The 70,828-nt window shown below is 34.2% G+C and overlaps 8 protein-coding genes across 20 annotated transcripts; 3 read left to right on the forward strand and 5 right to left on the reverse strand.

Annotated features, from left to right (window-relative positions):
• The first annotated feature begins 2,856 nt into the window (after positions 1-2,856).
• Positions 2,857-9,302, forward strand: LOC113727146 (ACT domain-containing protein ACR12-like). 4 transcript variants are annotated; one of them, XM_072075665.1, is made up of 8 exons: positions 2,857-3,206; positions 3,682-3,804; positions 5,638-6,773; positions 6,941-7,000; positions 7,758-7,813; positions 7,967-8,072; positions 8,178-8,246; positions 8,921-9,302. In XM_072075665.1, the coding sequence occupies exons 3-8, from the start codon at positions 6,573-6,575 to the stop codon at positions 8,981-8,983; spliced, it is 555 nt and encodes a 184-aa protein (XP_071931766.1). In that variant the 5' UTR covers positions 2,857-3,206; positions 3,682-3,804; positions 5,638-6,572; the 3' UTR covers positions 8,984-9,302. The 4 variants fall into 4 exon arrangements, with proteins under 4 accessions (XP_071931766.1, XP_027106954.1, XP_027106953.1 ...); XM_027251153.2 differs by having other exon boundaries at positions 5,659-6,773; XM_027251154.2 differs by having other exon boundaries at positions 2,858-3,206; positions 6,689-6,773.
• A 1,144-nt stretch (positions 9,303-10,446) lies between these two features.
• Positions 10,447-19,637, reverse strand: LOC113727148 (uncharacterized). 9 transcript variants are annotated; one of them, XM_072075668.1, is made up of 15 exons: positions 19,310-19,637; positions 18,576-18,701; positions 17,827-17,849; positions 16,778-17,001; positions 16,544-16,646; positions 16,076-16,151; positions 14,942-15,038; positions 14,754-14,856; positions 14,160-14,293; positions 13,317-13,494; positions 12,928-13,082; positions 11,860-12,069; positions 11,277-11,624; positions 11,025-11,151; positions 10,447-10,732 (listed from the first exon to the last, which is right to left on the reverse strand). In XM_072075668.1, the coding sequence occupies exons 2-15, from the start codon at positions 18,584-18,586 to the stop codon at positions 10,581-10,583; spliced, it is 1,941 nt and encodes a 646-aa protein (XP_071931769.1). In that variant the 5' UTR covers positions 18,587-18,701; positions 19,310-19,637; the 3' UTR covers positions 10,447-10,580. The 9 variants fall into 9 exon arrangements, with proteins under 9 accessions (XP_071931769.1, XP_071931774.1, XP_071931773.1 ...); XM_072075673.1 differs by lacking the exon at positions 18,576-18,701 and having other exon boundaries at positions 16,778-16,936; XM_072075672.1 differs by lacking the exon at positions 18,576-18,701 and having other exon boundaries at positions 16,778-16,936; positions 17,696-17,849.
• Positions 19,638-23,194: 3,557 nt separating this feature from the next.
• Positions 23,195-27,517, forward strand: LOC113727149 (rust resistance kinase Lr10). Of its 2 annotated transcripts, XM_027251157.2 has the most exons (4): positions 23,195-24,180; positions 24,520-25,349; positions 25,976-26,002; positions 26,137-27,517. In XM_027251157.2, exons 2-4 carry the CDS (start codon positions 24,644-24,646, stop codon positions 27,258-27,260), a joined length of 1,857 nt encoding a protein of 618 aa, XP_027106958.1. In that variant the 5' UTR covers positions 23,195-24,180; positions 24,520-24,643; the 3' UTR covers positions 27,261-27,517. The 2 variants fall into 2 exon arrangements, with proteins under 2 accessions (XP_027106958.1, XP_027106957.1); XM_027251156.2 differs by having other exon boundaries at positions 23,195-25,349.
• Positions 23,318-24,006, reverse strand: LOC113724228 (PR5-like receptor kinase). The gene is made up of 2 exons (XM_027247151.1): positions 23,869-24,006; positions 23,318-23,617 (listed from the first exon to the last, which is right to left on the reverse strand). Exons 1-2 carry the CDS (start codon positions 24,004-24,006, stop codon positions 23,318-23,320), a joined length of 438 nt encoding a protein of 145 aa, XP_027102952.1.
• An 8,542-nt stretch (positions 27,518-36,059) lies between the features above and the next one.
• On the reverse strand, positions 36,060-39,050 carry LOC113727150 (rust resistance kinase Lr10-like). Its single transcript, XM_027251158.2, has 4 exons — positions 38,081-39,050; positions 37,719-37,769; positions 37,584-37,613; positions 36,060-37,408 (listed from the first exon to the last, which is right to left on the reverse strand). Exons 1-4 carry the CDS (start codon positions 38,883-38,885, stop codon positions 36,249-36,251), a joined length of 2,046 nt encoding a protein of 681 aa, XP_027106959.1. The 5' UTR covers positions 38,886-39,050; the 3' UTR covers positions 36,060-36,248.
• Positions 39,051-40,010: 960 nt separating this feature from the next.
• Positions 40,011-41,114, reverse strand: LOC140035601 (uncharacterized). Its single transcript, XM_072076895.1, has 2 exons — positions 40,816-41,114; positions 40,011-40,503 (listed from the first exon to the last, which is right to left on the reverse strand). Exons 1-2 carry the CDS (start codon positions 41,112-41,114, stop codon positions 40,011-40,013), a joined length of 792 nt encoding a protein of 263 aa, XP_071932996.1.
• Positions 41,115-50,316: 9,202 nt separating this feature from the next.
• Positions 50,317-50,910, forward strand: LOC113724229 (uncharacterized). Its single transcript, XM_027247152.1, has one exon. It carries the CDS (start codon positions 50,317-50,319, stop codon positions 50,908-50,910), a length of 594 nt encoding a protein of 197 aa, XP_027102953.1.
• A 14,058-nt stretch (positions 50,911-64,968) lies between these two features.
• Positions 64,969-69,702, reverse strand: LOC113727151 (putative disease resistance RPP13-like protein 1). The gene is made up of 2 exons (XM_027251160.2): positions 65,684-69,702; positions 64,969-65,267 (listed from the first exon to the last, which is right to left on the reverse strand). The coding sequence occupies exons 1-2, from the start codon at positions 69,583-69,585 to the stop codon at positions 65,213-65,215; spliced, it is 3,957 nt and encodes a 1,318-aa protein (XP_027106961.2). The 5' UTR covers positions 69,586-69,702; the 3' UTR covers positions 64,969-65,212.
• Positions 69,703-70,828: the final 1,126 nt, after the last annotated feature.

Here is a 70,828-nt window from a genome sequence, read left to right on the forward strand (position 1 = left end):
GAAATCATCACTTTCCACTTTATAGATAAAACTTTAGATATAAACGGAATCAACATCAACAACTGACAAGCCATTTCTACCGCTTTTCCATTTATAACTTTTAATGCTTGGACTATTCTAACATTTTTAGCTATCATATACACCACTCTCCTACATTTATTCCTTTCTTGCTTTTACTTTTCATTATATGATTTCAGCCTATGTCACTTCCACACCCAACTCTCATCTTAATAATTCCATATTTATCCTAATCTAAACTTAACAGCCTATACAGTTTACATGTTTCTTCTTACTCTAACATCACACCAACTCTCAATGACCAATACAAGTTAGGGCATAATTGCATTGATCTACAGCGCGTAGCGCGGTTACAACCTCCTAGTATATATATAATTGTTGTCAAGGTTGATTATTTCTTTCGCCTACTTTCTTGAGCACCGCTGGACAATGTTCGAAAGTCAAATATGGTTTTGAAAAAACCACACGTTTGGTATCCACTAGGGAATGACAATGGCAATGAATATCTTAATGACGTTTGGTAGCTGTGTTGGAATAGGAATGACTTTCCATCTTATATGTTTTCCTTTTTTCCTTTTAATACCGAAATCAATTACTCACAATATAAGATTAAAGCACCGTTTTATGATTAAATTCCAACCAAAAATTTCAAACATATCAAGCAATTTATGGATATTTCATCAAAGCAACGAAATTCAAATTTATTTAACGTCATCAAGTCCATTTCTCCTTGATTATTTTAATTGAATGTTGTTACTTTTTCAACCTCGACTTCATCCCTTGTCAAGGAAGAAGAATGAGAGGAAAGAAAAATTGCAAAAAAACTATCATTCTTTGTATAAAAGGTTGAGAGACATCAGGGGGAAATTATTATAAGAAAACAAAGGAAGATAGTGATAAGGAAGTGAAGGGAGACAATAGTAGGAGAAGCAAATAGATGGTATCTTTTCTCAATTTTTGAATCCAATAGTGTTTTACATTTTGCTTTCTTTTAAAAAGTGGGTAGCAAGGATCATAGTGACCAAATTTGTAGGTAATGAGGGTAGGAGGTTGGAAGATCCAAAATAGGCAATGAAAATGCGGGATGCCATTGTAAATGCATCAAACACAATCAATACCGTTACGATTTCATTTCGTTTCCATTGAACGGCACCAAACCCCGCATCCAAACGGTTGGACGGTACCAGTCCTCACTGGAGTGGCCGTAACTCATTAGTCTATTTCTTGCCATCACTATCTGGCGATGACTTCGCAGGCCATGTTCAAACATCCAAGGGCATATGCAAATACACTACTATTTTTATAGATTTTTATCCATGCTTTCTTTTCTCTATTGTATTCATCTGCAGCATATTTAGACAAAACAAAAGTACTAGCAGGATGAGACTACGAAACTTTGAAGAATTCTTCACTTTTGAGAAACCGCAGTTATTGCCCCTAGATAATTTGCAAAAAAAAAAAAAAAAAAAATTTAAATTAAATAAAATATTGTTCAGCAGTTATTGTGTGAGACATGTGGAGATATTTAGAAAAGGCCCACTACTTGTAGGTTGCAGCTTACCGAATCTCACAAATATTAATTAATCCCTTCTAAAGAAGCAGAATTTAACTTGGCACACATAAATAATCGGACAAATACTTAGATATGGGTAGACTAAAAGTACCCCTGCCAAATTCATCGGCTGCTTGGCTATTTGCTAGAGGCCTTCTCCTGCGTTCATTTGATGCGGCTGGTTGTGCCACTTTTCAATAATGTAAATAAATGAACACCCTTCCTTTAGTCATTGCCTCCGACCTGTTCTTTTCTTTATTTATTTTGAAGAATTAATGAAATTATTTATGTTTAAATCAATAAATCAAACTCAAATGAGCTACAATTGAGCTAAGCTCGACTCAAATTACTCCTAATTTGAACTCAACTCGAGTATTGAGCATAACAGATTCAACTCATACTCTATTGGAGCATTGAATACTTGATCTGTTCCGATTATTTGATCCTGTTTCGAGAATTCAACTTTTTAAAAATAGTGATTTGATTGTGATGTTTGTGTTTTTTTTTTAATTTTACTCTCACAAATTCAAAATTTAAATTTGAATGGTAACATGCATATGATTAGAGAGGAGAGTTATATAAGAAAGAGAGACTAAAAGATGTTTTTGACTTTCTCAACAGGATAAATATTTTTGGAACATCTCAAAATGAAAAGTAGGATACTTTCAATGGAATAAAAAGAGTACATTCCAGTGTTATTAGATTCGAACCGGATCGATTGGTTCAATCAAGCTAATCGTGAACCGACATTCTTCCCAAACTGATTTGTAATACAAATTTGCATTGGTCAAAAATCAGTCAAAATCGGCAAAAATTGGCTAGCCGATTCGACTGATTGATCCGATTCTCAAACTTTTCTTTCTTATTTTTACCAAATATAATTTAAGTTACCTAAATTGTAACACTTTTATTTATTAATAGAAGTATGAATATACCACTCATTTAGTATAGATACCAGAATCACTCACTTTCTTGAATGATCTTTCTTGAATGATCTTTTAAATCAAAATATTTCATTCCTATTATCCTACCAATTTAGCATCGGTGACTCCAACGGCGATGCCGGAAATGAATATATCTCTCCGAAAGAGAAGATATAAATAATGGGTCTGTTTGGATTGTAAGTTATTTGGGATTATTTGAGATATTTTTACTGTAGCATTTTTTGTGATGTGATGTATGTGAGATAAAAAGATATTGGGAAGGTAAAAAGGTGTATTGAAAATTGTAAAGATGATGTAAGCAAATAAAATTGAGAAAATATGAAGCAATCCAAACAAACCCAATAATATCCCAACGACTCACCAGTCGTCCCCAGCTAGCAGCAACTTTCAACTCTTCAATCGGTTCAGCTCACACTCTTGACTACACTGCTATATAACCAAGCAGATTTTGATATTTCAATTTTCAAGTAATTTTCCACCATTTCCGCCTGATCGGAACCGCCGAGAGAAGTCGCTATGGCTATCGCCAACGCTTTCTTGAGTCCTGCTGCTGCTGCTACCTTCGCTCCTGTTCGATCCAAGTTGTCCCATTCCGATTGTGACTTCTTAACTCCTCACTTGAATCTCTCCTTTTCCGCCTCCTCATCTAAACTCACCCGCGGGTTATTTCATTCCGGAATCACTACCAAAAGGTAAGCAAACTGTTCAACTTCTTCATGTCTAACGGCTGAAAACTTTATTTATAGTTTTTTTTTTAATGTAATGTTTGATCTAAATAAAAGTATTATATTTTTTTGCTTTTATTTTGATAGGAATATTAGTTGCGCTTCGATCGATGGTGTGGAATCAGTTAGTTGAGCCTCATTGGTTATTTACGATTTACCAAGTTTCTTGTTTAGCCTTGTCTTCTTCTTCTTTTTTGAAAAGTTCTTTTTATTGTTCAGTCGCTTTAAGTTGCTGTGAATAATATCAAGATTATCCAAGTTTTTCAGTGAAATCACAGCTATGAAGTTATTTGTTGTTTTTTTTTTCTGTTTAGCACATTATTATAAAATTTGTTTGTACTGAAAAGTGAGCTGCGGATATGCTGGAAATTACTTGATTACAGTAGTACTCTTTTGAGAGATTTCATTTGATTATTGAGCCTGTTAAAATTGCTGTTTCCAGAAATCAGTGCAGGATAGAGATGGTATTCCTATGCCGATTGTTCTGATAGATCAAGATTCTGACTCTGATGCAACAATAGTACAAGTTAGCTTTGGCGATCGTCTTGGTACTCTCATTGACACGGTGAAGTCACCATCCTTTGTCTGCCTGTCATCACGTTTCTGTTTCTTTTTGTTCCAGTTTTATTATTTGGTATCCGTTATGCAGTTGTTTTTGAAAGATTTGAAAGTAGTTCATGAGGTATCTTTTGTATCAAGTGGAAGGGGGTAGGGAAAGTTACGAGACTAAGCCTTTGTAAGTTATTGTAAGCCAATCGTATTCCATGAATATGATATGTATCTAGTGTGATGTATGGAATATATGACAAAGGTGAGGTATTTCTATTGATCGGTCATGTCATATAGGCCCGACTTGGACATCCAATTGCTTCGATTTGAATTATCCGGAGAATTCCTTAGATATATCAAAAAGATGGACAATTAATCCTATTTCTCGATTCAATAGAAGCTCAAAGAGGTGAATGGGGTCCCAACAAATAAGGAGAGGTGTGTCAAAAGCAGGTCTGATTACAACTATTCCTAATCCTAAATGGAATATAACAACGTAGGGATCCATATGTAAATATAGTATCTATTTAAATACACTCGAATGACCCCTTCTCATAATGAGAATGTATAGAACCCTATTCTGGTCTGGTCCGGTATGGAATGAACTTATAATCATGGAATTGACTCGATCATCCGATTATAAGTTCATAACCCTAGCCCATTCCCATTCTGGGCGGAACAGGTTTACTAATTCTTTGATTCCAGTTAGTAAGAGGGATCTTGAACTAAGAAATAGACCCTAGAAGCTAAAAAAGGCTATCCTGAGCAATTGCAATAATCAGGTTCATTGATATTCCTGGTATAGTAGATGCTATTACACATACAATCATACTCAATTTGATGGAATACCACAAAGAGAAAGTGTACCTAATAAAAAAGTGTTTTTGGTAATTGGTATATGTTTTGTTAAACCTCCCATAAGAACCATATTTTGACTTTTAAAAGGAGAATATCCAACAATTGTTTCCATTGAATGAATAACGGATCCAGATCCTAAAAATAATAATGCTTTGGAATAGGCATGAGTAATCAAATGAAATAAAGCACTTCGATAAAATCCCATACCTAGAGCTAGCATCATATAACCCAATTGAGACATTGTGGAAAAAGCTAATCCTCTTTTAATGTCTTTTTGAGCAAGAGCTAAAGTAGCTCCTAATAATACTGTTATTATTCCTATCAATGAAATAAAATTCATTATGTAAGGTATAACTATGAAAAGAGGAATAAGCCGAGCTACAAGAAAAATTCCCGCTGCTACTATGTATAAGAGCAGAAATAGGAGTGGGCCCTTCCATGGCATCAGGTAACCATACATGAAGGGGAATTGTGCCGATTTAGCAACGGTACCGGCAAATACTAGACCAGCACACAAAGTAACAAACAAAGAATTGACTTCATTATCATAAATCAAGTTATTGAATATTTCGAATAAATCACCAAATTCATCTATAACCTTTTCAGATTTATGGCATCAGGTCTTTTGGAAATTTTTAGATATTGTGGACCTCATCTTTTTATCAAACTCCTCAGTGTACCTTTTGTAAGAGGTACTGACTTTTAAGATATTGTATGCCATGTTTCCTCCTGTATGGACTAGTTGTGATGGAGCCTGAGGTAGTACTCTTCCAGTCAGACCACAAATATCTGCCTTTCTGTTTCTTTACGCTTATTTAACCCATGGTTTTTAGTTTGCCCAACTGTTTGAGATTTTTTACGATGCTAGATATTCAGATTTTGTTACGGGGACTTAGCTGCTTAAGATTAATGCCTTTTTCACTTTTCTAATCTTTTCAAATATGTCAGCTTGGATATCTTTCATCTTTAAGTATGTTTATATAACATGCAGTCTTGGTTTTCTCTGGAGCAGATGAAGGCACTAAAAGATCTTGGTTTGGATGTTGTGAAAGGAACTGTCAACACTGAGGCCTCAGTGATAGAAACAAAATTTTTCATCACACATCTCTAATGAAGTATTTAGTTTGCTTTTCCAAATTGATGGAAAGTTCTCACCATTTGGCTTCTGTTTCTGATGCTCCTTGTGGTCTTATAAGTAGACTAGATTCCCTTTCCCTGCTGCTGCACAATAGTTGTGTAACTATGCTGCTGGGTTTTGAAAATGTTTCTTATAGTTGATGATGCAAAATTCACCTTTTTGTCATCTGATTCTGGTGTTGGCATAAAGATACTTCACATTAGTTTACTTGGTGAAAGATTTCAGTTTCTTAAGGAAACAATATGTCTAAACTACTTGTATTAAATTTGTAGTAAAAACTCAATCTGATTTTTGAGATTGCCATCTCTTGAGAAAAGAATTATTCACGGGCAAATAAAAGTTCGATAGATAAATAAATGGAATTCATCTTAAAAGGTTAATCTGAAAAGTAAAAGCAATCTTGAAGCATTGCCAACAATTATTCACAAACTTTTTTGGTGCTCCAACCCGCTAAGAGTACCTTCACGAATGAATGTTGGACATATATTTGAATGTTCACTGGGGTTAGCGGGAAGTCTGCCAGACAAACATTATCAAATAGTGCCTTTTGGTGATAGGTATGAACCAGAAGCTTTGAGAAAACGGGTGTTTTCTAAATTATATCAAGCTAGTAAGCAAACAGCAAATCCGTGGTTATTTGAAGCCGAGTATCCAGGAAAACCTTTTGAACAACCCATTCTAATAGGAAAGCCTTGTATCTTAAAATTAATTCATCAAGTTGATGATAAAATCCATGAATGTTCAAGTGGACATTATGCACTTGTCACACAGGAACACCTTAAGTTGTTATGTGTCTAGTGGAGCTTACATTTTGCATGCATGTATTAGTTCTAATTCAGATATCAGATGTGTCATATCCCTTTTTTTTTTTGTTGGGAATGGTTTACAATAACTCTCATATTAGGGCAAGTGGACGCAAAGTTGAAGATCCTGATCTTTTGGAGAGAATTTGTCTTACCATTATCAACAACCTCCTGAAGTATCATCCAGTATGTTTCTGTTGCTAATGTACTCATATTTGGACACCATTTAATAGTTTTCCAGGATTTTCACGTGCTTATTCATTTTTATTGTGTACTTTCCTCTCTCTTAAGGTTGTTTATGTTCCTTAGACTATTTAACTCTTTCCTTCATCTCGATGATATGTGCTTATCAGGAGTCTAGTGATCGTCTTGCAATGGGTGAGGCTTTTGGAATAAAAGCACCGGCAAAGAAGGTAATTCCCTCTCCCTTTCTATCCTAGTCAATCTGATTTCCGTGTCTCTTTAAATTTCCTTATATTTAATGATCAAAATAAAACACATAATCCTGGTTGATGATTCATTGCAGCTGATTAACAATTTCTTCCATAGAACTTGCTTTTACAATCAATGCTGCTTACCCATATCTTTATACTACCTCAATCATATGTACATTGGTCCTTTGGGGTCTGCCGATTTGCTTACTAAATTTTTTTAGTTACACTTGGATGCAATTTTAAACAAAGAGTTTCTACGTAATGCAAAGGCAGTTAGTCATTCATAAGAGTAATATGTTCCACAATACAATGAACTTTTTCCATTCTTTCCTAATCAATGATTCCTTGAGGACCTAGTAACTTTGTTAGATGAAGAACCAATAGTTACTCTCTTGAGTTGATTAAAATTGCATATCATATATGACTGTTGCTTCCTTCCAGTAACAATCAAACCTTCCTTCAGATTATTGAAAGCTTAGTTTTGGCTGGAGATTTTAGTATATAGTGCTTGGTAGATCAACATTTTCTACTGGAAAGATTTCCTTTTGACCAGTTGGCTGTGTCGTCTTGTTGATTGCTGTATACAGTGATACTTATGCTTTCCAATCATGGTTTGGTTTCTAAATAATTGTTCTTGACTAGGTATACGGAAACATACTGAGGTGAAAATGAGTGTAGAATTATTTGTGGAACTTACCGCCTTGTAAACTTTTGACTTTTCCTGTCAAAATGGCAGCTTGATGTTGATGTTGCTACTCATATACATGTCAAGGATGATGGACCTGCAAGGAGGTGTGCATTTTAGCAGCACAAGTTCTTTATATGCAAGTGCCCCAAGTTATTAACTTGCTTTCGAACTAATACTAAGTGTTGGGTAGCTTTTTCAGAGTACAGTTCTCGGGCATCTCAGACTGTCATTTGTTTGCTTTTGTCTTGTGGTTGCAGCTTACTTTATATTGAAACAGCTGCTCGGCCTGGGCTGCTCTTAGAGATGATCAAAATTATGGCTGACATCAATGTCAATGTGGAATCTGCTGAAATTGAAACAGAAGTATGCCCTCCTGCCCCCCCCCCCCTTTTCTCTCTCCTTGAGTTGGTGTCTGAGTGAACATCTGTTGTTATATTTTGGCGTCAACTAATACTTACTAATTTCTAGGGTCTAGTAGCAAAGGACAAGTTTCATGTCAGTTACAGAGGGCAAGCGTTGAACAATTCCTTGTCTCAGGTAATTGGAATCTGCTTTAGGTTTTTAGTTTCTGATGTGTGGGCATGCGTGAAAACAAAAGAAAAGGGGTCACATAAATACAAATGCTCTTTAATATTGTCAATAGATAGTGTGACTAGAATTTCTACTACTTACAGTGTCCTGGGTACTACCATCCTGTCGAAGTCCCCTTTTGCATTTGACGACTGATTCATCTTTGGTGTTCCCCCAAATATTATAAATATAATCCTGGATGTTTTTGTGCTTTGATTAAAGGTTTGTTGCACTAGTCCAGGACAGAAAGATAACTAAGATTTCAAGTGCTATTTACTGATTAGTCCTTGATCAACTTGCACGTTTTTTTTCTCTTAGAAACTTGCAGCTGAAATGGTTCAATAAAATTTATGTTTTGCCTGAATAATCCTATAGTTAAGGTGAAGAGCTTGTCAGATTTACTCATAAAACGAGGGAAGTGGCATTTCTTGATCTAGAAATGTGTCTTGGGATCTTAGGCAAGATAGCGTTCAATTAGCAAAGTCAAAAGACCCACTCCATTGGTGAACAGGGGTCTAGTGTTGAGAGTTTCCAATGAGCAGAACTTTCTTTCCATGTTCTGCCAATGATCCTTTTGTTTAAGCATCTGTTCCTTGCATGTTATATTTGCACTTCTTTCTAGTTACAATTTGAATCTGCAGGTGCTAACTAATTGCCTGCGTTACTACCTCCGGAGGCCAGAAGCTGATGAAGATAGTTACTAAATGGAACCTTAACTGTATACTCACTGTATAAACCTTTGCGCTGCCTCAATCGAAGGGCTCGAGTCACCATTGCATTATGGTATGTCAGGAAATTGAGCTCACATTTCTTGCCATTTTCTAGGGTGTACATTTGCAACACATGTTGCCATTGAAAAAATGTCATATTCTATTAGAAAACTATTTTTCCAGTAATCTGTTAAATTGAGGAACGATCCATGCGAAGAGTTTAAACCTCCTCCTGGACATGTGGGGCAGTGAATTAGCTTTTGTTAGTGCCATCCCGACGGTTCACTCAGAAAATTTGTGCGTTTTTTGGGCATGAGGGCTACGTGTTTTCCTCCATCCTGTAAAGGTTTAAGGAATAAAGGCCGAGAACCTTCCAGATCCCAGCATGCTACTCCACAGCATTGAGCGTCCAACTTGACAGGGTTTTCTTCCCGTCACGTGCTTCCATTTTATCATCAATTTCTTTTACGCAATTTCAGATTTGTAGCAATATAATAAACAAGTCAAATGAAGCAATTCCTAAAGTTCAATATTAGAAAAATGGAGGTTAAAAATTTGGATAAAGGCAAAAAATTTGGATAGTCCGCAAATCATCTAGTTTATATACCTTTAGCTCTCCAATTATCGAGTGTATAATTTTTGTCCCTCATAACTTGCAAAAGGTATATTTCACCCTTTCGGTTAGAGATAATTTTAGAAACTTCCTAAGATTTTTGTTAATATCACTTACATTTTTTAAATTTCGAAAATATTACTAACATCTCCTAAAATCATATTTTTTATAACGATCTCAACCTTGTATCATTAAAATATTCTTATAGTAATCACCTTTTGAAGGAGATATATCTTTCTCCCAATTCCACCCATTTTTGTTGTCCTTCACCCTTTTGGTTAGAGATTATTTTAGAAACTTCCTCAGATTTTTGTTAATATCACTCTATATTTCTAAATTTTCAAAAATATTATTAACATCTCCTAAAATCATATTTTTTGCAATGATCTCAACCTTGTATCATTAAAATATTCTTATAGTAATTATTTTATAGGGAGATATATTTTTCTCCCAATTCCACCTATTTTTGTTGTCTTACATTGAATTTTCTACCAAATTAATTATAAAATAAGATTTATATATTTTATCTAAAAATTTTGTGTTTCATAATTTTTTGCCTAGAAGTTGTTAAATTAGCAACGATAATTTTGTCAATTCATATGCTATGATAGTGATTAATGATCCCATCTCATTGATATGGATATTCAGTAATAATTTTGAAACTTGAAAGGTGCCAAGTGATATTACCATAAACTTCAGGGGATGTTTTTGAAAGTATTTTTAGTCAAAAGGATGGAGAGTATACTTTTTACAGCTTTGAGAAGCAAAAATATGCACTTAATTGTTGAAGGGTCGAAAGTGGACTAACTATATAATGTAAGCACCATTCAGATTTTTTACCCAATTGGTAAAATAGAAGATTATTGATATATCATCTACTTGATTAACTATAAAAACTTTCAGCCTTAATCTTGGCTGCAACCTTGGAAAATTGCTCATCAAGACATGCAATACTTCTCAAACTCAAAATTTCTTATTTTAATGCCTAAAATGCCTCACATTGGTGAAAAGCAGGGATACTCCATATTTCTTACAGCAGTCTATAGCATCAACGTCTCTGATGCTACCTCCAGGCTCTGCAATTACGCTTATCCCACTTTGACATGCTTCTTCAACAGCATCGTTCCAAGCTGTTCACAAAAGAAAACTTTCAAAAGATAGAGATAGGTAACCAATTATTTAAGATTTGATTTAGCATATCCTTCAGTCTATTTTCTGCTACCACTTGAAACTTTTTCACATCAAGAATTCCCTTCAGTGGTGCAGACCTATTACCTTTCTCGATCCAAAAATAAAACTAAGTAAATTAATAAATAAAACCTCTCCCTAACATTTTAGTCTTTAATCCCACCTCATTCTGAACTCAGTCAGGTAAATAAATCAAAATCCACTATTGCTTCATTAAGGTAATGAAATGATTACCAAATGGAAAGAAAGCATCACTAGCCAAAGCAGCTCCCTTGACTTCATCCCCAGCTTTTCTTAAAGCTATCCTGAAGCTTTCCAACCTGTTTGGTTGCCCACTTCCCATACCTAACATACAATTGTCCTGCCAAGTAAGGAGCACGGTCAGAAACAGATCATCTGAATGTAGACATGTTTTACCACCTGTATTCTTTTTATTTTCTTAATTAGGGAAAAAATGTTGTTTATGTTCAGCTAGATTAAACTCACCTTTGCAATGACAATGGCATTACTCTTGATATGCTTCACACAGAGCCACGCAAACTGTGCATCAGAAAGCTCACTTTCTTGTGGAGCCTTCTCAGAGACTGATTTGAATTGGATATCTTCAGGAACTAAATCATCTGAATCCTGAGCCAACCAACCCCCAACAACTTGCCTGAGCGAGAGTTTTCCTTTACTATTTTTATTTGCCTCAAGTATTCTCAAGGTCTTAGATTTTCCACGAAGAACCTCTAGCCCCTTTTTGGTATACTTGGGTGCAACAACAATCTCATAAAACATTCGAGTTTCATTGTTAGTTGGGCTTCTAAATTCTCGAATGTCCTTAGCCAGCACCTAAGAAGACAATTTTCAACAACTTAACAGTTACAAATGGATTTCAGTTGTTCTAAATGAAAAACAGCTGACGTTATATCAAGATCATTGTACTGCATAGCCAATGTGCAATGGTTAAGCACAGTCACCACATTTTCATCACTTAGATTAGAAGTTAAAATTTGAGGACAAATTTGAAAGAAAAAAATAGCACAGAACTTCAACATTGACACCATGAGGAAGACGTGAAAATTACCTCATCAACTTCCACATTAAAGGCTACAATACCACCAAATGCACTCACTGGATCTGCTTTCACAGCTAGTCTATATGCTTCAATGATATCATCACGTGAAGCAACTCCACAAGGATTTGTGTGTTTCACAATGACACAAGTAGGTCTATTAAACTCACACACGCAATTCCACGCTGCATCTGCATCTAAATAGTTATTATATGACATCTCCTGTACCAAAGGATACAAAAGCAATCTGAGTTTGATACAAAGTTCACATTATAAAATATCTCTTACTTAATGTAAAGCCCAAAAATAGGAAGTCAACACAGTACATGGAAGTAATTTCGGATTTAGCTAAAAAGAGGGATTCAATAAGTTTGAGAAAACAGAAGAGTAACACAAGCAGACGCACTCAGAAAAATTGAAAACACAATGATTAAGATGACAAGCCATCATTTATAAGACAGCAAGCATTTCTTTCAACTGCAGAAAATGTACAAGATTATTAATTTTCAATGTTATGGTAAAATGTCCATAAAAGGATATAAATTTTCAAACCATAAAAACATTGATTACAGAAGAGCTTTAACTAATTTATAACTGGATAAGATTTAAAGAGCGCTTAACAAGACACAAAGAAATATGGATAACACTACTTGCAAGCAGTACAAAAGCCTTAGTCTCTAGTTCCTCACCACACTACACCCCATAACATAAGAAGACAGCAAAACTTCACTATACCCTCTACTGTTCCAGGTACAACAAACAGTGCATCATGTCAAATGATATCATTTTCCTTTTATCCAAAAGGGAAGGAAAGATGTAATCATCCTTGGTACACCAAAGGATTCATTCCTCTCTCCACCAGGTTGATCTTTCAACATATCAAAGCAAAACCTTGATCGTGTTATATCACTTACTTTTAGTTCCAGGACCAACTTGAAACAACATGGCTAACTTTCGATTGAGGTATCAAACAGTCAGCCTAATGGAAAAGGTCATGAAATAGTACACTCTATGGAACAAAATTATTCAAGAAATGAGGCCTGAAAAGAATGCAGATCATGTTCGGCATCAGTCGCTTACCTTTCCATGGTGTTGAGTAGCAGTTGCAATACCACCACCATTAACCTCAGCGAGAGACTTGTCAACATAAAATGCAGCCTTCTGGTGAGGATTTTCACCATACCGAAGTGGACTTTTGAGTGAGAGAGACACAGTCATATTGGGAGGAAACTTATCTTCAAATCCACAAGAAATTAGTCAATATGAGCAGACAGACAATGGGATGATTCAAACTTATTGGTTTTCAACCTTTAAATAAAGATCCCACAATCTTTTGAGTAGTTGCCAACATGAATTCAACTTTGAAGCATGTAGATGTGAGGAATCTCATGGCAAAGAGATCGTGGAAACTATATGTTCGGCATGGATGATTTGACAGAAGTATTTCTACGTGTAAGAAAAATTAATACCTTCTGATGTTTGCTTCCACAACCACTCTGAAACTGCAGTGTCGTAAGAGGCAACATGCTGGAAAGCCTTCTGAGCCAGCTTTCTCCTAAACTGTTGGTTGTCTTGCTTTCCGTGAAGAAACTCTAGAAGTGCAGGGTAGTCTTCTGGATCAACCACCACCAACACATCCTTGTGATTCTGTTGGGTATAGCATTGAAAAATAAGACAGTTGTCATTTAATGCTACCTTACATATTAGCCTAAAGAGCGTTTTTTGCTACCATAGGAAAAGACTTTGACTTGACAATTAACACAAACAGGGTTTTTCACTTATAATGAGACATACCACGTAGACATTAATGCACATATATGAAAGATGCCAATTGAAGCTCATGAAAGTGATTTGCAACTGAGCCTAATTACAAGTAATAAACCTCAAAACTGAAAAGATGTAAGAATGAGCAAGTTTTGTTTGCATTATACAAACTCCAAAAACAGTAGGAATATTTATTTTGTCATTGTCATCAATAAGCAAGGCTATAGAATTATTCTTTACTACTTACTACAGCACCATAGATAATTTAAAGCACTAGCTTCAAGCTTACAAAACTTTTCAAAAGCGCATCATTTGATGCATCATTACGGTAAATTTCCTCAAACTCATGACTCATTAAATCCCCAGCATTTAGTATCAGATCCTAGAATTAGACAATTGATGAGTTTAATGTTACACAAGGTTTATACATGCATGCCAAAAGAACTTGACAGCTTTTCAAAACATATCCAGCCGCAAGGAGAATGGATATGTGACATGTTAATAAATAAAATGAGAAAAACAAAAGCAAGAAGGCTGAGACCAATAACCTTTGCAGCAGCTCTTATCATGGCTGGGCCACCAATATCAATGTTCTCAATTGCATTCTCAAAGGATATTCCACTTGAAGAGGAAACTTTTTCATAAAATGGGTATAAATTTACCACCACTACATCAATTGTACCTGCAAAAGGGAATTGTTTTAAAGATGGATGGGGTATTGTAATAAGGCAAGCAAGCAAGAGCAGTCGTCCACTCCAGATGCAAGGAAAGGTGTTCTTTTTTCAAATTGAAGATGCAAACATTCTGAAATACATTTTTAAATCCTATATATTTCAGTTACACATATCAGATAGCTAAAGTGACAAGATAACAATAAGTGACTTGCAAACATTGCCCAGATATGAGTAAGGTGTCGTTTATGGCCTTGAAGATTAAAGGTATATTCAAGGGGATGCAGTTCCTTATTTACTCTTCCAGGGGATTAAAACTACCCACATGACATCTTTCATCACCAATTTGAAGGTCAACAGGTTCTCAAAGCCTGCTCTCAACTCTAAAATAAGAAAGTGGCCAATTCATTTTTTTACCTCTAATGATGTTTTGGCATTCACTCAACCAACAGAATTGTAAATTGTGCTCACCAATCTTGTGCTTGTCAAGGGCTTCCATGTGATGCTCCAAATCTCTCCTAGCAAGGATACCACCATGTATGCTAGGATGCAGAGTTTTTACACGGCCATCAAGCTGTGCAGGATTTACAAGTTAATGGAAGTGGGCCAGTAGTATCGTTTTATCCGTCATAAAATCACAAGCTTAACAACCAGCTTACCATTTCAGGAAAACCAGTGAGATCTTCCACTTTAGTTACAGATAGACCATCACTTTCCAAAGCAGATGCTGTTCCTCCAGTTGAGACAATTGTGTACCTGCATTTGAAGATAGATTAGCTCGACAAACAATCAAGCACCACCTATTTTATAATAGAAAAGTTTGCTATATTACAGCTCTGGTGCATGGTATTTTCCACAATACCAATAATTTGCTATATTACAGCTCTGGTGCATGGTATTTTCCACAATACCAATAATATCCCCTCCCCAAGTTTTAGCTAGCTGAAATATAAACTAAACATCATGATTACAATGTCAAGCTCCATACAAGTGAAGGCATTCATAATCGTTTCAGTGTGCCTAAAATTGACAAGGTTCATCTAAATATGGTACCCACCAGCCAAAAACCACAATAAAAAACACACGCATTAGGACCATTTTTTTTTAATTAGTTACCAAGCGTGCATGTTCTGTTAATGATCACCATGGAGAAGTTAAACCATTGAAGGCACACTAAAAGAAGTAAAATAAAAAGTTACGAAATGGCTTACTCGGGGGGTTCTTTTGTCCCATCTAGCATTTTTTTTCTAACAAATGCAAATCTATTTGGTAAAAATAAAATGTTATATGCATCAAAGTCCCTAGGAACCAAGGCAACAAAAGCCAAGCATGTGCAAAGAAACAAAGAGACTCGGTCAATTATGAAATCCTAAATTGAGAAGTTCAACTAACTAGACAAAAATTCTCGATGAGCCACAGCCATTGAGTATATAGGAAAATTACCAAGATCCCCTCAGTAATGTACTCCTCACAAAACTTTTTAAATAATACAACTAGCATAGATAATGAATCTAAAGCAATACAAGTTAACAAGAGAAGCTGCTGCATCTCCAATAGGAACAAAGCAATTACGTACAATCAAAACAGACATCATTTTTTCTTTGTACGTGCAGCTGGTGCCAAATCTTTCATCCAATTTAAAGAGTGACAGTAAATATAAGTTTCGATTACAGCAACTGTGTCTCTCCATATAGTTTTATCCAAAATTTCTACATCGAAAGAACTCCCAGCAAGCAGCTCCGAATAACAAAAGATATGTAAACTTTCAAATGTGAAATATTAACTCAATTTACCCCAGTTCCTGAAGTCCACTGCCAAGAACAGCCATATCCGTTTTATCTGATAGCGAAATCAAAGCGTGCTTCCTCCCTATGAAAACAAAGATCTCAATCAATTAAATACAGGGAAGCTAAAAAAGATAAAAAGAACAACTATCATGTTAGCTATTAGATATTTATCTCAAATTAGATTAACTTGCTACAGTTTACTACAAAATACTGGAGTTAGCTATAAATAACACATAAAGACTTGCAAAAATAAAACTTTTTACATAATTCTTGATAGTTAGTGCAACAGGCCTAGTAAATAGCAATTTCAAACTCATTAACCATTCTCAAATTCTTCTTTCCATTTTCAATTCTTAAGTATTTGCCTCCATTACGATGAAAAGATCAAGTCATTGCTCTATTCAACAATTTAAGGATTCAACATGAGGGAATACGGAAAAAAAGGCAGAGCACATAAGAGCGGTAAAAAAGTACCACGCGCGGGTGTCGTGAGTGCTGAAAGAGCTCCAGTTTCAGCCATGGCTTTAACTGAAGAACAACAATTGGACCTTAATGATGTCGTCAACGAATACATATACTACAACCAGCCAACCACAGAGTATTAACATAGTTTTCAACAGTAACAACGCCGCTAATGGACTAAAAAGCAAAAGCAAGGAAAAAAAAAGGATAGAATTCGGAGAACTATTGAATGCTGATGTTGAATACCTCCAGGTTGAAAGGAGAGCTGGTATTTGTTATTCGAACGAAGAGGGAAAGAGCAGCGACGGCGCGTGGAGCGCAAGGGGTGGTAAGGATGGTGCCTACATAGGCGGCGTCAGTCGAGACAGGGAAAGAAGAGGCAACAGCTGCACTAAACCCCAGCATCTTCACCAGTTCCATGCAAATATCCCAAATCATGCCAAGTTCCATGCAAAATAAAGCCAAGTTGACTACACTTAGATAAAAAATAGCAATTAATTCTAGAGCATGTATAACTTTTGGTTTTTCTTGATGGAGAAGATGACCAGAATATAGAGGAAGAATTAAGCAATTTTCATTCATTGCATAACATTGCATCATTAAGAGCATGATCATTTATATCCATTTATATCTCTTCCCTTCAAATTTTAACATGCTGCTACAGTGTTACTATCTCAAGCTGTCCTAAGAACAAAATCTTTCGGGCCCTAACCTGACAGCAAGTTTTTTCCTTAAGAAAAGAAACAACAAGACAACAAGATAAAGTTCATTGTGTATGTAAGTAAAACTTCTTGAAAATGATGAACCTGTTTACAAAAAGTAACTATTCACAAAATAAAAACAAGAAAGTATGAAGTCTCAAGTATCTCTTAACAAGACCACATTAACATGCCTTTTTCATGCAGACATGTTTGACCCAAAACTTCAAGAATAGTTTTGAACAAAAACCTGCATCACTTGTTACCAACAAACCATAAATATCTCATCTTGTGCAATTCGTTGATTTTTAAAGAGAAAATTATCAGTAGAAAGGTGTGCAGCCAAATGTACACAAATCCACATGCATAAACATAAATTATGCATGCAGAAACCCATATGTAAATCCAGTGAAATAATCTGACATTAATCACATGGTTGTACAAGTGAAGTTGCTCCAGTCCCTACAAGAGAGCTTCTTCGTCCTTTTGCAAAGAATGCTGAATATCATATATCCTCACAACTTGCTGCTATATTTAAGGGTCTAGTTGTCTATCGAAAACAAACAAACATCAAGCCATATACAACATGTCTTGCACCTTTATGTCGCAAACTGAGAGACCTGAAAGCAAGATTCAAATGATAAAAGCAAATTACCTTACAATCCACCTAAAGAAAGTATAGGTCATGATCAGTCCAGCAAAAATGTAAAAGTCAACAGTCACATATTTACAAGCAGAATGGACATTCTTAGCTAGCAAAAGAAGAAATAAATTTGTGGGACAATCGCATGTTTAGACAAATTGAATATGGAATGCAAATGAAGACGAGACTCATACTTCTCAGGCTTTCTTTTCTATATCCAACAAATGATTTGGTAGCTTCTTTATTACTATTATTTTTAGGCTAAATTGATCTACTAGCTTAATAACTGATAAAAGAAATAAACTAGTTATCATATTTCAGAACTTAGCAAAAGAAGAATAAAACTTATAAACCCAGAAAATAAATATCAACAATCTGTAAAATGAAGAAAGTGAACATTCCAAGCCCAAAATCAAGAATGGAAGGTAAATTTTGTCCCCTACAGTAGTAAAATTGTGCACATATTCTTCATTTAAAGTTACATTTTAACATTACTGAATGGCAAAACATTGGTGATAAGAAAGTTAAGCAGTCTTAAGTATGAAGAAACTGTGGTTATTGACTGGCATGCCACTTACACAGCTACAACTAGTAGTCATCAGAAGACAATGTTCCTAAAAAATGCAAGTGTAATTCCATTGTACCAATCAAAGTGTAATAAAACAAACAAGACCAGCAGACATGGCATAACATAATATCTCACTCGACCATCATAAATAATAGGAGCTAAGCAAGTTCAGCAATTTAGTAGTCCCATTCAGTTGAAAATCTGTCCAATTCCACCAAGTTTTCTTGATCTTTTTTGTTATTAGTTTGCTTTTCTCCACTCCTGCAATATACAAATATTATTCATTTTCATACTAAAAATACAAAAAGTTTCCCTAACAGGTAAATCCCTCAATTTTTCCAACCCGCAATGATCAACAAGCAAAGAATATAGAAAAATTAAAAAAAAAAACCCTTTTCCCATTTTTCATGCTAATTTCAAAAACACATGGAGATGAATACGCATCAGCATCTAATAAAATATTTCACAACTACTTCACCAGCAATTGGCAACAAACATAAAAGAAAATGCATACTTGAAATAGCCAGAAATATGTAGCTATTATTACTAGAAAATGCATCTCAAAACCTTCAAAACCTTTCAAAGGATGATATATACAAAATTCGACCTTTCATCTTCATCACCACAATCATTTTTAGCTATTCCTAATAATAAGAGAACCATCTAAAAACTAGGACCACACTAACTAATTAAAATGAAATAAAGAAGAACAGGGCAACAGAGTACGACCCTTTTTTCTATCCTAGTCCCAACGTTGAATTAGAAGCAAAAAAATAGTAGTAAATTTATAACATTAATGGCAAACATTATCAGAGGAACAACCCAAAAAAATCAATCTTTGATTGGCAAAAATTTAAATGTGAATATACCATCATAAACCCTGAATTTGTCGAGAATTGAGAATTGAAGGAGCGGAAGGAGAGTGAGGATGAGAGGATGCAATGGCGATGGTGACGGCAATGGAAGCAATGGCAAAGGTAAAGGTAAAGGTGGGAGGCACAATTCAAGATAGATAGAAACGAAAGAAAGGAGACCAATATAGAACTCAATCTGTAAATTTCACCCACTCGATGCTGCGGAGGAGAGGAGGAGCAGGAAAGGCCTGGACGGGTTCCGGAAGAGGTGTGAGGAAAAGGAGGAGGTAGCGGCGGCAAAGAACGATAGAGCATGTGTCAAAATGGTGACTTGACGGGTTTGAGTTGGATAAAATGAGTAATGGATACAAGTGAGTTAATTCATTTATATTTATTTAATTAAATAGGTATAAATAGGTAAGTCAAAAAATAAATTGGGTAACCTAATTACCCATTTACTATAACCCATTTATTTTAATTTTTTGTAAATTCATTTAAATTCATTTTTACAAATTAAGTTATCAATTTATACTGCTCATTGTACCTATCATTAGTTTTAAATATTTACTTATAATACTCAATAAACCTAATTAGCAATTTTTTTTCCATTTATACTCTATGCTGCAAAATTACATAGTATTTAATAATTGAATAATAAGAATAAAAAAATTTGAACTAAGTATTATAAAAGTTAATATAAAAATTTAATCCAAAAATTTTGAACTCCTAACATTTTTTTTCATATATAAATTTAAAATTTCATTTTAGAAAGATAAGAAAAGAGAGTAAAACTTATCATAAATTGGTAATGCTAAAAAATGAGCAAGTTAACAAACTAAAAGAAAATAAAATAATAAGATAAAACTAACAAATATAATAATAATGAAACAAAGTAGCTAACATCATGACAAAATGAAAATTTTGAAAAAAAAAAAATGGGTGCGAAAAGAGAAGAGACTTGGGGAAAGAGAATTCTAAATGGATTAATTAGGTTTGATAAGTTACCCAATAATACCCATTTAATAAATGGGTATTATTGGGTAACCCATTTATACCTATATACAAAAATATAAAATACTCATACCCATCTATCTATGGACTGGTACGGATAAATTTAATTAAATGGGTTAGTTTGTCACCTATAAAACAGATTAGGGTAGATATGGCGATTCGCTCATGAAGAGAGAGAAAGAAGCCAGCTTTGTTTTCTTTTAATCCAGTTTTATAGTTGACCCGTTTTGGAGTTTTTATCCATTTAAAGTCCGCATGTTGATCCGAATGGGAGTCTGGCCTTGGAATTGGAATTGGAATTCTTTGGTCTAGCCAAAGAATTGAAACCATGGAATTCGATCGATATGAAATTGCAATTCGACTTTAATTTTATAGGAAAGGTATTATCCAAACACAAGATTTGGAATTGGGGCTCCGATTTCAATTCTTAACCCCAATTTCATAGGGAACCAAACATACCCTAAGTGTAATCTAAACAATTCACAACCATTTTATTAATTAAGATATTTTAATTTTTGAGTGTCAAACATGTCTGAACATATTAATATCTGAACTCATTAAATTTGAATGCTAAATTGAGTTATCAAATAGGATCTTAGGAGCTGCTTGGTTGAAGGGTTTGGGAATCACAGAATGGAATAAATCCCTTATTTGTTGCTTGGGTTAAGCCTATTGGAATGCAATTTTTGAAATCATTTCTAAAAAATAGGACTTATCCCATTCCCGAACAAACTGGGAGGTTTTGGATAAAACCCTCAACTTATTTCCTCGGACAACATGTATGACGGACCTACCCATCGCATACAAAACTTCTCTACCCTCTCTTTCTCTCCATCACACGCCGCTCTTTTTGTTCTTTTTCTTTATCAGTTTTCCTATCTCTTCTTTTTCATCATATAGTCTTTATCTGCAATCCAAAATCTCTTGAAAAAAAAAAGATCTAAAGTAGATCTAAAGGGAGGAATGGACAGCCGAAGTTGTTGATGTTGAGTTGATGAGGTTCCAAAATACTAAAGAAGAAATGGTGCAGATGCTGCAAATACCCATGGCATGTGTTGCCAAGGTGGCAGACATGCGACCAAACATGGAAGAAGTAGTTAGGATGATTGAAGAGGTCCGGCAATCTGACTCGGAGAATCGGCCATCTTCAGAAGAGAACAAATTCAAAGACTCAACTGTGCAGACCCTTTGACTCCTTGGAGGCTCTCCTTGTTTATGTTTTGTGCGGTTTCCCATTTGTATTTTGAAAGGGTACTCTGTTCTTATGATGGAGGAAAGTCATAAAGAACTGGTGTTTTATTGGAAAACGGGTTTATCTTATTTTATTCGATAAATAAATTTGTTTATGAGAAAATAGGTACTCTGTTCTTATAATGAAGGAAAGCCATAAAAAACTGGTCTTTTATGGGAAAGTGATACTTTACAGAAAGTGACCACGATTTGATTTATGAAATTACCCCAAACCAAAATTTGGAATGAATTTGTTTGTTTTGAAAGTTGTATAACGATCGTTAAATTTCAAATATCCCTTCCTTAAACTTTAAAATCTACAAAGTCTTATATTTTTGTTAAATACAAAACCTATCAGTTTCCCTTCTGTAAAAATATTAATGTAACACTTTTTCAATTTTAGTTACAAATATTTATATATTTAATATAAATTAAATGATTCAGAATAAAATACCCATAAAGAGCCAATACTTTACTCATCTAATGGATAACAGCCATAAAGAATTAATAATACTTTATGGGCCATTTCTTTTTTTAAAAAATATTTAATTTATCTTAAATAGATAACCTACTGATTTCCTTTTGATAAGCATATTACTGTAACACTTTTTGAATTTTACTTACAAACATTGATATATTTATCATAAATTAAATGTTGAAAGTAAAATATCCATAAAGAGCCGATTCTTTAAATGGGTAATGCGTATTTGCCCATAAACTACACCCCTTAGAGTTTATTAATTGTTAATTAATTTGAAGTGCTTTGTCATTGATTGGACATGTAACACAAAGGGCAAATTTAGTACAAAATTCTAATTTTACTCCCTAAAATAATATTTTAATCGTTTGGACTGAATTGGTAAAGGATTAGTAAGTTCAGGAGAGGTCAGTACAATTTTTCAAACCACAGAGTAGGTCAGTGCAAGTGTCAGAAACCTCAAGGGAGGTTTCTGCAATTATCCCTTTTTTTATAAGAATTGTTATATCAGGGATAAATTTGGAATTTAATTGCATTTAATTCCGAAACACTCATCAAACCAAGCATCAGGAATTGGAATGATGCTAATTCCAATGTGTGAACCAAGTTAGATATTGGAATAAAAATTTAATTCCAAAATCAAAGTCTATGATTCCGTTTCCATTTCCGATTCCAATCTGTGAAACAAGCATCCCTTAGTTACTTCAAGATATATACTTTTTCAATTAATTCAAAAAGGGAGAGGGGGTTGGAGGACCCTTATAAATGCACTAAAATTTTGCCAAAATTTTTTTTTATAAGCAATTAAAACATGAGTATGGCTAATGCTTGCCTCGACAGCATTCGTTATCTTAGGTATTAATTTTTAAGCAAAACTAAAACTAATTTGAGAAGGAGTCTAAATGCAAGAATATAATAAATATCAGTGTGTTCATTTATATGGTGATTTAGGTGCAATTTAGAGGTATTAACAAGTGTCACCGTGCCACCTTTAAGAAAAATCCTTGTAAAGAAATCTGTCAAACCTTAATTGCATACAGGAATAACATTAACAATTCCAATATAATTAGTACTTTAATATTGAACGAGCAGACTTTTTTTTTGTTTTTTTTTTCCTTTTTTCTGGATAAATGGCAAGAGCAGCTCTTTGGTTGACATGTGGACACGAAGTATCAATACTATTACAGCTAATTGAGGAAGAAATGAAACAGAGAGAATTCTGTGACACTTGGATTTACTTTAATCTCGATCCATACTCATTTCACTTGAATCCATACGATCTAGAGATAGCAGTGGGAGATCAGCTATATGTCTTCCGCATCAATTCCATCATCCTCGAGTGCTGGCGTTTCGTCCGGATTTTGAAATGGCTTAGGAGGCATTTCTATGAGTTCACCATCGCCTTCAAGCATTTCAATGACTGTGTTCATGGAAGGGCGATGGGTTGGCTTCATCTGCATGCACCACAATGCTACCAGGATCATCTTCTTCACTATATTTCTTTCATCTTCTGAGGCATCTCCCATCTCAATATTGTTTCCTTCGCTCAGCTGATCATAAACCCATGAAGGGAAGTATATCTGGCTCCTCTGGTCCCCTATTCTCTGTCGGATACAATTTTGCGAGTCCAAAGTCAGAAAGTTTAGGAGCAAAATGCTCATCTAGAAGAATGTTGTGAGGCTTGATATCAAAATGCAAAATTTGCATCTCACAGCTGCTGTGTAAATAATCAATCCCCTCAGCAATCCCAAGAGCAATGTCGAACAGCTTTTCACAACTCAAGGATGTTGTCTCTGTTTCTTTTCGGAATATATATTTCTCAAGATATCCATTAGGCACGATTTCATTTATCAACTTCGCTGATAAATTCCTGCCCATTGGCCTTGGATTTGCCCAGCATTTTTGCCACTGCTAGTGGGCAACTCCGAAGCTTTCCTTTAGAAACGGTCCCATAGCCTTCTTCCCCCAATTTGTGGTTGAAGTTCTTGGTCATCTTTCTTATGTCTGAGTATGCATATCTAACTGGCATGAGATTGTACGGACTGTTTATTTGTTCATGAATATACAAATAAAGTAGAAGATTTTCTCCGGTCAAAGATCATACCAAGCTCAAATAATCAATCACTCCACCTGCCAAACGTCCCTTTCCTGGTTGAAAAAAGAAATGGTACTCATTTTTTTCTTACACTTATCTTAGATTTTCTTCTAAGATAATCAACCATTATTTTCTTCTAAACGATCCACAATTAAGATTATATCAAGCTTTAACCACAGATTAAGCTAATATCACTACACTGCTTACACTTACACTTTAAAATACCAAGACTCATGGTACTTTTATATAGAGTATAGACAGATTATCTTGAACCGTTGCTTGCACCAAACTCCCTTGAAATTTAGTGAACTAGGCTAGTAGCTAAGAAGTCTGCAATATTTACAATCAAAATCCCTGTTCTGACCTCTTAATTTTTTTTTATTTTCTTTTATTTCGCGACAATCGATTTAGTTTGAAGAAATCCAAGTTAATAAAAGGAGAAACAAGACGTTGTGCGCGACCCAATTCAAAAGGATACTTTCCACAATCTGCCTTGAAGAGGGAGGTGCAGGAGTTTATCTTTCTTCCTCGGAAAATGGTGATCCTCAATGTGGTCAGGCTAATCTTCTTAGCCACTTTAACTGCTCTAGGGTCCTGCAAAATACATGATAATTGCACAGTGAGAAGGTGCAGCGATCAGGGTCCGGCTATCAGATTCCCCTTCCGATTGAAAGACCGTCAACCACAGCACTGTGGCTTCCCTGGATTTGAGCTTTCTTGCACCCAGAGTCAGGAGACTGTGCTGGAGAACCCATTTCGAGTTAAAGCATCCCTCAACCAGACCAAGCCTCCTTTCTCAGTGAAGTTTGTCATCAATAAAATTGATTACGAGTCTCGATTGCTGTATGTAGCCAAATTGGATGGCTGCCTTCCTGGGCTGCTTCCCAAACTAGATTTATCTGCATCTCTCTTTCAAATACCAGATTTCAACGACTATGACTTTTCTTTTTTTAAATGTTCTTCCAAAAAATGGTACATGATACCTATCCCCTGCCTCAGCAATTCGAGTTACCAAGTTTATGCAACTCAGTCTACTGATTCCATCCTATTTGCGTCCCTAGTTTCTTGCACGAAGATGTTTGAGATTCCTTCAGTTTCCTATGCCCTCATTGAGCCTCAAATCCCTCTAGTTTTAAGCTGGTCCGCACCAAATTGTGGATACTGTGAGGCAGAAGACAAGTTCTGCAGATTGAGGAAGAGCAGCAGTTCAGCAGGTATTCAATGCTTGGAAAATGGTACAGGTAGATCATCTATCCTCCTTCCATCTCTTGTAGTTTTGCTATAAAGAGAGCCTTTAAATTTGCCTCCTAGCTTGTCCTATCTACATTTATTTCCATCAAACAATAATATCCATCCTCTCCAGAACAGATGGAGTGTACACATTGTATGTGCGTCTGCTGCCCTCAATTAAATTTGGTTTCTTGGTTTTCCTATGAAATGTGTAATCCATTGCAGCAGACATGTTCAAATGTGTACCTCCTTATTCTAAAACCTGAAAGCATTAGGTACACTCTATTTTAAAACTGCCCTATATCTGCATAAAATCAGTTTTTTCCTCAGCTTTTAGGATCGTTTGACAGGGAAGTTTGAAGTCAGGGTGCTTTAAGGTTAGTGCTTGAAGGGATTCTCAGAAATTGCAAAATACGCTTGATATCAGGGTTTCTCCCATTATGAATTTTGTGTGGTGGTGACAAAAAATTTGACAAATTTTGAAAAAGTGATAAAAACCTAGGCTTATATGCGCATTTATTATATCAGTACCTGCTTTCCAATATTTGCGTCCCTAATGTACTACAAAGAAGATTAGTAGTTGAGTCAATTTCCAGTAATAAATTCATGCATGAGTGTTATCTTTCCTTTTTCACAGGTCCGCTGAAGAAAATAAAGGTTACAGGTTAGTCATCACTCTACCTGAAGTCAATTTTTTTTTTTGTTTGGTTTCTTTTTCATACAAAATAAAACAAAAAGAAAAATGGAAAACAAGAGTGGGATTCTCTGTCTATGTAATGAATTCACTTTGGCATGCAGGCATGGTACTAGGTCCTGCTCTCATTGTCTTAATTGGAATTGCCTCCTATCGAATATTTCGCTCCAAAAAACTCAAAAAAGAAGATCAACTTAAGATCGGACAATTTCTGGAGGATTACAAGGCTCTCAAGCCATCGAGATACTCCTATTCTGATATCAAGAAAATAACTGGAAATTTCAGTGAAAAACTAGGCGAAGGAGGTTACGGAACAGTGTACAAGGGCAAGCTTTCCAACGAAGTTTTTGTAGCTGTTAAGGTCCTCAACAACAGCAAGGGAGGTGGGGAAGATTTCATCAATGAAGTGGGCACCATTGGTCAAATTCACCACGTTAACATTGTTCGATTGGTTGGATATTGTGCTGATGGATACAGAGGAGTTCTTGTCTATGAATTCTTGCCCAATCACTCCCTTGAGAAGTTCACATCTTCAGAGAACGAGAGAAATTTGCTCGGATTGGAGAAGTTGCACAACATTGCTTTGGGCATAGCGAAAGGGATCGAGTACCTTCACCAAGGGTGCGAGCAGCGGATCCTCCACTTTGACATTAAACCTCATAACATCTTGCTAGACCAGAATTTCAATCCAAAAATCTCTGATTTTGGTCAAGCAAAGTTGTGCTCCAAAGAGCAAAGTGCTGTGAGTATGACTGCTGCAAGGGGAACAATGGGATACATTGCACCAGAAGTCTTCTCCAGGAACTTTGGAAAGGTGTCACATAAGTCCGATGTTTATAGCTTCGGGATGTTGTTGATCGAAATGGTTGGCGGTAGGAAAAACATTAAGATTGGAGGTCAAGATAATAGTGCTGAAGCTTATTTTCCAGAGTGGATTTACAACAAATTGGATCAAGGAGAAGAAATAACAATCCAAATTGACAACGAGGATGATAAGATTACAGCAAAGAAACTAATGATTATAGGGCTGTGGTGCATTCAGTGGTATCCTGTTGATCGGCCCTCCATGAAAGCTGTGATTCAAATGCTTGAAGCAGAAGAGCCCCCTTCCATGCCAAGAAATCCTTTTGGATCCACAAACACGATAAATGAGAGAGCCACATTGGGTGGAGGCACTTTTGTCAATGAACTGAAAAGCATATCTGAATCTGAATCAGAAGAGTCATGATATATACCTGCGAAAGTGTTTAAAGTGCCAAAAGACTGGTCTATGGTTTTGAAAAATTTATTTGAGGGTAATTGAAAAAGTATCATGCAACTCATAGGAGCTCTTCTTTATCTCACAATAATGTTTAGAATTGCCTAAAATGGGAAAATTTGATTTTCCTCATTTTTAGTATCCACATGTGTGGCTCAAACGTTGTTACTTTTGGATGGAAACGTCCATTTACTATTTTTGTCCAAATTGTCAGGCAATTTCTTGGATACTGTCATACAGTGCTGAAGTGGTAAAATTGTAAGGCATTTCATTGGATTTACTTACAGTGCTGAAGTGGTAAAATTTGCAACAAATCGAATAGAACTGTGTCATACTCCACGAAGAGAATTAAATCAAAAAGCCCTTAACATGACACAAATCGGCATACATATCTATTTTTGGACAATAATATATCGAAAGTTCATGTGTTTATAAGAAGAATCAATATTTTACACACTGATGTTGTATACAATTTTATCATTGAATATATGACATAAAATTTGAATTTAAATTTAAAATTTAAATTTTATACATGTATCATATATTTGCAACAGTGATAATGTATATACTGTCAATGTATATAAGATTTACTCATAAACTATATAACCTACGGGCGGACCCTAAACTAGATTTACACCTACTATATTTTATTACGGCAACAGGCACGTCAATGTAGAAACCAAGTGCCCGACAATTTAGTCTGTGGAAAGCTCATCCTATCAGGACCGGCAACGACTTGCAAGTCTTTAGCCAATTAGCGAAAATGAGGGACAATATATAATTAAGCAGATGATGACTTATTGATATTCATTTTTTTTTTGTACCATAATAATTAGTGAATACAACGTTTAGTTTTTAATTGTTTTTCCAGTGTAATAGACTATAGACCCGACAAAAAAATTCATGTAGTGCCCATTTGGCCATTGACTTGAATAAGCGGTCCGGATTTGCTATGTCTGATTGCATCTTCCTGAAACTTTCTTTTTTTTTTTTATGATTACAAGTAACTTAGAATGGACTAATAAATAATTAGCAGTTTTAAAATTAGTTCATCTATTAACTAACCGTATTAAAGGAAGCTACAAGTAGTATTGGTCCAACTGACTTGCGTCTAACATAAATGTAATAATTCTAAATCTAATTAAAGAGTTCTTCTATTTTGGTGTCCTTAAAACATTGGTTAAGACACATTAATCTATCTATTAGCTACCTACCTATCTATTATCCTATAAAAAGTATGGTTGAGTGTTGGTAATTAAGAGTGTAAGCCGAAGTTTGTCTTAATTTTGTAATAACCAAATTACCCCCCTCACCAATAAATAAAAAAATTGCATTGCATTTCCTTAATAATTAGGATAAATTACTTATAAGCCCCAATGATTTTATATAATACTAAATGGCCCTCCTAAGGTTCCAAAATAGCCACATAATCCTACTATGGTTTTAAGTAAAGTGAAAAATGGATGAAATGCACAACCAATTAGTACAACTTTATACCAATGCGCTCTAAAAGCGTGTGCGATACAATATTAATCTCCATATAACTCTCTTATAGTTTGTATAAATATTCACCTTACACCTTGTGATTTTTATATTTATCCACGTAATCCTCCTATACTTTTATATAAGGCGGTTAAGCTCTCAACTAATTTAGCATTTAAGTAAGGATACTATTGGTATTATACTATTGGTATTTTAATGAAGGACGTTACATAGGCTATTTTTCGTTAAGTTTCCATATAAACCAATTGGAGGTGAAGTGGGCATTTTGAAACGTTGGGGCCGGGGGGTTATGTGACAATAGACGAAATCACATGGAGATTATATATAATTTACCCTAATAATTAATATGAATTATGTTGCCAGTTATGCCTTAAGTTATGGTGAATTCTACAAGCCACAAAGTCCAAGAGCAGGACCAAATGCAACGACTCGTAACTCTTCAGCCAATGAGCAAAAATGAAAAACATTTAATCCGTCTGTTTGGATTGGAAGTTTTTATAGGGAAAAAAATGACATTTTTATTTTCTTTGTGCCATAATAATTAGTGAATGCTTCCAATAACGTTTATTTCATAATTATTTTACGGCAATTTGAACCACATAGACACGAAAGCTTATTAAGTCATGTGATATACAATAGTATATGTATACGCATGAATACTGGTAGACTTTTTCCACGAAAACGGAGAATCTTGCATTATAGTAGAAGAAAAGTAGTGAGGATTATTCAAAAATCAAAGTCCACTTGCTTTATAAACAGAAGAAATCAATGAATTTCTATGAAATGTTTTCACGGGAGACCATTGACTCAAGTAAACGGTCCATAATCGCTATGCATGTACCATGGTCATGACACCTTGCTCAAACTTTCTTTTGTTTATGGCGTTACAGGTAATCTATAATGGTATGAGCATTAAAGTAGTAAATCATCAACTGAATAAGCTATCCGTTATAATTAATAGGGTTTTTTTTAACCGATGCCCATTAAGCACTTTGAAATCTGCTTAACATATCATATATACTAGGGGAAAAAGCCCACGCAACGCGTGGGAATTTAGTGCCTATAATTAAAGATGGTTAATAATTATTATTTGGCATTTTCTAGTATAAGAATTGAAATATGATAATTTTATTATGTGATATTAAATTAAAAAAATCATATGTTACATATTGAGTTAAAAAAATATAATATGCAATAAAACATAATTATAAGATACGATCAACTACTTTGCATCTAACCTAGTATAATAAAAGACCTATTTATATCTGCTCATGCACTTTAGGAATATTAAAATTTGTTATTTAGTTTAAATTTGATCTTGCTATGAGGGCAATCCACAACATTATCTTGTCATATAAGTGAGATTTGAACAATTAGCATACTTGAAGAAATCATTGCTGGTAGAATTTCTGTTCTTGCAAGCCAAATTCTTGAATTTATATTGATTCTAAGGACATATATCATCACGAGGCCTTCACATTGAGCAAGCAATTAATTATAATTTATTGTATGATTTAGGACATATAGCAAAGCATTTCCTTCTCGATAAGGGTTACAATCACGAAATATCTAACATGCTAATTTAGAGGAATAATTACCTCAAAAAAGTACTAAAGCATCTTAATCCACTCAATTTAAGAAAAACAATTGAAAGTAATGAAGTACATACTTTAGATTTGTAGCCAAATAGTTTTAAGTAGATAGTTAAACATATTGGCAAATCAGATGAAGTGAAAAATTGTCTAAATGGAATAGTCAATAAAGTAGCAAACGATTTGAAAATTACCCTAACTAATAATTAAAACAACAAAAGAAGTAGATGTAATCTATAAATGGGAAAATTTATGATGATAAACTTATTTTAAACCATAAATAACAATTAACAAATGTGATCTCTTCCTTATCAAGCTTGTCTAACATGGACAATTGAATTAAAATACTAAAAAATTATTGCACATACAACTTGCAATATTACAAACTTTTTACAAGCAAAAAGTAGATTGGTTAAAGAAAACATATCTATTGAAAAAGGTGTTGCAAAATAGGGAAGAAGAGTAGTTAATGTAGCAACATCCGAATTAGCATCTATAATAACGGCCAAGAAACCAAACTTCTCTACTAATTGACATTAATTGTGTCTTAACATCTATATATCATAACTTTGCAAATAACTGATGAGAAAGGCTTTAAGAAATTAAAAGACTTAGATGTTAATACAATTAAATGATTAGAAGGGCTTTTATATAATTTCACTAAAACACAAGCTGAATTCAGTTGTACCCAATGTTTAATCGGATATCAAACAATGTCACATATCAAACTTACCCCTAGTTTTAAATGTTTAAAAGGACATCCAAGTAATTACAACAAAGCTAAATTAGTTATGATGGCTCATATTTAATACTCTAATTGTACTTCAAACACTCTCACATCCTTGCGGTTGAAATTCAAGCCCTAAACTCATTTTTATATAGTATAAGGATATATATATATATATATACACATAGTGATAATTATTATCCTCCATTTTATTTATATAATTTCTTTATTTAATCTTTCCTACTCTCTCTTGTATTTTTTTTACTTTTACAAATTAATCTTATATTTTAAAAAATATGACACTTGAAATATATGTTAACGAGTGCCTATTGGATACTCCTTACACAGACCCTAACTAATAAATCATTGGTTCTTTTAATTTGTGTACTCAAGACACTCGTTAAGGCACATCTAAGTGCACATACTTCAGATATTTTAACAAACTAGTTTGCTAGTTTGCCATCCAACTAAAACTTCTTTTGCAATTAATGTTGATAGCCAAAACCAAAATGGGGCCTTATCGGGGATTGCACTATTTAAAGAAAATATTTTGTAGATTACCACTTTTTCCATCTCAAAGTTGCAGCAGACTTTGCGAAAGCAAACTAATTTCCTCAAAACCTCTATCCATGGCAAAAACTCATTCACATTTCCTGATCAAACTTCAAAAAAAAAAAAAATCATACAACTCCAAGAAACGATGATCTTCTTGGACATTTCGCGAAGCAATCCATTCGCTTACAGAGTTAATGTGAGGAAATATCTAACAAATCAACTGTACCTGCGCTAAACTCCGTCAGAATTATAAACTGATTGTACAAGTCTTTTTTTAGCGTATTGAAAAATTAGGTGTTTAAGTAACAATAGACTATGGTAGTTCGTAGGGAGAAAAGATAATTTGGGCCAAAATAAGAAAAGAACAAGTGAATTTTTTCAACCCCATTTACCCTTTGGACTTTGATTCGAACATACCAATACCCAATGAAGTCGAAATGCGACCACAACGAATGGGCACACTAAAACAGATTGCGGAAGGATGCAAATTTATCACTTATTTTTTGGAGCAAATTTTGTTTCGAAAATTTTGTGCCAATTAATGAATTCAGATGTTTTAGTTTTGGTTATCAAACGCGTTTGAATTTGTTAAAATTTAAATTCATTAAGTTTCAACGCTTAATTGGATTATCAAACAGTGCCCTAATTTTCTCTAAAATCTACATTGTAGACACGAGGATGGGTTCTCACAAGTTTTGTTTCACACAAGTTTGCCTTGTGTATGAATGTTAGCACAAAAAGTCTACAAATAATAAATAATAAGAAAAGCATGGAAGGAAACAAAATATTCTGTTTCAATTTATAATTTCGCTCAACTACAAACTTAGGACTCAAAGTTCTTAAATAGAGAAAAATAACCCACCAATTCTATTATAATTATAATACCAAAATATGACTTGGCTCTATTTCCTAAGCCAATTGTCACACCAAATCTAATATAGTTACCAAATAAAAAATATAATTCTAAAATTGCTAAACTTCTAAGTATGCTTGGTTTAACTTTTGTCAACAATAAATATGTGAAAATAAGGTATAAATATATTTTAGATAGGATGTACATAAATCAAATTATGGTGTTAAAAAAATAAAATAACTGGTTTATCCTCAAATTTAGTAAAGGATAATTTCAGAAACCTCCCCTGAGGTTTTTGACTATTTCACTAGCCTCCCTCCAAATTTTGAAAATTACATTAACCTCCCTTAAGGTTAAGGATGGCAATGGAGGCGGGTGCCAGTGGAGGTAGAAATGGGGCGGGGGATGGGGTGGGGCAACAGACATCCGCCCCATCCCCCACATACAATTATATATATATATATATATATATATATATATATATATATATATATATATATATAATACAACTCTAAATTTCCCAAAGTTGCAACTTTACTTACAAGTATAATGCTAATCAGTGTCAACGACCGCCGCAACAACTGAAGAAATTTCTTGGACTATTGTTAATTTATTTCCAACTCCCCTTTCCCCCTCTAAAGACTAAGCTATCTAATTCCAACCTGTTTTGCGCCTAATCCTTTTTTATTTCGATCGGTTTTTCCTTTGCACTGAATGTAACTTGATTTGTTGTGCTTTATTTTTATCTTGACAGCTTTTTAATCTTATTTAACATTATTTACAATTGTATTATTGTAAGTAAATATTTATAATAAGTTGATTTCTTCCCTGCAGGGAAACGGGGCAGGGGAAACTAGATTTACACCTACCATATTTTATTACGGCAATAGACATGTCAATGTAGAAGCCAAGTGCCCGACAATTTATTCTGTGGAAAGCTCATCCTATCTGGGCCGGCACGACTTGCAAGTCTTTAGCCAATTAGCGAAAATGAGAGACAGTATATAATTAAGCAGACGATGACTTATTGATATTCATTTTTTTGTACCATAATAAGTAGTGAATACAACGTTTAGTTTTTAATTGTTTTTCCGGTGGAATAGACTATATACACGAAAAAAAAAAGTAATGTAGTGCCCATTTGGCCATTGACTTGAGTAAACGGTCCGGATTTGCTACGTCTGATTGCATCTTCCGGAAGCTTTCCTTTTTTTTTTTTTTTTTTTTTTTGATGATTACAACTTACAAGTAACTTAGAATGGACTAATCATTAAAGTATACCATTGTTGGTTAGAAAAAACCACTATTACTATTAAATAATTAAAGTTTTAAACTTTTTTTTTGTTTTTTAAATTTTTTTTAGTGTAAACAGGAGGGCTCGAATCCGAGACCTGTTGCTTACACTTCCTCCCCCATACCACCCAACCCAACCCTCCCCCCTAAAGTTTAAACTTAATTCACCAATTAACTAACCATATTAAAGGATACTACAAGTATTATTGGTCCAACTGACTTGCGTCTAACATAAATGTAATAATTCTAAATCTAATTAAAGAGCTCTTTTGTTTTGGTGTCCTTAAGACATTCGTTAAGACACATTAATCTATATCTATCTATCTATTATCCTATAAAATGAGTTTTGGCAATTAAGGGTGTAAACAGAAGTTTATCTTAATTTTCACATTAATCTATATCTATCTATCTATTATCTTATAAAATGAGTTTTGGTAATTAAGGGTGTAAGCAGAAGTTTATCTTAATTTTGTAATATCCAAATTACCCACCCTCACCAATAAATAAAAAAATTGCATTGCATTTCCTTAATAATTAGGATAAATGACTTATAATATCCAAATTACCCCCTCACCAATACATAAAAAAATTGCATCGCATTTCCATAATAATCAGGATAAATTACTTTTAACCACTAATAATTTTACATAATGTCAAATGGGCCTTCTAAGGTTTCAAAATAACCACCTAACCCTCTTATGGTTTTAAGTAAAGTGAGAAATGGATGAAATACACAATTAATTACAGCGTTTATACCAAATGTTAATGTCTTGACTAACTCTATCTCGATCTTTCACATTGTGATTGGTTAGTTATTACAATGATACATCCCAAACTGTTTTACAACTATTGTGGACAGCCAAAACCAAAATTTTGCCGTATTGCAAAACGCAGTGATTATAGGAAAAAGTTATAGATAAATACTTTTTGCATCTGTAGACTTTGCGAACACAATCCTAATTTCCTCAAAACCTTCTCTCAACAGCTAAAACTCATCCACTTTTTCTGGTCAAAATTGAGTATCTCTAAAAATCGTAACACTCCAAGAAATGACGTTCATCTTGGACATTTTGTACCACAATCAATTTGTCTACAAAGTCAATAAGAGAAAGTCTTGAACAAATCAATTGAAATGCCCTAAACGTCAAGATTACTATTTAAGTAGACTCATTATGCAAGTCCTTTTGTAGTATTGAAAAGTCGAATGTTTATAATAATGTGTGCTGATGTCAGAAAATATTAGCTATCTTTTGTCAACTCAAGTCAAGACTTTTGTTGATTAATTAAACCTAATCCCAGATTGAACTCCAAAAGGCGACAACTCTTGAAGTCAACCCATCGACTTAACTACCCAACCCAAACTCCTCTCAGAACCGACGTGGGAAACTAGCGATGTAGGGAAACCTTCTACTAAGTGGTAACTACCAACCCAGAGAGCTAGTTGTCTTTTGTCAACTCAAGTCAAGACTTTTGTTGATTAATTAAACCTAATCCTAGAAAATATTAGCTATCGATGTACCATAATACATGAAAGCTACTATGGACATTAATAATACCCAAAAAAAAAAAAAAGAATACATGCTTCTGTGAAGAGCTCTGCCCATATTGGCAGGCGCTTTCTAATTTCCAAGCGACAAGCCTTTATGCAATGAGCCAAAATGAGAAACAATAAATTGCCAAATTGACTGTGTCTTGTTGATATTTCTAGCACCATAACAATTCGTAAAACTCTCCAGCGATGTTGATTTCATATTTGTCTTCCCGGATGAATAGGCTATAGACCGTGAAGTATTCAATAGTCCACATGTAAAAGAAAGGACAAATATCCGATGATGCAAGCTATAATATAGCCATTAGCAGACCTTCAGAAAAAAAAAAAGAAAAAAGAAAATTGCCACTAGCATTTCTGACTGCTCTTATTCCAGAACAGCCAATATCAATGAAATTATGCCAACAAAATATATATCTGCCTTGCCTTGCTTGCCTTTTAGTCCACGAAGTAATAGTTACCTGCATCCATGTTACGACTATGAAAAGGATGCTTAGTTGCTTCAAGATATATACTTTTTCATTTAATTCAAACAAAAGCAAACCAAACTATGAGGTTCCTTATAAATTCACTCAAAAAATTACCCCATTTCTTCAATTCGTTAAATGTACTAACAATTGATTCAATGCTTCCTTTTTAAGAAATCCTCATAAGAGATCCTTAATCCAGTAATTGCAGACAGGAATAACAATAACAATTGCTCCAATATAATTATTACATTAATATTGCACAAGCAGCTTTTTTGTTTTTGGGATAAATAGCAAGAGCAGCTCTTTGATTAAAATTTCAACACGTATGTATGCATGAATACTATTACAACTAATTCAGGAAGAAATGATAATTGTCTTTGTCCAAGAGAAAGACTTCTATGACACTTGGATTTACTTTAATCTCGATCCATACTCATATCACTTGAATCTACACGATCTAGTTGTAGCTGTGGGAAATCAGTGGTCTCTTCTGCATCATTTCCACCATCCTCAGCCTCAGGTGCAGGCATTTCGTCTGGATTTTGGAATGGCTTAGGAGGCGTTTCTAAGAGTTCACCATCTCCTTCAAGCATTTCTGTGACTTTGTTCATGGAAGGGCGATTGATTGGCTTCATCTGTATGCACCACAATGCTACCAGGATCATCTTCTTCAACATCTTTCTTTCATCTTCTGAGGCATCTCCCATCTCAATACTGTTTCCTTTGCTCAGCTGATCATAAACCCATGAAGGGAAGTATATCTGGCTCCTCTGCTCCACTAAAGGGTTCAGATTTTTCCTTTTCCCAGCCATTTCCAGCAGCAGCATTCCAAAGCTGTATACGTCTGCTTTGTACGAGACTCCTCCAATATTTTTGTAGTACAACTCTGGGGCCATGTATCCCAACGTACCTCTTGCAGCTGTCAGGGACACAATACTATTCTCTGTTGGATACAATTTTGCAAGTCCAAAGTCAGAAAGTTTAGGAGCAAAATGCTCATCTAGAAGAATGTTGTGAGGCTTGATATCAAAATGCAAAATTTGCATCTCACAGCCGCGATGTAAATAATCAATTCCTTTAGCAATCCCAAGAGCAATGTCGAACAGCTTTTCACAACTCAGGGATGCTGTCTCTGTTTCTTTTCGGAAGATATATTTCTCAAGAGATCCATTAGGCATGAATTCATAGACAAGAGCCCTTTTGGAGCCTTCAAAGCAGAAGCCGATCAGTTTTACCACATTAGCATGGTGAATCCTCCCTATGGTAGCGACTTCGCTGATAAACTCCTGCCCGTTGGCCTTGGATTTGCCCAGCATTTTTACCGCTACCAGTGGACCACTCCGAAGCTTTCCTTTGAAAACAGTCCCATAGCCTCCTTCACCCAATTTGTCTTTGAAATTATTGGTCATCTTTCTTATGTCTGAGTATGCGTACCTAACTGGCATGAGATTGTTTGGACTCTGTAAGAAGTCTTCAATGTTTTCATACATAGACAAGTGCGACCTTCTCATTTTGTAGATTATTAATGCAAACAGGAATAGGACACCCAATAAAAATCTCCCTGCCAGACACATTCCTGCATTAGAAAGAAACCTTTCAAATCAGAAGGTTCATTAAGATCCTTGTGCTTCAAAATTGTCCTGTACAAGGAGAGACTAAAGTAACAACTGAAAAAGTGCTCAATCATCACAAGGATATTTACTTTTATACTTCATCTAAGCAGCCTCGAAAAGGAAAATTTGGTGTCTTACCAATGAGAATTCCTAACTCTCTGCTAATTGCTGCCAGCAGTTATGACAAGAGGGAAAAGTGATTAGATGTTAAATGGCAAGACTTCAAGGAAAAAGCTATTTTGGACAAGGAGCAAAACAGGATAGAGCACTGACCGGTGTATTGATTTAAAAACTCAACTTGCTGGTACCATATCTCCTTTAGACCTGCAAAGTTCTCCAGCCAAAAACGTTATACAAGCGAAGTAGAAAGGAGATAAAAAAAAAAGAAGATAGAAAGTGGATCTTAAAGCTACATGTTTTTGTGATTTTGCACTTCTTGCACGTGCAGGAGGGCTCTTTAATTTGTCAGCAAAATGCAATTTATAAAATAAACAAACTAATCATTCTATGAACAAAAAATTTCAGAAACGCTTTCAACCCAAGCACGTTGTCTATAAGTTATTTACAAAGTAAAACAAAGTAAGTTATAATTCCAAACTTCCAACTGAAATAAAGTTAAGGCCTGGTAAGCGTACATTCGAATGTGGGCCTGAATGTGCTTGGGTGAAGGAGCTCGCACTGCCAATATTTAGGTGAGCAACGGATAGAATCATTCACGTCACGATCACAAAAGCCACTGCTGCACTGTTGGCAATAGATGCCACGCCAATCAAGCAAAAATCCATAGGCAAGAGCATCATAAAGACCTGCAGGAGAAGTATAAGCTTTTCTTCCACCAAAATCCTTTGTGATCCAAGCAGCCATGTTGACAGCACAGGAATCATTCAGTACAGATACTTCATGGTTTCCAAATAAAAGGTAAGAATGGTTATTCGTTGGTGATGAAAAGTTGGAAGACATATGATTTCTGCAGAATGCCATGATATCTGAAAAGAAAGGAGATCTCACCGGAGCAGGGCAAGAAATAAAAAGTACAGGAATATTTGTATAGAAGATATCATATGCATCCTGTGGGTTATCAGCCATTTGTAGCTCATCATATTCCAGAGTGTTAATTGGAAAAGAAGAACAATTGGCCTCATCTAGGCCTGGATCAACTACCCGCATCAAGTACTTTTCATAGATAATTTCCTGCACGTAGTACTTTTGTAAAAACAAGTTGACAATGGTGCGATTGTTCTCACAGGCAAGCTCGTAGCTGGGGTCACCGCAATGGATGGGATCTTCTTTCAGTCGAAAAGGGTAACTAATATTTCGGATATCACCACAAGAGGAAGGGTTGCAGTGGTGATTGTTGGTGGCTTCGCAGCTGGTTGCCAAGCCTGCCAAGACTAATACTAGAACAAGTAGAGATGCTATGGATAGCTTGGCTTGTGACATCGGTGCTGAAATTTGATGAGCTGCTTCTACTTTGAGAGAACTGAGGAGTCAGAAGAGACCGTCTTTTTTATATTTTCCCTGTAATTGATCAAGTCATAACTCATAACCCACCAATTTAGGACTTTCTTCGCGATCAATTCCTCTTCCAATAGCGATACAAGAAGAAATGACCAATACTTTTTCCACAGAGAAAGTGACATTTGATACATTGAGTGATGATTACTTGAACTTGATGGAATTTTTACCTGGTTGTCAATTTGACATTAATTAGTGGGGTTCCACTTTTGATTGAAAATTCAGATGAAAATGAATAACACAACTTTCTCTTTTTTGTCTTTACACAAAATTAATTCCTTCACTTTTGAATATTATAACCCTTTCTTGCACCAATTTTCCATGAAATTTAGTGAACTGGCCTAGTACCCCACAAGTCTACATTGTTTACAACTCAAACCCCCTTTTTTGGGCTTTTTTATTTGTGGTTTTCTTGTTATTTCCTGAGCGATAAATTGACGTTGGACATCTTTCAGAAGTCCAAGTCAACCGAAGGAAAAACAAGGAGTTGTGGACGGCCCAGTTCAAAATGATAGTTTCCACAATTTATCTTGAAGAGGGAGTTGCAGGAGGTTATTTTATTTTCTTCCACGGGAAATTGTGATTCTCAACGTGGTCAGGCTCATCTTCTTAGCTACCTTGACTGCTCTAGGATCCAGTCAGTGGAAGACATGACAATTGCATGGTGAGAAGGTGCAGCCACCACGGTTGAACGATAGTCAGCCACAGCACAATGAGCTTTCTTGCACCCAAAATCAGGAGACGGTGTTAGAGAATCCATTTCCCGTTAAAGCATCCCTAAGAAGTCAAACCAAGCTTTCTTTCCCATTAGGAAATTGATTATATATATCATGAGCTGCACGTATCTAAAGTAGACGGCTGTCTTCAAAAACTGCTTCCTGTTCTAGATTTGTCTGCATCTGTCTTCCAAATACCCGGCTTCAACGTGAACTATTCATTTTGGAAGAACTACTCTTTTTTCAATTGTTCTTCCTAAAAGAGTAGCTATGAAATTGTACCTATCCCCTGCCTATGCAATTCGGGTAACTAGGTTCATGCAATTAGGTCCTATCATCTCTTAGCATATGCGTCCCTAATTTCCTGCAGCAAGATGTTTGACAGAGGTTCCTTCAGTTCCTCAAGCGCCATATTTTCCCACTGGATTAACATATGTTCTACTGCTACCCCATTTCTATTGATAACTCTCATATCCAATACCGCCAATGGGACTACGCGTATCTCATCATGCTCGTTCAACTCCAGTAGACCAGTGCTAACAGCTGCCCCTTTAGGTGATTCTTTAAGCAAGGATACATGGAATACTGGATGCACTGTAGAACCTTCAGGTAGCTTCAATTTATAGGCCACTGGTCCCAACTTCAGCTCTATCTGATATGGTCTATAGTGTTTTGCAGCCAATTTCAACTTCTTCCTTAGAGCTATTGATGTCTGTCTGTAGGGCTGGAGTTTAAGGTACACCCAATCTCCCACCTCAAAGCTTCTCTCTGTCCTATTCCTGTCAGCCAGCTGCTTGATCCTATTTTGTGCTTGCAATAAATTTTCTCTAGGCAAAAAGTTCCAGTTAACTCTGTTATTGGCCTAATCCTCCACTGCTGCTACCTGAGTATGGTATGGAACTAAACTGAGTTGTGTAGGCTTATACCCATACAGAGCTTGAAATGGAGACCTTTGAAGGCTGGTGTGGTAATTAGTATTACACCACCACTCAGCAGTGGCTAGCCATTTCCTCCACCGTTTTGGTTGTTGCATGCACATACTCCTGAGGTATGCTTCCACACACCTGTTTACTCTTTCATTCTATCTATCAGTTTGTGGATGGTAGGCAGAAGAAAGGTGCAATTTTGTCCCTAATAACCTGAATAGCTCTTGCCAAAATGCACTAGAAAACACCTTGTCTCTGTCAGATATAATGCTGAGAGGTAAGCCATGCAATTTGAATATCTGGTCAAAGAAGGTATCAGCAACTATCTTGGCAGTGTAATGGGATGCCAAGGGGATAAAATGAGCATATTTCGTGAACCTGTCCACCACCACATTACTCCCAAAGGATTTTGGTAACCCTTCAATAAAGTCCATAGAAATGTGTTGCCACGCCTGCTCAGGGACTTCTAATGATTGTAATAAGTAATAACCCTGGATAATGGCAGAGCTCATCCTTACTTCTCTTGCAAATGTCACAATCATACACATAAGCTTCTACATCTTTCTTCATCCCTGGCCAATAAAATAGTTCTTCAGTCTCTGGCATGTTCCCAGAACTCCAAAATGTCCTCCAATAAAGATAGTTTTTCATTCAGTCTTAGTGAACGGATCAAACCACTGTCACTTTCTCTAACACTGTCCAAAAATTTATAGTACTCTAGAAGCTATAAAACTAATGTACCAAAAGAATCACTACTAAATCGTCATAAAGTTTCTAAAAAAAAATTGTAGAAACCATTAGATGAACCAAATAGTTGTTGAAATGATTGAATTCATCACTAACTAATACATTTCATAAGTACGGTATAGGATTTCAAAATTGAGGTTAATCGGATATGAAAATAAGATTTTCAATTTTGATGATAAGGATTATCTTATATCTAAATGAATTTTGACAATAGATAATAGGTTTATCTATTCATAATCAAAAGAAGTGGATACTGTTTGAGTGAAAAAAGGTAAATTCTCTTATAAAATAAGATAAATTCTATCTAATTACAGAAGAAGATAAAAATTGGAGATTATGAAGAGAAAAATTAAAAAGATGAGGTGATTTTTTTTTAAATGTAGGATTTTGAAAGATATGTGATTAAGTGGATAAAATATGCGTATTTTTGAAAGATATATGATTAAGTGGATAAAATATGTCTATTTTAGAAGTTTGGAATGAAACAATATTATTAAACTAACCAAGTAATTGGGTCAACCCAAAAGAAAACTTGACCCGTCAATACTGCTCAATTGAGTATGACAAGTAGGAATGAGAAAGTCTCTAATTAAAATAGCTACTTTCATATATATATATATATATATATATATATATATTATAGATTGCCCACTTATAGTTAGCAGCCAATAGTAGTTTACTCTTTATATACTTGAAACTAGGGGGAAAACCCTCGCTATAGGTGCAAAAGTTTTAACCTATGTGATAAAATATTTATTCAAATAAATTTATAAAAAAAGATAGTTGAATTAGAACTACATGGCAATTGGTTTAATTGAATTTGTTGAAGTGCATGAAATTATAAGTAAATTGGCCAAATCAACTAAAGGAAAACAAATTTATAAGTAAAAGAAATAGGATTGTAGTATATAATCACACCATATCACAACAACAATAGCAACGTATCATTACCTTTGTTACCATACCATTGTACTACAATCATAGCCATATCCAACCAATAATTAACATGCATAAACTATAAGGTCAAATTTAGATCCTACCTTAATCATGAAATTGTAGTCAATAGATAATCTTTAGTCACAGTTTGACCACCTGCAGCCACAAACCTCAAATTTTGGAATTGTAGTTAGAAAATGTAAAAAGGTTCTTATGGATATTCATATGTATGTATCATTTATTCCATAATGAAATTTCTATATTCATACAATAGCTATTGAAAAAGTATTGCAGTAGAAAACTCACAGTTTTTATTGTATCAGTTAAACATCCAAAACTCTAGAAAGAGAGAAAGTAAATGAGCACGCTTGTCTAAACACCCACAACAAAAGATTGAGTACATGCACTTGAAGCAACATTCTTCAGTATTAAAAGCCTCCATTATTGTCAAGTTGAAGAGTACTATAATTATGATTGTAACAGATTGGAAATATGAACCAAAACAAATCATGTTCATTATTAAGTGCTTCTTGAACCAATTATCTTTAGCATTATGATCCTCTATTATTGTAGTTATAAAAGCTACCCAACAATTATAAAAAAGAAAAAAAAAAGATGAAGAGCATTGCAATTACATTTTTAAGTGGTTTAAACACCACTTAAAAGCTTGATAATCATGTGGAATATAAGCCAATTGCAAATGGGAGGATACAATAGTCAACCCCAACTCAACTATACATTATAATATTGCACAAATTTGGCTTAATGCCTTGCATTTGATTTTTTTTCCCTACCTAAATTATCCTTAAAGATGACAAATGAAAATTTTCCAACAGTCACCTGCAAACTTCTTTATATATATATATATATAGGATACACAAAATGCTTACTAATAACTGATGCCAAACATTTTAGGAACTAGGAAAGTGCATGTGCATTGCACGTGTTTGATCATACCAAAACTTGCCTTACTTTTATCTATATTGAGAGAGACGCAACTCAGAAGATTAATGTTTTTGCTAGAAAAGCCTGTGATCCATTGCAGCCCAAACATGGTAGTTTGGAGAAGCAAGCAAGGCTCATTAACCAACAAGAAATGCAAAACCTTTAATCATGTTGTATAAGTGGCTATAATTCAGTAGAACAAGGAGAAGTTACTTGATATATCTTAAGACTGGAGCTAAATGCTTCTCCATTAATCTTAGAGTTTCAGCCTTTTTTGTTATTGCTATTGTAGAATTTTCAGAGCCCAGGAGGGGTGAATTCCAATATTCCTTTCCTTTTTTCCATTGGGTTAATTATGATGCATTCGAAATGTAGGACCCAAACAAATAAACACACATAAACCCACAGGAACAATATCAAGAATTAGACATATGGGGCAAAGGAAAGAAATTCTCTTCTATTACTCAAAAGGAGGATGCGGTTTCAAAAGTACAAAACCAAAAAGTAGAATCCTTTTATGACCTATGTACCCTACAAACTTGCCCAACTTATTAGTACTACCAATATGGGATTTTATCCCATGTGACCAACTTTAGACTTGCCAACAAAACTAGCCAATATCCAACATCTTGGTTTATATTTCTAGGTTGCCTCCTTTAAATCAAGCTCCACTAATTTGGCCATACCCAACATTTTCTTCAACTTGACAAAAGTCTCCGTCTTCAATGCCTTAGTGAAAATGTCGGCCACTTGCTCTTCAGTTTTGCAATAACCAATTTCAATCTCCCTTTCTCGAACCAACTCATGTATGAAGTGATATTTGATGTCAATATGTTTGCTATGCCCATGGAGTACTGGATTCTTGGACAACTCAATTACTGACTTACTATCACAATAAATCCTCATAGGATCAACCTGCTTGTGTTGCAGAAAACCAAGTATGCGACGTAACCACAAAGCTTGAGTACTGTTAGCTGTTGCAATATATTCTGCTTCCGCTATAGACAATGTAATCATCTGTTGCTTCTTCAAACTCCAAGAAACACACTAGAACTAATAAAAAAATTATAACCTAAAGTACTCTTTCTCTCTACTATATCACCTGTCCAATCAATATTTGTATAGCCAAACAATTCAACTAGATATTTTTTGAATAAAAAATACCATCACTGCAAGTACCTCCAATATAGCTCAAAATCCTCTTGGCTACTTACGGGTGATTGACGTGGATTTTTCATGAACCTGTTAAGACCAACGGCAAAATTGATATCTAGCCTTATAGATGTCAAATATCTCAAACTCCCTGCCAAACTTTTAAAGTAGGTAGGATTCACATATCCACCACCGTTTTCCTTGGTTAACCTCAATTTTTTTCCAACTGGTGTCATAATTGGCTATGCTATATCCATCTTGAATTTCTTAAATATTTCACCTGCATATTTCTTTTGAGATATAAAAATTCCACTATCAAACTGAAAGACTTTAATTCTCAAAAAATATGACATGAATCCTATATCTGTCATCTCAAACTGTTTAATCATAACCTCTCCAAACTTTGCAACCATCTCTGAATTATTTCCCGTAAAAATTAAATCATTTACATACAAACACACATAAGAATATCACCACGAGCGGAAGATTTAATATATAGAGTGTGCTCATATGGACACCTCTAAAAACCACGAGTCAGAAAATAGGAATCAATTTTTTTATATCACGCTCTTAGGACTTATTTCAATTCATGTCAAGCTATTTTTAATCTATATACCTTATTTTCCTGATCTCTTCTGACAAAACCTGCTGGCTGCTCTACATACACTTCTTTATTAAGAACTCCATTTAGGAAAGCTGACCTTGACATCCATTTGATAAATTCTCCAGTTATTTTGAGCAGCTAGAGAAATTATCATACAGATTGTATCAATCCTGGCAACGGGTGCAAACACTTCAAAATAGTCAATCCCGGGTTTCTGCTTGTATCCCTTCACCATTAATCTCGTTTTGTATCTATCGACTTCTCCACTGAGTTTACATTTTTTCTTGTACATCCACTTCACTCTAATGCCCTTTTTACCAATTGGAAGAGAATTAAGTTCCCAGGTGTCATTCTCTTTTGTATGAATTTCTTCCTCCATTACTTTTACTCAATGATCATCATTGGCGGCTTCTTCATACATAACCGGGTCACAATCTGCAAACAAAGCAAAATTAACAATATCTTCGTTAGAAGAAATATCATCTGGTGTAATAACATAATCCTACAGACGTGCTGGCATCTGTCGCTGACGTTGGGGATGTCCAGTTATTTCAATTTGTGGACCCTGAGGAACTAATGATGATTGAATATCATAATTATCCTCCTCTTGCTGATAATTTAGAGTCACCTCTACTGTCTCAAGATCTCCAGTAGACCAATTCCCAATGCCTCTTTCGTCAAAAGTCACATCTCTACTCACTATCACATTTTTTGTCACAGTACCCGAGAGATTTCACTATAACCAATAAATACATACTTCTTCCCCTTATCATCAAGTTGTTTTCTTAAATGATCAAGAATGTAAGAATAGGCAATACATCCAAAAACTCTGAGATAGCCAACAAATGGTCTTCTACCACTTCAAAATTCTTCAGGAGTTTTTTTAGAAATACTTCTGGTAGGACACATATTTAACAGATAAATTGCACAAGAAACCATCTCTGCCTAAAAAGATTTTGACATATTTTCACTTTCAGTATATACCTCACCATATTCATAAGTGTCCTATTTTTCCTCTCTGTCACTCCATTTTGTTTGGGAGTGTACCTGGTATTCAACTGATACTGTATCCCATTTTTCTCAAGAAAATCATTACACACCAAATATTTTTAACCCCTATCTGTTCTCAAAATTTTAATCTGACGCTCACTTTGCCACTCAACAAAAGTTTTAAAAATTTTAAAAATTTCACAGGCATCAGATTTTTGTTCCAAAAAATACACCCAGACTTTTATACTAAAATCATCAATAAAAATAATAAAATACCTGCAACCACTATTAGAACGAACCTCCACAGTGTATAAATCTGAATGAATAACTTTTAATGGTCTTCTGACCCTCCATGATTTGCCAGTTTGAAAAGTATCCCTATGTTATTTTTTCAAAACGCACATATCACGGACTCTACTGGGATTTCTATTATTAGACAATCCACCGAACATTCTTTTATTGGTCAAAAATTTCAAACTGTCAAAATTCAAATGATCAAATCGCATATGCCACAACCAATTACTGTCATCTATCACTATATTCAAATAGAAAAAATTGGCACTACTCAAATTCGGTGAAAATAAGCGATTTGAAGTCATTGATACACTGGCAATCATTCCAATATTTTTATCAAAAATAGTGCAAATACTATTCTTGATACGAATAGGAATTTTTTCATTAGACTAACAGGAATTTTTTTCTTACCAATCACTGGTAAGACAGTGTTATTCCCAAATTTAATTTCACCACGAATAGATTCATCAAACTCAACAAATAATTCTTTCTTGCCAGACATATGGTTGCTACAACCCGTATCCAAGTACCATTTATTTTTATCAACCATATCAATAGTATTATAGGCTAATAATAAAGTTTCAGATTTTTTATTATCATCCTGCACCCGATTGTCAACAACATTAGCCTGAAAATTTTTGTCTACATTTTCTCTAAATCTGCATTCAAATTGTCTATGACCCAAATTTTTACAATTATAACATTGAACTCTCTATCCAAAATTATTCTGAAAATTATTGTGATTAAAATTATTCTCTCGGCCAAAATTACCACATCTGCCTTGATCAGGACCACCTCTAAAATTGAAATTATTATCTCTACCACATCCAGGATTTGGTGTACTTCCTCGACCTCTATTATTGTTGCCACAATCACTTCTGTTATTGTAACCACCTCTGTTCCTCTGACTAGATTCGCCTTACTCCCTGACATTATTATTGCCTCTCAAATTCAACTGCACCTGCAATGCCTTCTCTACTATATCTTTCTCCGGGGTATCCTCTAATTTTTCATTAATTCTTTGTTCATACAAAATTAATGACCCATGCAAATCTTCAATACGCAAATCCTCCAAAACTTTCGTTTCCTCGATTACAGCTACCACATGATCAAATTTCATGGGTGGGGTATTGAGAATTTTTTCAATAAATGTTCTGTCAGGAAGGTCATACTGATTGAGTTTCATTTCATTTTTAATATCTGACAAATGAGAAAAATCTGATTCAATAGATTCCGACTTCTCCATAGTCACAAGTTCAAATTTCTTCTTCAAAATCATCAAATTATTTTGCTACACTCTGTCAATCCCTTTGTATGTTTTCTCCAATATATTTCAAGTCTCCTTTGCCGTATCAGCAGTAGCAATTTTTTCAAAAACTAACATGTCAATTACCTAATGAATTTGTGACAAAACCAAATTATCTTTCGCCTTATCATCCTCACTAGCATCCTAGGCAAGTGCAGATTCAATATATCGATGTAATTTACATGTCTTGAGATGGGTTATCATTTGTTTCTGCCAAAAATTGAACTTTGCCTTTGTTTTGAATTTTTTGACAGAACAAATAATATTGAGGCTAGGATTTACCATACTTCAATCTACTGTAACTCTGGTACCACTTTGTAGGACCCAAACAAATAAACACACATAAATCCACAGGAACAATATCAAGAATTTGACATATGAGACAAAGGGAAAGAAATTCTCTTCTATTACTCAAAAGGAGGTTGTGGCTACAAAAGTACAAAACCAAAAAGTAGAGTCTTTTTATAACCTATGTACCCTCGGACTCGCCCAACTTATTAGTACTACCAATATGGGATTTTATCCCATGTGACCAACTTTAGACTTGCCAACAAAACTAACCAATAAAGAAATGACATGTGGCCAGTAAGATAAAACTAACCAATCAACACTAACTTGGTTTATATTTCTACACGAAAGAATGATGACAGGTCAATCTTTCGAGTGCCCTTGAAAACCATAAATAGATAACATGCTCCTTGTAAGATTATAAATCAGCAATACCTGTTCCTTTTCTTTTAGTATCATCCCTTTCTTAGAGGTCCTAGATTTGATTTTTGAGCATCATTGCTTATAGGATAAAATGTGAAACTGGAAGTGAGAAGCAGAGTTAGTGTTAGAAAGGCTATTTTCATCTAGGCATTCTAGCTGTAGAAATGGCAAGCAATGCAAATAACTTTATTACCTAATGAATCTCAAAGGATGTGAAAAAAAAAAGAATCTCAAAGGATGTGTAGCAGGTGATTATGAATATTTTCTGAGAGAAGACACTGATCTCTTTTGACCTTGTGAGTGTTACTCCCATCCCTCCCCGTATTATTAAGCTTGAAAACTGTATTTTTTAGTTCTCTTCGTAAGACTTGCCTCCTTTGAGGCAAATTATGACCCACATGATTGATTTTGAAGTAATTGATATTCTAATTAATTGAATGACATTTTATTAATAATTACTTAGTATCTCCCAGTAGATAATGATTGGTGATTGATATTCTGATTAATTGATTGATATTTTGTTAATAATTAATTAGTATCTTCCATTTGTTAATGATTGATATATACTATTAATTGATGTCTGATTCAATCAGTTAATCAATCAAATCAATCAATTAGTTAGAAAATATTATTTTAGTTACGAATTTTGGAAAGATTTTCTTGATGAAAGTAAACTCGAGGAATTTTTGTATTTGCCGGTAATGGTCCCTAGCCTAGCCTATAAATAGCCTGTGGTATTCCATCAATTGTACACTTTTTGGTTAGGTATAGACTAGAAGATCGTTACTCTAAATTCTCCTTCTACTTTTCTCTTCTTCTACACATTTACACAGTTTCTTTGTCTACATAGACAAGAACAAGGCAAGAAGACAAGGAGTTGAAAGTATTAATTTTTGTTCAACAACAATAGCTGGAGATAAATCATTTAAATTTCCATTGCTTAGTATAAATTATTTGTGTTTATTTGTTTACATGTGGTACTAGAGCCACCCTCTAACCATCTTGTTTAACATATAACTCCTTGGTTTGTTGGCAATTTAAGAAAAGCTACATAGATTCATTTAATATTCAATGAATGAAATTCAATTTGTCATAGGATCTATATATTCAGTATCTCAATGATTGAGAAATAATGGCTAATCCCATGTACATGTATCATCTTTGTGATGATTTATTTGTCATGCAAGTATGTGTCATACATATATCATTAGTATGATATTTAATCTTCATTTGGTTATGCTTGTATATGACAACATAACAAATTATATCTTGCATGAATTATGGTTAGTATACTTATGCCTTTTGACTTTGCATCATGTATGCTAAATAAAGGTTGAACTTTGCTTTTGGGGCACTTTATGAGTTCTATATAAATAACTCCATGTCTCTTGAAATTGTGATTAATAATTGGCATCGGCATTTTGCTTGTTTGCTGCACTTTCGCCTAATTATTTAAAATATAATTTGTGACATTTATCGACCTTTCATTTTTGTCACCTATTTAGATGTTATCATAAAAATTTTGCATCTTGTATTTAAGAGTGGCCATAGCATCTTATATGTTTGATACTTAGAATTTTAATCACATAAATGTCTAGTGATTAAATGAATAACATCTAATTAAGTAAGCAATTAATTTATTAAAATTATCACTTGACCCACAGGAAAGTGATAGTTTTAATAGGATTAGTTGAAATAAGATGGTAAATTTAACATTGTGCTAAGAGATTTTCCTAGGCCCACAGGTATGAAAAATTTCTATTTTTAATTTACCAGTCTTATTATAAAGAAAGTAATTCAATGCATGTTTGGCAACCTCTACCCACAGGAAAGTTTGAATTTATTATTTGAATTAACATTAGTTAATTCAATCCTTATGTCTTAAATTTCATAGCAATAATGTATGTTTATTCTTGGATATTGCAGTTTTTTCTACCACTACTCTTTTTAATGATTCATCTCATATTCCAATGCTATCCGGTGAAACTACACAGAATGGAAGGACAAGATTCTTCTAACTTTAGGGTGCATGGATCTTGATTTGGCGCTTCGTGAGAATGAACCACCCATTTCCATGGATTCTAGTTTGTCAAATAAAAAGGCTGCTTATGAGCAGTGGGAGCAATCTAATCGCTTAAGTTTGACGCTCATTAAGTCACATATCAATCAAAGCATTAGGGGTTCAATCCCTGATTGTGACAGAGTCAAAGCTTACGCGAAAGCAATTGATGAACAATTTGTAAGTTCTGACAAGGCTTTGGCTAGCATCCTTATGAAGAAATTTGCAAGCATGACACTTGACAAAAGTAGGAGTGTGCACAAGCAAATTATAGAAATAAGGGATATTGTAGCTAAACTAAAGTCCCTTAAAGTTGAGATTTCTGAATCATTTCTTGTGCATTTCATTCTCAACTCTTTTCTATCGGAATATACTCCATTGAAGATCTCTTATAACACACATAAAGACAAATGGTCAATTAATGAACTCTTGACCATGTGTGTTCAAGAGGAGAAGAGATTGAAACATGAGACACTAGAAAGTGTTCATCTTATGACTCATGGTAAAGGAAATACAAAGAAAGGAAAAGGCAAGAATGTTCTTATGAGAAAAAGATGGCAATAAAGACAAATGCCGCTTTTGCAAAAAGAAAGGGCACTGGAAGAAGACTGCCTCAAGTACAAGAAGTGGCTCGAAAAGAAAGGTAATCTCACATTTGTGTTATGAATCTAACTTTACTGAAGTTTCTAATAATGCTTGGTGGATTGATTGTGGTTCTACAATTCACATTTCCAAAATCATGCAGGGCTTTCTGAATCTAAGGAAGCCGTTGGAAAATGAACAAAGCATCTATTCTAGAAATCAGATGCGTTCATCTGTTGAAGGCGTGGGGACCTATAGACTCGTTTTAAAGACTGATTTTCAATTAGATCTTGAAAATACCTTTTATGTTTCATCTTTTTCTAGAAATTTAATTTCTCATTCTAGACTATCTATTATTGGATATGATTCCAATTCTCATCTTTCAACTATGAATCTTTTGAAAAATAATAAAATTATTGGTTCTGCTAATTTGGATGGAATGTTATTTAAACTTGAGTTCGACCCCACATACGAATATAGCCTTTTAACTATGCATGGTACTGGTACTAAACGCAGTATTATCAATGAGAACTCTCTGAAACTTTGGCATAGGAGATTGGGACATATCTCCATTGATAGAATCAAAAGATTGGTGAATGGTGGAGTTCTAGAGACTTTAGATTTCACTAATTTTGGTACTTGTGTAGGCTGCATAAAGGTTAAGCAGACTAACAAGACCTCAAAAGGTGCCAAAAGAAGTTCTCAATTACTTGAGATTATACACACAGATATCTATGGACCTTTTCCTACATCTTGCTTCAATGGTCAGAGATATTTTATCTCATTTATAGATGATTATTCAAGATTTATGTATCTTTATCTCTTGTTTGATAAATCAGAAGCACTTGATGCTTTTAAAATTTTCAAACTAGAGGTAGAGAAACAGAAGGAAAAGAAAATCAAAATTGTGAGATCAAATAGAGGTGGTGAATATTATGGACGGCACACAGATAAAGGACAAGCATATGGTCCATTTACTAAGTTTCTCCAAGAAGAAGGTATTGTTGCTTAATATACAATGTCTGGCACACCACAACAAAATGGTGTAGCCGAAAGGAGAAATCAAACTCTCATGGACATGGTTAGAAGCATGATTAGCAGCACTAGTTTATCTTTATCCTTATGGAGTGAAGCTTTTAAAAATAACTGTGTATATTTTGAATAGGGTACCATCCAAGATTGTCCCTAAAACGCCTTTTGAAATTTGGAATGGATGGAAACCTAATTTAAAACATTTACATGTATAGGGTTGTCCAGTTGAAATGAGGGTATATAACCACACATTAAGAAATTGGATGAACCGTAAGTTAGTGATTTCTTCATAGGCTATGCTGTTAACTCTAAAGAGTTTAGATTTTACTGTCCTTCACACACTCCAAATATTATTAAAGCTAGAAATGCTAAGTTTCTTGAGGAGTACGAAATCAGTGGGAGTGGTTCTCAAAAAGTGAAATTTGAAGAAGTAAAGGATACATCTGTGCCACATTTATATGATCTAGTTGTTATTCAAAATATTGAAGAGCAACCGGTTGAGCAACCTCCACTTGAGCAGCCACAACAAGAACAATCAACAATAATTGATACCACTAACCAAACTTCTCATGAAATAGTGGGAGTTAGAAGATCCACAAGAATCAGAAGGCCAGCAATTTCTAGTGATTATGAAGTATATCTCCAAGAGTCTGACTATGATGTTGGACTTAAGAATGACCCTAGTTCATTTTCACAAGCCATGAATGGAGAAAACTCCATATCTTGGTATAATGCCATGAAAGAAGAAATGAAATCAATGGCTAAAAATAAAGTCTAGGATCTCATCAATGGCCAAAGATTTTATTCAAAATGAAGGTATTGACTACCATGAAACCTTTTCTCCTGTTTCAAAGAAGGATTCATTACATGTTATCATGACAATAGTAGCCCACTTTGGTTTGGAGCTATATCAAATGGATGTGAAAACGGCATTCCTTAATGGGGATCTTGAAGAAGAGGTATACATATGTCAACCTGAGGGTTTTGTCAATAATGACAACAACCAACTTTTTTGCAAGTTAAAAAAATCTATATATGGACTAAAACAGGCTTCCCGTCAATGGTATATTATCACAACGTTGTCTCTTCATTTGGTTTTGTTGAGAATATCGTTGACGAGTGCATATATCTTAAGACAAATGAGAGCAAATATATCTTTTTAGTCTTATATGTAGATGATATTCTTCTTGCGAGTAATGATATAGGTTTGCTGTATGAAACTAAAAGGTTTCTTGCACAAAACTTTGAAATGAAGGATATGGGCGAAGCATCTTATTTCATTGGCATAGAGATTCATAGAGATAGAACAAGAAAATTCTCGATTTGTCTCAAAAGACCTACATTGAAAGGTTTTGAAAAGATTTGGAATGAAGCACTACTCTTCCATTGCAACTCCTGTTGTCAAAGGAGAAAAATTCAGTTTGATCAATGTCCTAAAAATGAGTTGGAACAAAAAGAGATGGATAGCATTCAGTATGCTTCGCTTGTTGGAAGCCTTATGTAGGCTCAGGTCTGCACCAGACCTGATATTGCTTTCATAGTTGGAATGCTAGATAGGTATCAAAGCAAAGCTGGAGAGGATCACTAGAAAGCTGCCAAAAGAGTTTTGAGATATCTGCAAGGGACCAAGGACTACAGACTTACATACAAACAGCTGACTATTTAGATATAGTTGGATATTCTGATTAGGATTTTACTAGATGTGTGGACTCAAGCAAATCTACTTCAGAATACATTTTCCTTCTTGCGGGAGGAGTAATATCTTAGAGAAGTATAAAACAAACAATTGTTGTGTCATCCACAATGGAAACAGAATTCATTTCACAGGCTTTATGGTTAAAGAACTTCACATCTGGCCTAAAAGTGGTAGATTCAATAAGTAGGCTACTGTAGATCTTTTGTGACAACTTTGCTGTTGTGTTCTTTGCTAAGAACAACAAGAGTGGAAGTCGAGGCAAGCATATCAACATCAAGTTTTTAATGGTCAGAAATCATGTTAAAAAGCAAGAAGTAATCATTGAGCACATTAATACTGAATTAATAATTGTTGATCCTATGACTAAAGAATTGTCGGCAAAAGTCTTTCAGGATCATGCAACTCATATGGGATTCAGTAGTTCATGCTAGATTATTTCTATTTTCTTGACCATTTGTGTCTGGACATTTGTTGTTAATGTTTGCGCACATTAAAATTGATACATGTATAAAGAAGTAATCTTTGATCCATAAAGTTGGACCCTGAGTAACTTATATGAAATTATTCATAAAATTCTTTTAAAGCACTTGATTAGAAAGCATAATATATTGTAATACATGGAAGGAAGTGTTCGCAATAAGAACATAACCGCCATGATTCAAGTATTATCATTTTCTAATTAAGCAACTGTTCATAACTGTCGAGTCTATTGAGTGATAATAAAGACTTATGGCCGCTTAAGTATCTAGTAACTCAAAAGTTATCGGACTATGGCATATGGGTCAAGTGGAAAAATGTAAGACTTGCCTCCTTTAGAGATAAATTATGACCCCCATGATTGATTCTGAAGTGATTGATATTCTAATTAATTGATTAACATTTTGTTAATAATTAATTAGTATCTCCCATCAAACAGTGATTGGTGATTGATATTCTGATTAATTAATTGATATTTTATCAATAATTAATTAGTATCTTCCATTTGTTAATGATTGATAGATATCTACTGTTAATTGATGTCTTATTCAATCAGTTAATCAATCAATTAATCAGAAAATATTATTTCGATTATGAATTTTGGCAAGATTTCCTTGATGGAAGGAAACCCTAGGAATTTTTTTTATTTGCCAGTAAGGGTCCCTAACCTAGCCTATAAATAGTCCGTGGTATTCCATTAATTATACACTTTTTGTTAGGTATAGATTAGAAGATCCTTACTCTAAATTCTCCTTCTACTTTTCTCTTCTTCTACACATGATAGTACCTTTGGAGCTAACTTTAAACCTCAAGAGATGAGCTCTAACGACTCATTTTTCATCTCTCTTGAGGAATGTATGGAGAGTATAGGTTTTAAAGGTATTATTCCCCAAGCAAACAATGCGGATGTTCCTTTGGTAAGTTCTCAAGTGGTGCATTTTCAAGGTAATATCTATGAAACACTTGAGATAGGTAAGCCACTTCCATCTCTCATATCATTTGATTATGTGGCTTTTGCTATCAAACCACCTTTTAATGATCTACCACGACCTAAATTGGTGGATTATTCATTGACAAAACCTCTATGAAAAATAAGGTAAAATAGTCGAGCCAACGACTATAAACAAAAGTGCTTGTTGGGAGACAACCCAATGTTTTTGTTATTGATGTAATTTTATGTGATTTTAGGTTTAAATCAAGTGTTTAAGTTGTTTTTTTATTTTTTTTATTTACAGGCTTGGAAAATACAAGTAAAGGTGACCATTTTAGGTGAAAAAGGCAAAGTTCGATCAAGGAATTTCACCCCTCGATTTGAGTAAAAGTTGTTTTCACTTTGTTAAAGAGGTTTAAAATGCATGTTTCGATTATTTTATATGTGTGTGCATTGAATATTTTGATACAAGAATGATCTAGGATGCATGTTGAGTAAGTGGGGTACCATGTCCAATTTTAGAAAGTCTACCATTTCTGCATATTTTGCAGAAAAAAACGTGAAACCCAGGTAAACGTGACTCTAAGTCATCGCGTATTCCATAAATCACGTTTTCTATTCTGCGAGATTAAAGTAGAAAACGCGACTTGAATATGCGACTTGAGATCACGTATTCACAGAGTCACATTTTGAATTTTGCAAGAACATAGAAGAATATGTGGGTATTAGAAATATGCGACCTTAAGTCGCGTATTCTATCCTCGTGTATTGTATTTTGTAGTGACCACACAGAAAATGCGACTGCCTTATTTTCTTTCATTCTTTTCTCCTCATCTCACATTTTCTTACCCACACTCACAGACACTTTTCAAATTCTTATTTTTACACCATTTTCTTGCAATGAATCATCCAACCAACATCATTTAACCTTCATAGAGCTTTTTTAACCGATTAGAATTCACATACAACAGCTCAAAATTTGGTTGAAGGTTAGGAGTTTTCATTTCTAAATCCATCAATTGGAGGTTAACTAGGTATGTTACATTCATCATTTACATACATTTTGAGGTTAATCATGCACTTTGAATGGTGAATTTGTGATGCTTTTGTTGGTGTATATAACTTATTTAACATCTCTAAGCATGTTTAGATGATCAAATATGGGAATGTGATGATCTATGCAATGATTCACTTTATGCACATTCCTATTTTATGATCAACGGGATAATTGGTCTTGGACTATTGTTAAGCATAATTGAATAGTTCAAATTGGTAAAATATGACTTGTTGTGAAGCTTACATGTATACGTTCATTATGTGGTGACATTTCAGCCAATTTGGTTGCTTAATCTTCATATGGAACATGATTGGAGGATGCATTTTGATTATATGAAGAATTTGGAAATTGATGTGGAATTTTAGAAGTGAAAAATATGCGAAGTGAAGTGTTTTATTGTACCTTGAGAAGCCGTTATATGTTATGCCTTTGTTATCACCTTTGTTTCTCATTTTCCATTTTTAGGTTTCTATTACTAATGGTTATCCAATGGAACTCATGAAGCGTCGAAGATACATGGACAATGGATTGTGAAGCTTCATATTCGCGTTTTTCAATCACAACATTAGGGGAGTATTACTTTCTTTATCTTGATTTACCTTTTTACACATTGAGAACAATGTGCATGTTAGGTGTGGAGAGGGGAGGGAGAATTAAGATTATATACATTGTATGTGATTGACTTGTTGGTTGTAAATATTGGTCTTGAGTTAAAATTCAAAATTTTTTCCAAAATCTTGTCCAAAATTACAAATTTGCCCCAAAAAGTTTCAAATTTTTTCAATTTTATCCAAAGGCAACAAGTTCCATACCATTAGTAGTTCAAATTCTTTCTACTTTTGAGGTAAATATATGTGGCTTGAAAAATTCGTTTCTCATTTAATTTGAAAATGACTATTATGCGATTATAATTTGTGCATTTATAAGAAAGTATATCTTGTAAAGTAAAGATAATTATGCCTATATTTTGCATACTTGATGAAATTTCTTCTCTTCACTTGATTTTATAAATTAAGCAGTAAATATGGTCAATAATTGCAATACTCTTCTCATGATTATTCTTTTGAGGGAATGTTATTATCTTTGAAAAGAAAAAAGAAAAGAAAGGAAAAAAGGAAAAAAAGAGAAAAATAAAAAAAGAAAATAAGATTTGCTCTACTCCAATGGTTCTTGTACTTAATAACCGGGAATTTTCATTTACAAATATCGACTTTTGCGTAAAATGGTACTTGAATTAAGAGTATGCAACGCAACTTGAATATGTTAAGTGTTGAGTAACTGGCGATCTTCATCTAAAAATGTCAATCTTTACGTCAAAAAGCACTTTCACATCTTAAGTAATATTTAGATTGTTATATGAATAAATCCCTCTTTAAGTGAAATAATAAGATGATCATGGGATTAGGAAGCATTTTATTGACCATATGACTTACTTGCTTGTAAAATTGGATAAGGGTGAGAAATTGAGTTGAACTAGCCAAAATTATGGTATAATTGACTCTCTTTTACTTGATATTATAAGTACTTGAGGTTAATTGAATGATTGCATAATATTTATTTACCTTGTTCTGAGAAAATGAAGTTGAATTGTGGACATATGTTTATTTTCAAATTTTGGATCATTGTTGGGTTGTAGTTCATATTGTTTGAGAACAAGCAATGGTTCAAGTGTGGGGATATTTGATAAGAGTATATTTTACATATTTTAATTGTGTTTTATTAGTTGTTTTTAGTGTATTTTATTTAGTTTTATAACTAATTAACTAAGATTCTAGTGAAAATATGCATTTTGTGGTTAAAGTGATAAAAATTGTATTTCTATGGATTTTATGGTGAAAACTTCATGTTTTTATAGATTTAATAATTAATCATCAAAGAAAGTGAGTTAAGAACATATTTGGATAATTGATGATGGTTTAAATTGATAAAAAGAGAATATGAAGTGCGAAAGAGGAAATGTAATCAAGAACAAAAGGAAGCAAGTTTTCATAGTTTTGACATATTTTCGTATTTTGGCTATGTCTTGAGTTACAAGTATAGGATTGAGATGATTCTTAAATCATTTTGAAGCCAAGAGATAGAATACATTTTGTATGAAGACATCGAAGTCCATTTCAGTCGTTTTCATTGTCAAAAAGTCAAAATACAGAAGTGAAACTCTGTTGTCGAAAGTTGAAACAGAACTCTGACCAATTGATGGTATTTTGATCATATCTCAGTCCACAAAACTCCAAATTGGATGATTCTTGAGGCATTAGAGAGTTAACTCAAAGCACTACAACTTTTGTGTTTTGCACAAGAGTTAGTTTGGCCTCCATCATCACCAAAATAGCAGTTGAATTAGTGTAGAAGTGAAAATCTGACTATCCAATACGCGAGTAGAAGTCGCATATTCCTGATGTCGCGTATTCTCTTCTGTTTTCTGTAACTTGCTCTACTTTCACACAATTTTTCTAACTCAATTCTAGATAGCAATTTTTGCTGTATCTGATTAAGAAAAAGGTGGAAATTTGGAGAAACAACTCATGGGAGTTTCAAGAGTGAAAAATGACAACTAGAAACAACTCATTTGACTCTTGAATTCTCTATAAATAACAGCCTTTGAAAACCATTTTCACAACTTACGAAAGCTAGATAAACTCACTAAAAATGTAGGTTTCACTAGAGTTTCCTTAGTTCATTATTTAGGGAAGTATAGTATAGTTAGGCTAGTGTATCTATTCTTGCATATTGGCTAGATTAGGGTGAAGATGGAGATGAAAAAGGAGAGGTTAAAGCTCATGTGACAAGGGTTATCTCTTCTCCAACTCTTTATCTTTTGTATTGGATTCTTAAATATGGTTAATATGCAAGTTTTGGATTTCGTTTTCATGTTTAGTTAAAGTTTATGCCTAGAGTATGGGAACTTTCTATATCTTATTAGTGATGTTTACTTGGTTATTTGATTATGTTATTTTGAACAAGTTATTTATCACTTTTGCTTATCTAATCATGATTAACCGGCCATTAATTATGATTATCTAAAGGTGTTAAGTTTGCAATAAGAATTGGAATTTAACACTAGTTCAACGTAGTGATAAATCTAAGGAGTTTACTCACGAGAGTAGAGAGCACATTTGTGGATTTAGTGACTTGTTTCATGTAATTTCATAGAAAAAATGAACTTTTAGTTAATTCATAACCACGAGAGTAGGTATGGCTTAATTACAAGTATAGTTGATTCACTACCAAAGTACACATATATTAGAAAATTACGTCATAACTAGCCAAGATAATAGCATTCACTTAGTCGGTAATCTCATTTGCAGGAGTAGTAAGGAATTCCATACCTCTAAGAGCGTTTTGGTGTTATTTTTATTACTTTTATATTTATGGTGGTCTAGATAATAAAGAAGTTCGAAAATCACCAGTAATTGAAAATCTTCTCTGTGGGATCGACCCTTAATACCCTATACTTGCTCACGACCTGTATACTTGCAAAAAATCGCGTGTAGGGTATTTAGGATGTTATAAATGTAAAACTTGATTATGGATGAACTATTTATTATATGTATACCCTGTGCTGGTCAACAATTTTTGTAGTAATTAAAGAAGTATTCTTGTAGGGAAAAGAAAATGATATAGGACAGATGTCATTTGAATTGGGTAGCTTTTGATATGTCTTCTATTCCTTTTCTTTTAGATAAAATAGCACAAAACATTCTATACATTTCGCCAAAAAAATTTTACATCCTCAAATTTTAAATGCCAATATTAAATTCCTTACAAAAACTAGTACAATTTGGACCAAGCCTCTAATGGTATTTATAAAATGACCTTCAATTGATTGGTTATGGTTTGGATAGGTTAAGTAAACTTGCTCAGATATAGGGTTAAGACTAAATTGTAAAACAATTACAATTCTTCAAATTTTTTTTTTATTCTCTAAGCACTGCGTTGACATTATTAAAAGAAATTAAAAGAGAGTGTGAATCAGAAAAAAGTAAAAAAATTGTACCATTACAATTAAAATCTAAGATTTTCGAGCAATAGCTCAAAATGTGATAAAATGTATTTATCATTCAAGAACTACTTTTTTTGTGGAAGATGGATCCTGAAATAATAATAGAAATTTATATTAGAAAATAAATGATAGATGGATAGAAATGAATGTAATCAAGATCGTCAATTTTTGTGAATGATTATGAGAGTAAGATACGTAGAATTGTGGGAATTGTGGAAATTATAATGCAAACGGACTCCTAAATTTTGGATATGTAATTTTCATAGCAATGAGTTTCTTAAATTATGAGTTAGTTATTACTATGAGTCGTGTGGTAAGTGTCAGACGTGATTTACAATTTGCAGATGTGATTTTGTTGGAGTGGTTAATAACTATTAGTTAAAATTATGGAGTTATGATTTTGTGTTAGTTAAAATTATGAAGTGATGATTTTGTAAGAGTGAGTCACGTAAATTGAAAAAATGAAAGGGGATACAAAGAAGGGATAAGAATTACTGAATTAAAATGAATCTAAAATTGTGGAGGGTCCTCATAAAATCCTGCCCTCTAATATATATATATATATATATATATATATATATAGATATAGATTTTCAGCTGAAAATTCTCTAGATTGAACTAATTCTAATATGGGCCGGTTTATGATTATCATATCGTTAACTTAGCATTGTGGAGATAAAAATCATCTACCTTGAACAATCACCTTAAAAATCATAAATTTTCGAAATCAAAATAAATTCTTTTCCACGGTATAACTTTTAAGTGTCAAGCTTTGTATAATCTCATTATTATGTCAAAGCAAGCATATGAAGGAGGAAGAAAAACAGAGTCCAATTCTCAAATCAAAAAGTTCAAAATTCATAGTCAAGTAATACGTATGTAACCAAGGTGCCAATCAAACTATTCAGTCATGAATATAATTAATTGATTAAAATACAACATTAAAGTATTCAAGGAACAACATTAGAGAGGTTTTGAGTCATGCAAGTTTTCACTTTAGATATAATTGTGGTATTCTGACCAATCAGTTAGTGATGAGTCTTCATCCAGCATTGCAGCCAGAATTTTTTTTTTCCTAAGTTCTCTTTTTCAATGACCTTTGCTCGGATCTTAATAAACTCCAAACTCTCTGTGTAATTTGACTTGTAGTTTAAATCATTTAAGCTATAAACTTGTCTGATTTAATACAGTCCAAGTTTAGTTCACTATTTGATACATTGACATTTTTAAAGTTCTCTTTTCAATGACTTTTACTGTGATCTTAATGGACTCCAAACTACCTATGTAATTTGACTTCTAGTTTCAATCATCTTGTTATAAAACAATAGCTTGTCTCCGATTTAGGGCTCGTTTAGAATTGCAGTAATTTATTGAAAAGTATTTTCCTAGTAGATCTTTTAATAAAAGTACTTATCAATTGTTTAAATGATTTTAAATATATTGTTTGGAGATATAGTTCAACAAGTACTTATTGTATTGGATAATATGTAATTTGAAAATTTTTAAAAGTGTTTATCTCTTTATTTGGTTCATAATATAGAATAAGATGATTAAATTTGATATTTTATTTTTTAAATCACAAAAGCTACTCTAAAAGTATCAAATTTGAGTTTTTGCTAAAAGTGTTTTTAACACCAAAATCTTTACTCATAATTTTACGGGATGATATTCACCAAACACTTTTAAAATACTTTTAACACCTAAAAGTACTTTTTTACCAAAAGTATCGCAATCCCAAACGGGGCCTTAATAGAGTCCAAATTTAGTTCAACTTCTTATCATGATGCAATTAGTGAGTAGAAAAATTCGGCCACTATTTGATACATTAACATTTATAATTAAGAATTTTCGGTTTGATAGGAGACGGGGAGTAAAATTGTAGGAGTCCTTTATTTCACCCATGTTTATTGAATATAATATATTTAAACTTTGGTATATATAGATATATTGAGTAATGAGTAGGGACTAGAAGATAAATCATCCAAGAGACTTTTATAGAGTATATATATATATATAAATAGAGAGAGAGAGAGAGAGAGATTGGTCGATGGTCACAAATATGCCCCTGCAATCATATAAGTTTTATCTTTTAAGATTCTTTCCCATTTTTCTTTTTTTTCTTCTTTCTTTCTGTTTTGACCCCTTTCTTCTTCATCCTTTAATGTCGCAATGCTTTTTATTTCTCTTAATATGTGAATATTCAAAATAAAACTTTTGATTGGCTATAGCTCATTCAATTTGTTGTCTGCTCCGATTTTTATTTCTTTCTACAAAACACCAAAACCAAATATAGAGAGTTTGTACGGAGAAGAGATCAACAGGAGGCATAAAAGGGGACAAAAATTCAATATCTTTTCGGCTATAACCGAGTGAACTTTTGTTAAGAATATTTCTACGATATTAGCTTTTCAAGGTCTAAATTTTTCCTTAGAAGCCCTATGTCTAGACATGGGATGGGTGTAGACTTTGTATCTCTAAATATTGGTTTCCACTTTATTGACAATATCCTTTAGGACTTTATAATTTCTATAATTATTTGTCTGGAGAAATGGAATTTCATGGCACACAATTTCACTTAAAGACAGACCGGTGTACAAAATTAAAAAACAAATAATTAATGGTTGTGTTTAGTCATCCAACTTATGAGTTGGGAAACAAGTTGAAGCCGTACCACTACTGTTGCCATTTTCGAGTGAATCAAAATTTGGGTAGATTTGATTTTAAAAAATTTAAAATGAGATGATTTAACACACTTTTAATCATTGAATTTTTAAAAACCAGTCGAAGTGATGATGATAATGACCTGATGAAGATCAAATTCAGTTGTTGATGTTGTTGTGGCCCTTGTGGATTTCACTTAATTGGATCATTTACTTAGTTAATTGGGCTGAGGTATTATAACAAACTGTTGGGTTATTTTTGTTGGAGTAGTCCAAGCTCTAATCACCTTTTCCAATTGTTTTCTGTTTTTGGGATCCAATTTCATGTATGGCAAAATTGAAAAGGGCCATCTGAAATTGTGTTGGGAGTATTATTTTGGGCCTAATATTGTTCGTGGGCCGAATGGTGTAGGTAACCGTTAACAAAAAAAGAAGAGGAAACTGACTTTCTAGAGCTGTATTTAAAGGATCATAAAGCCCAATTTAAAAATTCCGAACTCATCAAATAAGTTTAGAAACCGAAATACAATACCCAATTTAGAGCTGTATACATCCAAGAACTTATTTAAAGGCTTGATTTTATTATAACAACCCAATTTTAACAAATGAACTCAACAACACTATTAAAAGTCCAAGTTTGCTTATAAATCCAAATTAAATAAAAAGAAGCCTTTTTTTCAAGAGTAGGCTTAACTCAAAGGTTAACCCAAATTCAAATCCAACTCGAACCAACATGTTCCTATTTATATCAAAATAGAAACTTTTTTCTTATAGATAATTGAACTAAAATGCTTTCTAAAAGAGAGGTCTTTTCAAAAGGGAAACTTTTCAAAATGGAAAACTTTTGGAATAGGGAAATCTTCTTTTCTTTTCTTTTTTTTTAGAAACCTTTTCAGTTACTTGTTATAAAAGGTTGATATGTTTTATAGGATTATTTAAGATAAAAATAAGTAAATGAAATAGCATATGTGAACTAATTAAGTCATATATATTATTGGCTATAAGTTGGAAGCAAGATTGCATATCTTTAGAAGATCAATGAAGAGGTAAATAAACTAGCGATCATATTCTAGAAATTATAGAGTAAGGTGTTTAATAGGTGTATTAAATGAAGAGTTTGAAACTCGTAAGCTAGGGTTGTATAAATTAGTAATGACAATTTGAAATATTTGTAGATTTTAATTTTAATGACATTATCATTTTAGAGTAATTGTAAGTTGTAAATTTTAGTAAATTTTTGTAAGTTATAATCAAGATGTCTAGTTTTCGTGAGAATACAGACTCGCGGGCACGCCATGTGATGTTGCAAATTTAGTCCTTTTTTTTTTTCAACAAACGATAATAGATGTTGCAAATTTAGTCGGTGGACCCAAATTTGGAGTGAAGCATCTTCACAGACTAGTAAGTGAGCATTGGTTTCTCCACAAACATTCCGATTGACTTCAGAAAAGGAAAAAATAAAAAAAAGGAAAAGAAAGAAAGAAACATGTGATTATATATATTTACACACATACACATATACATATATACATACATATATACATACATACATCTATATATATGTATGTATGTATGTATATATACACATATATGTAAACCTATTGTAAAAACTAAAAAGAGAAACATGTGATAGTATATAACATGTATAAACCTGCTGTATGTGTCTATTTATAGATTACTGGTATTGTTAATAACTTACTATTCCTGTTAGCTATATTGTATTATCATGTATTGTTCATTAGCATTTTCTCAAATCATTATACATTACTATAAAAAGCCAACATTTCAACAGGACTTGTATAATGAGTTTACTTATGTATTATTGTTAATGTCAAGGTGTTTCAATTTATAATTCTTGTGGAGTTTAGGGCAATTGTGTTCTCAAGAATTGATTTTATAAAGAATTGATTCTTTGGCGAAACATCCAAGACGCATATCATTGATTGGCGTTTTATGGCTTTTAGAAGTACAAAATTTTGATCAAGTAAAGTGAGAAAGTTAATATGATTGATCTTTTCTACACTATCAGTATATACATTAACGAAGTTGGATAAATATCACATTATCTGAATTTGAATTTGAACACTAAATTTTGTATATATTACATGCATCTAGATTCGCTAGTGTGTACATTGTCATTGCATAAAAGATTTACCCAAGTTAATAGAGTTTTTAGAAAATTAGTATTGTGACCGCAAAGGCTGCGGGAACTTTGAAATTGAACAAGTAGTTATCTACATATTATATTCTACAATCTCTACAATTCTGAATAAGACCCAACAAAGGGACTTACACTATCATCAAGGCAGGAACTGTAGGAACTTAGTAAAACACAAGAACAAGATGGGCAGAATGAGCTTATCAAAAAAAAAAAAAAAAAGATGGGCAGAATGAGATCCCATGATTAGTTTCCTCTACAATCTGCAGTCTAGGTGCATAGGCTTGCCAAGCGAGTTGAGCCTACGTGCCAACAAATATTTTGCCTGAAAAAGAAAAACAAAATAAGGAGACAGAGTAAGATTTTGAACTTAAAAAATCCGAAACTGGGTAAGCCCAGCTGGACTTTGTGTGACTGCGTTTAATTGGAGTGTGTGTGTGTGTGTGTGTGTTTTTTTTTTTGTACATAAATTTGGCGTTATATGTACATGAATCAATGTATGTGAATAATGAGTTAATTAGTGTATATCAACAAATTGGATATACATCAGTAAGAAAATTGAACCAACAAATTGGATATACATCATTTTAATGATCTTTGCTATAAATGGAACAATTAAAATAATTTTAATGACTTCATTTGTTAGAGTCAAGAAAAAAAATTGACCAATAATTAATTTTAAGTGAAAATCAGTAAGAAAATCGAACAATAAATTAGAGTGAAAATCAGGAACTCTAATACATGATGCCATCACTGCGTATTTCCACACAGGGAATGTCTTCAATCATGGGCCAGTAGTCTCCTCTATCCATCAAACACCTTTTCTGAAGAAGTGGGCATTTATTAATTACTAGAGTTTGAAGCGGATTACGCAGCGATTCCTTTGGTAGGGATCCAAGCTTGGGGCACTCAAAGATATGCAGATATCGAAGAGCTGTAAGACCTCGCAAGAACGCGGAGAGCGATTTCAGATTTGGTAAGTCACCAATGGCGACGGACCTAAGAGTTGGAGGAAGCAAAGCCAATCCATCATCACCACTACCAGAAAATGATTCCAGCTCTGGATATCCACCACGGATGTAGAACCTTTCAAGAAACGTGAGTCTGTTTAGTCCCCATTCTGACAGGGGCTTCAGCTGTAAGTTTTCTCCTGCCTCTATGTCAAGAAACTTCAGAGTGGGAGGAAAATCTCCTTGTGGAAATAACAAAGGACTTGAACAAGAATACAACAACAGAGATCTTAGTCGTCCCAAACCACTGGGCAAGTAACTAACATTTTTGCATCTGCACAAGGAAAGACGTTTCAAACTTGGAGTGGGCAATTGATCCAGATCATAATCACAATCCCTAATATCCAAAAACCGGAGACTTGCAAAACTGTACACTGAACCGAGCATTGTTCTCAAATTCAGACATGGGCAGCCAACGATTTCCAGACTCTCAATCGATGTGCTAGTGTCCTCTATGACAATCTCCGGAGGAAGGTTCAGTTTCTGGCAATGTCTGATCCCAAGATTCCTAAGCTGAGGGAGGAGCAACTTGTCCATTGGCAAGCAACTGAGGGCTGAGCAACTGCTTATTCGCAATATGTTAAGACCAGATAATGTAGGCAAAGACTGGAGAGCACTGCAACTTTCTATCTTAAGATATTTAAGCATGGGTAAAACAGCAAGCTCCTCCAAGGATGAAAGCTGTGAACATTCTGAAACAACTAAAGATTTTAGCTTCACAAGGTTTACAGTATTACTTGAGCCCCACAAATTCTTCAGTTGATGGCACTCACGTAATGTGATATCTTCAAGGCCTGATGGGAACTGCATGAACGCATCCTCGAGGGATGCAAGCCCTATAATCTGCCGAAAATCCAAATTGTTTAATGAGGTCAAATTGTATAAACATTTTGCAATTCCCACCGAGCACTTTAGCAACTTTAGTTCAGAGAGTGAAGGAAGCTGCAAAACAGGAATGCTTTTCAACTTTGGGCATCTACTTATACAGAGCTTTTGGAGCAGAGGGAAGTGGCATTCGTTCTCTCCTGCTGAACTTAAGCAAGTCCATTCCTCCCATTCTGGCATGTCATCAAATGTTAGACTTTCAAGCAATGGAAAGGAAAATTCCCAAGAGCAATCTTTGCCACATAGCTCCGTACCCACTGCCTTCACCTCAAGCATGGTTTGAATGCTCAAATCCTTGAGCGCAGGCAATTGCCCGAGTGATGGTAAACACTTGCAGTGTGTACAACCTTTAAGGCTTACTTTTACTAATTTAGTAAATGAAGAATCCCCCACCCAGGAAGAGAATTTGTCTCCCTTATAGAACTTAATTTCAAGACTCGTTAGGTTTGTGTGTGGTCGTAGTGCCTCAAGCAAATCTTGTTGAAGAACTTTACTCAGAGAACCATCATATTCACTATTCCATGCCAATACTATGTTATCAAGGTCCCTCTTGTTCTTCAAATTGGCATCCCGTGCTTCTTGAACATTCGTAACATTTTGCAACTCCAAAATGGCGAGTGACCCTGCCAGTAAGGACAAGTTCCCCAAGTCATTCAGTCTGAACCCACCATGTTTGCTCACAACCACTTTGGATAGCGTCTGCAAACTCGTCAACTGATCAATCCCTGAAGGCATCTCATGCAATTGACTAGTATTGGAATTTTCAAGATGGCGCAGGTTAATTAATTTTCTAATACCCACCGGTAAGTTAATCAGCTGCCAGCAGTTGCGCAAACCTAGTGTTTGTAAATTGCAAAGATTACTCAATGATTCAGGCAACAATTTCAACGAAGTACCAGACAAATTCAGGTACCTTAGATGTATTAATTCAACGATGGAATTTGGTAGATCAGAGATCGCATAGCCACTGAATGATAGCACCCTTGAGTATCGCAATTCCAGCAAAAGTTCTGCTACGACCTTTTTAGCGATGTAAAATGTCGTGCCTCCATACTTGCCAGAAAGGGGTAGGAAACTCCGCAAATGTTTTGCTTTCTGAAGAGTTTTAAACTTTTGTGTAGCTCCATGCACTGAACTTGTGAATGATGCGTACCTAACCTTGTCAAGAATCGTGCATTTCATGTTCTCTTCCAAGTCGTCTGTCAGTCTTGAACAAAAATCTCCAGCAACATATCTGGCTAGATCGTTAATGAGGTCATGCATCACAAAATGTGAACTAGTGGAACTTGACTGCTGGAAGAAGGACCTCATTAGTAGCTCCTTAAAATAATCCTCCCCTATGTCCTCCATAAGATCACTTGCTTTTGATTCCTCGAGAAAACCCTCTGCCATCCAGAGCAATACAAGCTCATATTTGTCAAACTCATAGTCCTTGGGAAATATGGAGCAATAAGCAAAGCACGGCTTTAGATGGGCAGGAAGATGATAATAGCTTAATCTCAGTGCTGGAAGAATATCACTTTGATCCTCTTTTATTTCCCATATCTCACTGTTCAGTATATCCGTCCATTCATCTGGGGTCGATCTATCACGCAACAGCCCTCCAAGAGTCTTCACGGCCAAGGGCAAGTTCTTACATTTCCTTACAATACTCCTACCAATGCCTTCTAGATTGGGGTACCTGTCAAAATTTGTCCTTCCTAGTGCATGTCTTGCCAGTAACCATAAGCTTTCATCATCTGTCAACACCTCCAGACTATATCCAGAAGTGGAAGACACTACTGATGCCACCCTATGATGCCGAGTGGTGACAATTATCTTGCTCCCAGATGAACCAACTAGAAATGGGCGGCGCAGGATGTCCCAGTCCTCGTATTTTTCATTCCAAACATCATCTAAAACAATTAGAAACCTCTTCCTGGTCAAGGCCTCACTCAGTTTCACTTGAACCATATTCAGATCCTCATAATCACAGCCACCTGCTGTGATTGCTCTGAGGATCGTCTTTGTTACCCCAAAAATGTCAAAATCATCTGAAACACAAGCCCAAGCCTTGGAATCGAAAAATTCGTTGACTCTGTCATCATTGTACACCATTTGAGCAAGAGTTGTTTTACCGACCCCTCCCATGCCAACAATTGGTATCACAACCACTTGATCATCGCTCGATTCATTTGAAAGGAGCAATTTCAGCAGCTCTTCTTTGTCATTCTCTCGACCATAAACATAAGACTCCACTAAGGAAGTTGATGGCAATCTATCCCTAGTTTTATTCGGCCTCTTTGCTACAGTCTCTACCAAATGGAGGATTTTGATTTGTTCTTTCAGGCTTTCCAATCTTCTAGTTATTTCATCCACCTTGGGAGCCATTTTTCTGTTGAACTTGTAATCTTTAACAGAAAAATTTGTACAACAGGAAGGGATTTTAACCTTTCTTACCTTGCTAGTAGAGCCTTGAGCTTCCATCAACTTTCTTCGACAAGCTTCTGTGGAGAATTCGTCAATCACATCATCCATATCATATGCCAAATCCTGAAGATCATCTAGCCACTGCTTCACAGCAATCCTCATATTCTGCTTGTCCTCTGCATCATCAAGCACTGCCTGAATCAGGGATAGCACTTGGCTCCATCGTTTCAGCTGAGTATCCAAGCCTTCTGAGCGTGCAAGTTTCTTCAAATCAACAGAAGCAAGCTTGTCAAATATCACCTTGATGATTGCACCAAGAAAGACTTCTATCATAGCCATTTTTCACTCTTCTTTTTTTTTTCTCCAGATTATATTGTGTAGGTAAGCAACGAGCAAAAAGTCTGAAAACTTGAAAGGGAAGATAAGATTGAAAGACAGGAAACTACAGGCTGTGTTTGGGCTTGGACTAATAATATTTCGTTTTTTTAATTGCAGAACAGTAAAATCAAAATGATCATTGACTTTTCTTGACCGAGTAATTCATCCGAACTTTTCAATCCCAAAACGGTAAAATGCCGATACATTTTTCAGACCGTTGTACTGTATCAAAACAAACCGACAGATAGGTGTGCCTAGTCTTTCTCTGTCTTCTTCTTTACTCTTCATCAGCCCTAACCTCTCACTGACATAGCATTATCTCATACGTGGGTTTTGTTATTTGTTCTGCCAGGGAAGTAACCAGGAATTTGTGAAAAAATCTTGCACTTACTATTACACGATCCATCAGATTCTTTCACGGGAAAAGTGATCAGCACCACAATATTTCAACTGGCAAGAAAAAAGTTTCCAAAGCACGCTTCTTCACTTCTTATGTAGTACCAGTGGACTTGTATCATCAATCATTAAAGTAACCCACATAGAGAAGTTGCTTATTGGTGCTCTTAGGGTAGTTGTTGTACTTCATTTACAACGTAGTGTACATTACAAATGCTCATCAGCTCATGTATTTATGCATGAGTTGATGAAGACGAATAAAATTCTAAGTACCACAAAATTGTATAAGAGTACACTATATTATGTAAAAAGTATAATAACTAGATAATTGCAACAAAATTCAATTGTACACTACTGGTCTAATTTTGACCATTTTCCTTAGTTGTTTAACTTTACTTAGTGTAATTTGGTTGTATTTCGTGACACAAAATCAATTAAACAACTATAACATCAAACCACATAAGTAGTTGGTATATGTTGTTTCCATAATTCTAATTTTTAAAAAAAAAATTGTTTAAAATATCGTTCACATTTCGTAAAATACATTTTTTCGTCCTCCACTTTCAAAACATTAACTTTATGTACCTCATAAATTTAAGTTAGCAAAGTGTAGTATCAACCAAAGTTTTTGACTACTTTTTAGTCTGAAATCACTACCTGATCCATATACAATCATTTTTTATGTAAGAAAAAAAAATTAGATTTCACTTTTTATTGATAATATATATATTATGCCAAATCTCACTTTTTTTTTGAAAAAAATGAATACATTTTAGATCAAATCCTACTTTTTAAAGAAAACATGAAT

This window comes from Coffea arabica, chromosome 2c (genome assembly GCF_036785885.1).
Source record: "Coffea arabica cultivar ET-39 chromosome 2c, Coffea Arabica ET-39 HiFi, whole genome shotgun sequence".
NCBI classification, from domain to species: Eukaryota; Viridiplantae; Streptophyta; class Magnoliopsida; order Gentianales; family Rubiaceae; genus Coffea; species Coffea arabica.

Coding starts and splice junctions, on each gene's coding strand:
- LOC113724229 (XM_027247152.1), top strand. CDS start 50,317: ATGGATCTTGATTTGGCGCTTCGTGAGAATGAACCACCCATTTCCATG.
- LOC113727148 (XM_027251155.2), bottom strand. CDS start 19,609: ATGCTCTATCGTTCTTTGCCGCCGCTACCTCCTCCTTTTCCTCACACC. Junction 15,039..16,075: donor AGTGGACTTCAGGAACTGGG/GTAAATTGAGTT, acceptor CTTCAAATGCAG/GTACACAATTGTCTCAACTG. Junction 14,857..14,941: donor TCACTGGTTTTCCTGAAATG/GTAAGCTGGTTG, acceptor AATCCTGCACAG/CTTGATGGCCGTGTAAAAAC.
- LOC140035601 (XM_072076895.1), bottom strand. CDS start 41,114: ATGAGCTCTGCCATTATCCAGGGTTATTACTTATTACAATCATTAGAA. Junction 40,504..40,815: donor TTTTGGCAAGAGCTATTCAG/GTTATTAGGGAC, acceptor CTTTTTGCCTAG/AGAAAATTTATTGCAAGCAC.
- LOC113724228 (XM_027247151.1), bottom strand. CDS start 24,006: ATGACCAAGAACTTCAACCACAAATTGGGGGAAGAAGGCTATGGGACC. Junction 23,618..23,868: donor GGCAGGAATTTATCAGCGAA/GTTGATAAATGA, acceptor TGTATCCGACAG/AGAATAGGGGACCAGAGGAG.
- LOC113727150 (XM_027251158.2), bottom strand. CDS start 38,885: ATGTCACAAGCCAAGCTATCCATAGCATCTCTACTTGTTCTAGTATTA. Junction 37,614..37,718: donor GTTTTTAAATCAATACACCG/GTCAGTGCTCTA, acceptor AACTGCTGGCAG/CAATTAGCAGAGAGTTAGGA. Junction 37,409..37,583: donor AGAGTTAGGAATTCTCATTG/GTAAGACACCAA, acceptor TTTCTAATGCAG/GAATGTGTCTGGCAGGGAGA.
- LOC113727149 (XM_027251156.2), top strand. CDS start 24,644: ATGGTGATCCTCAATGTGGTCAGGCTAATCTTCTTAGCCACTTTAACT. Junction 25,350..25,975: donor ATGCTTGGAAAATGGTACAG/GTAGATCATCTA, acceptor CCTTTTTCACAG/GTCCGCTGAAGAAAATAAAG. Junction 26,003..26,136: donor GAAGAAAATAAAGGTTACAG/GTTAGTCATCAC, acceptor TTTGGCATGCAG/GCATGGTACTAGGTCCTGCT.
- LOC113727151 (XM_027251160.2), bottom strand. CDS start 69,585: ATGGCTATGATAGAAGTCTTTCTTGGTGCAATCATCAAGGTGATATTT. Junction 65,268..65,683: donor ATACGCAGTGATGGCATCAT/GTATTAGAGTTC, acceptor TTTCTTTTTCAG/GCAAAATATTTGTTGGCACG.
- LOC113727146 (XM_027251152.2), top strand. CDS start 6,573: ATGTGTCTAGTGGAGCTTACATTTTGCATGCATGTATTAGTTCTAATT. Junction 6,774..6,940: donor ACCTCCTGAAGTATCATCCA/GTATGTTTCTGT, acceptor TGTGCTTATCAG/GAGTCTAGTGATCGTCTTGC. Junction 7,001..7,757: donor TAAAAGCACCGGCAAAGAAG/GTAATTCCCTCT, acceptor TCAAAATGGCAG/CTTGATGTTGATGTTGCTAC.